General features: G+C 46.2%; 1 protein-coding gene across 7 annotated transcripts; it reads left to right on the top strand.

Moving 5' to 3' along the window:
* Window positions 1-29,322: 29,322 nt before the first annotated feature.
* Window positions 29,323-65,660, top strand: LOC308587315 (nutritionally-regulated adipose and cardiac enriched protein homolog). 7 transcript variants are annotated; one of them, XM_081194823.1, is made up of 7 exons: window positions 29,323-29,557; window positions 33,443-33,620; window positions 38,676-38,765; window positions 40,201-40,383; window positions 44,240-44,372; window positions 50,236-50,262; window positions 65,353-65,660. In XM_081194823.1, exons 4-7 carry the CDS (start codon window positions 40,366-40,368, stop codon window positions 65,553-65,555), a joined length of 381 nt encoding a protein of 126 aa, XP_081050949.1. In that variant the 5' UTR covers window positions 29,323-29,557; window positions 33,443-33,620; window positions 38,676-38,765; window positions 40,201-40,365; the 3' UTR covers window positions 65,556-65,660. The 7 variants fall into 7 exon arrangements, with proteins under 7 accessions (XP_081050949.1, XP_081050952.1, XP_081050950.1 ...); XM_081194826.1 differs by lacking the exon at window positions 33,443-33,620; XM_081194824.1 differs by lacking the exon at window positions 29,323-29,557 and having other exon boundaries at window positions 33,207-33,620; window positions 40,276-40,383.
* The last annotated feature ends 6,429 nt before the right edge of the window (window positions 65,661-72,089 follow it).

Below are 72,089 nucleotides of genomic sequence, written 5' to 3'. Positions count from 1 at the left end.
CCTTGAGGGCTGGCTCATCTTCTCCGAAGGCAGAACCCCATTAATTAACAGCACAGACTCACACCATAGCCAAGACGAGGGGGGGGAAACCTCAGTCATGCACAGTCATGCACATGTGGGGGCTAAATGAGGACGAAGACCGGGCAGAGAGCAGGGTTCAAATCACCCCACCTGGCCAGGACAATCCCTGGGTGCTCCCTGACCCACCTCGCAGGGCTGTTGTTGCGAGGATAACACGGGGAGAACCACGCGCGCCCCCGGGAGCTCCTTGGAGGAGAAAGCGGGCGATGAATGCAATGCACGAAATATATGAGAGGCGACCAGGTTTTGCAGGTGAGGGGCCCCCGCCAGCCTCCGCTTCCAACACCCGGCGCAACGACGCCGAAGTTTCCCCCCGGGCTCGGCTCGGGGAGCAGCACTGCTCCCCCCTGGCTCCCCTTCGCCCTCCCGGCTCTCTCTGCCGCCCACTGGGGACCCCCCTCACCTGCCAAGTCCGGAGCGCCGGTGGAAGTTGCATGCATGCATGCAGGGCGCCGCGTTGCCATTGCATTGCACTGCACTCCATGCAACGCCTGCACGCATGCATTGCCTTGCACGCCCGCCAAGGGGTCTCCCCGCGGTCCGATGCGTCCCCTCCGGCGCGGATGCAGCATTGCAAAAATAACCCCCCCCCGACGCAGCCCTACCTGGGGGGCAGCCTCCGCCTCCGCCGCTCCACCTCCGCGGGGATCCCCGGGCTCCATCCTGCTGCCCGATCTCCGCGGGGGCGCAGGCAGGCTGCGCGGGGTCTGCGCGGAAGAGCCCCTGCCCGCCCGGCCGCTGCCGCTGCGCTCATTCCATGGCCGGGAGAAGAGCGCTTCAAACAAAACGCCCGGCCCGCCAGGCCATGCTGGGAAACGTAGTTTGCGCACCCCGCGCAGGCGCGGAGCCCAAGGGCGAGGGGACTACGGATCCCGGCAGCCCCCGCGCCAGGGACGGAGGGGGAGAGGCCGGGTGCAGGGATGGAGGGACGGGTGGGCGAGCGAGTGAGTGAGTGGCAGCCGCCAAGCCTTGGCCGAGAGCCAGGAAGGGCCTCCCCGGAGGAGGAGGAGGAGGGAGGCGCAGAGCGGGAGGGAGGGAGGGAACCCCAGGGGTCATCTAGTGACGGCGCCCCAATCGAAAATTTGACTTTAAAAAAAAATTTTAAAAATCGAATTTTTTAATTTTTCCCGCGGCACACCAGGCAACATCTCGCGGCACACTAGTGTGCCGCGGAACAGTGGTTGGGAAACACTGTCATATTCAACGAATTCCTAATCATTACAAAACTTCCATAAAAATTCAATGAGAGGGCAACAACGGACTCCGAGACTTTTCTTTCGAGCATGCAATAAACAAGATTACTCTGGAAATTTGCAAAGAATATTTCAGTGTGAAAAGACTGCTGATAGTCTCAGAGGAACAGTATGCAGTACCTGACAAGTTCTCTGACTCTTTGCAGCAACAACAAAACCCACCACCTCACACACCTCACAGTTTTTTTTATAGCAAGTTCGTATTTTGTGGAGATTCTTCAAACTCTAAAGCAGGGTTGGGGAATCTGTGGCCCTCCAGATGCTCCCGTGGCGGACCTTTGTCAGGATTTTTATCTATCCGAGCTGCTCCAGCGAGTGGTACTATTGTACTATGTTTTGTATACATCATGTGAGTGTCTGAGTGAGCGTGAGACAGGAAGTCTGAGTACTTTTGGAAGTTAGTTTCACTTCTGTATGTGACGCAGTTCTGTACTGGTGTTCAAAGAGCACAGACATGCTGATGGAGTCTCTGTATTATAAGACTGTAAATAAAGTAGTTTAGAGCTACTGATTGAGTCTTTCTTCTGCTATGATAAGCCAGAAGACTAGCGTGCTCTTCTCAGGAGAAGTAAAGGTAAAGGTAAAGGGACCCCTGACCATTAGGTCCAGTCGTGGCCGACTCTGGGGTTGCGGCGCTCATCTCACTTTATTGGCTGAGGGAGCAGGCGTACAGTTTCCGGGTCATGTGACCAGCATGCCTAAGCTGCTTCTGGTGAACCAGAGCAGCGCACGGAAACGCCATTTACTTTCCGCCGGAGCAGTACCTATTTATCTACTTGCAGTTTGACGTGCTTTCGAACTGCTAGGTGGGCAGGAGCAGGGACCGAGCAACGGGAGCTCTCCCCGTCGCGGGGATTCAAACCGCTGACCTTCTGATCAGCAAGTCCTAGGCTCTGTGGTTTAAACCACAGCGCCACCCGTGTCCCTTCTCAGGAGAGAGGCGTCTGGACTGAGAGAGATTTATGGCCAGAGAGGACCACTGGAGAGACGCCCCGAAGACGTGGAAAGTTGGTGGCCTTCCCGGGTGTTTTTCCAAAAACCTTGGGCTCTCAAAATTCAGCAGCAACCTGTGCAACATTAAAATCCAGTGCTCCATGCAGCCTTTTGGCTCCATTCTACAGCATTGTTGTGGTGCCACCTGCAGCGTGGCACCCAGTGTGCCTAAACCAGTTACTATTTATACCCTGTCCATCTGGCTGGGTTGCCCCAGCCACTCTGGGCAGCTTCCAACCCCAAAAACAGCTCTTGCAATCCCTGATCAGTGGGGCTGACTAGGCCACACTGAACCCCCTGTTGAACCACAATGCCCAGAGCAGTTTAACAATCTTTCGCTGTTCCCAGGAGACTCTGACAGAGATCAGGGGCACTTCCAGACTGTCACTATTGTCACGTGGGATTCAATCACATGCCAGCACATTCAGGTTGTGCAATTGTACTTGATTGAGAGGTGTTGCGCAATGCATCCACTTTCCCCAAAAGGCAGAATGTTTTGCAAATCTGCTTATCCCTTTTGAGGTCAGTCAGGTGGCATTGAGAAACGGCATCTTCTGCCCCTGGCTGGATTTGATGAGGGAGCGATTGTCATGGGACTTTCCTGGCCAGTGAGATCCCTAGACGGGCCTCCAGGATGTCAGATTGTAGGCTGTCCACAAACTGGCCAGTTGGGGGGCAGGCTGGGGGGAGGCTGTAGCCTCTGCTGACCCCTCCACTCTATATGCTTACAATGCATTTCACACCATTGGGAACATGGGCAGAAAATTTATAAGAGGAGGAATGCATCACTTGAAAGCAGCATCTCTTTTTCTTTTCAAATTCCTATCAGCTTCTTCTAATGAACCCGCATGTAACTATCGAGTGATTACAATGCTATTTGTTCACCCCAGGATATTGCAATTAGCCTTGCATGCCTAATGAAAGGGAGTTTTAGTTCTACATGTTTTATACCAAATGGTTTCAATTTTAATTACCAATTCCCACTCTATCAACTGAGATATCAACTCAGCAAGTTCCAGGGGCTGGATCCAGAGAGGATCCTTCCGTTTGCAGAAGATGTGAACCGCAGCTCATCAGAGACATATATTCTCACACCTTAAGTCTTTGGTGGAGATGAATTTGAATGCAAAGGTAGCTTCTGTTTCATCCAGAGCCTGCAATATGGATGCCCCATATTAATCGGTGATCTGTCCAGAAGTCGTTGGCACTCATCATAGCTCTGGTAAAGAGCACATCACAGCAATCTTCAGCTTGGACAATTACATAGTCTAAGAGGTGCCAGTGGTTCGACCAAGGGTACCTCCATGATGTTCTTAATTTATTTATTTTTGCTGAAAGAGTGTGTTGGTAATAACAAGGTTGTGCGCTCCACATATAGTCGAAAGCAAGATTCCATTCTGGTTGCTGTTGCCAGTTCCTTCTTTCCAAGTAGTCCCAGGCCACAGATTGAATGGCTATCAAGATTATACCTAAGCACAGGCTTCAAGGAAGGGAGCCAAGGCGCAAAATGAACACTCAAGCCCTTCAAGATCCTATTAAGCAGGATTGCTTCCAAATGACTCTTAAGGACCACCCACTTTTGGAGTTCCCTGATAACATCGAAGAACACTGGACCAAGCTTTCCTTTGGAAACTTAATCTCACAATGTAATAATGATGCTCACAGCCTATAATGCCTGTTTACATAGTTAATTTTATTATGCTGAATTTCTACATTCATTGATGTGTGTGCACATATAGTGTAAAAGGGAGAACAAACCCTCCCACTGCATTGTTGAAGTGCAGATTTTAAAGATTTTCCCTGTGCCAGCAGACAGAGAGCACTTCACATCTCCTTGGATGTAAATATGGTTTTACACACGTATACACTCTCTCTGTTCTCCGACTGGCTTCCCTTGCTTTCTGCCTCAGGAAATTGCAAGTGCTCCTGTATCCCACATTTCTTAAGGCTCTTGCAGTGATTGCAAGCTAAGGCTTTATTAATATGAATGGAAGGCTTGCCAGAAGCATTATACCTGCATTTAACTACCGGGCAACTGACGTCCGTATGTATTTCCTTTTATGTGACCTTGATAAATGTGGCTGGCTTAATAAGGCTAAGATGAATGAACCAATAATTTTAGACAAGACGGCAGACATGCAGGCCCCTTTGATTTACAGTGCTATGTTAATAAATACCAATGGCATGTTTTGTTCCTTGAGCTCCTAGATGTGTCCCAAGCTATCTGTCATGCTTCCGTTTTGGTTCTTTATTATTGCTACCGGGGCTTTATTATTGCTACCGGGTGGGATCAAACTCAGCAGGGTATATGGGTTTGGTACATTTGGGTGCAAGGTCTCGATAGCCTGGTTTACGAGCCTCAAGTCCTGTACTGGCCTGTATTCATCTGTCCCAGGTTTCCGAACAGGCAATAGAGGTGTGTTCCATTCTGATTGGCAGGGCTTAAGCAGACCATATTTTAATAGGCGGTCCAAATGTTTCTGGATGCCCTCTGCTACTCGCCGGGGTAAAGGATATTGCTTTACAGATACAGGGGTAGCCATAGGTTTTAGGGTTACTACAATTGGAGCTATATTCTTAGCCATTCCTGGTGGGCTATTTTCGGCCTATACTCCTGGTGGCACCTGTAGGGTTCGGAGGAGCTTGTTTAACTCTGTATCCAATGTGGGTTGGACTTGCAGGGCTGACATTAGGCGCCATGATTGTTCCTTAGGTACTGAGAGGGAAATTATTCCTGCTGCCTTTGATGGCAGTTTCATTTCTGGACCTCGAGGAGTGAAGGTGATTTGGGCCTGCAATTTGGACAGCATATCTCTACCTAAGAGAGGTATTGGACACTCAGGTATATACAAAAACTGATGGGTTAAACGATGTCCCCCAATCTGGCATTCCAAAGGTTGGAGGAAAGACCTCTTAGCTGACTGACCAGTGGCACTTTTAATGACTACACTTTTGGATGCCTTTTTCTGCAATAGTTCTGGGAGTACTGAGTATTCAGCCCCAGTATCAATCATAAAGTCTATTAAATGGCTCCCTAATTCACCCAAGGGTTGAGAACTTTTTTTTCAGCTCAAGGGTTGCAGCCCCTTGTGGATAATTCTACCAGGACTCCCTGACTGTGGTGGGTGGAGCTGAGGCAAAAAGTAGGCGGAGCAACAGTATGACTTTTACCTTTTTACAGCAAGCTGCATTCTAGCCATGTAAAACCCAAAGGCTTCTACGCTTCAGAAGGATCTGTCCATTTTGGTTCGCTCAGTTTCTCATTTTCCCTATCTTAAATTCACCTCTCTGCATTTTGTAATCCTCCCGAAAGTTCAAGAGGGGTTTATCGCAAAGCTATCCCTTTTTCTTATCTGTAGTTTTGACTAGTTGGCACATTTTTTGGATGCAATTTCCCTGCATATAAATGCATGTTTATAAGCTCTTTTCATCCATACTGTAATTTCAATGCACACTTCCCCCTAACATAAACATTTATGTAAACGTCGTTTGGCTAGAGTACTGCATTGCATGGTTTCCAGCAAGTAGTATTCAGAAATATTGCTACCTCCAACTGTGGAGAGCCGCTGATAGCCCTCTCTGCCCTGAATTTGTCTAATCCTCTTTTAAAACCATCCAAGTTGGTAGCCATCACTGCCTCCTGGTGGAGCGAGTTCCATAGTTTGACTAGGCGCTGCATGAAGAAGTAGGCAGCGGGTGGCGCTGTGGTCTAAACCACCGAGCCTCTTGGGCTTGCTGATCAGAAGGTTGTTGGTTCAAATCCCCGCAACAGGGTGAGCTCCCATTGCTCTGTCCCAGCTCCTGCCAACCTAGCAGTTCAAAAGAACGCCAGTGCGAGTAGATAAATAGGTACTGCTGCGGCAGGAAGGTAAACGGCATTTCCATGCACTCTGGTTTCCGTCACGGTGTCCCGTTGCACCAGAAGCAGTTTAGTCATGCTGGCCATATGACCTGGAAAGCTGTCTGTGGACAAAGCGTGTTCTCTTTCATAGAGAGCACATGTTGTGGTGGGGTCTGACAGGCCACCCCTCTGTTGCTGGGTGGGTTAGTATGGATGACCATCCACAGTGATTGGGCAGTTGGGTTACTGGGCAAATTTTGGTGTTGCCATTTAGGGGGACAGACCAAAGGTTATAAATTCAAGTCACGCAGCTCTGAGTGGGCACTTTTGCTGCATGCATCGGATCACCCGCCCACCCTGCCTAATCTAGGGCTATTGTGTTGACCTTGCTATACCTGTCATGGGGTCGTCTGCTTTTGGGGCAGGGGCCTGGTAGGAATTTTGTCCATTTGGCTGATTGGCTGGTGCCATTTGGTTTTTGGCTACTGCATAGCAAATCGTCACAACTTGTAAGGTTGCGGTTAGGCATTGGTTAAAAAAATGGTTGGTGGAGGGATAAGGATTGGCGGTGCCTGCCCCGCCAATGCTGCTGCGGAAAGGGAATTCCGTTAAAGGATTCCAGGGGCTTGCCATTCTTCGTCCGTGGCTCTGAATGGGGCTTAGGGTCGTGCAAGCCCCCGGGAGCATGGTGGGAGAGGTGAGGGTCTGGTGCCCGGCTCCATGCTCTCCCCAATATTGTTTTCCCTTACTGGCTTTTGCTGAATCCACATGTCCACATGCTTTTGCTGAAATCCAGAAGTCAGTTCTGTCCCTGGGCATGGTGACAGATAGTTATAACCAATGGACCTTGAGCTTGTTTGGAGGTTCTAGCAGGGGAGCGCAGCTATCGTATACCCTTGACCGAAGAACGGTACACTCCTTCTATCTGGGATAGTCGTCCTCTTCCACCGAGCGCGCAGCTTCGGGAGGGAGGCACATGGAGCGGTGAGGGAGGAAGGGGACACCCGCCTAGCCAGCCAGATCAACCGAATCAACCCTGGCGATCAATGGGGTGACAGATGTCGCAGCCAGATCGCCCTCACATCCTTACGGCATGTAATGCCTTAAGAGAGAATTTAATGAAAATGATTTATAGGTGGTACATAACACCAGTCAAGCTTGCAAAAATCTATCATTTGCCTGACAATAAGTGTTGGAAGTGTAAAGAAACTGAAGGTACTTTCTATCACCTTTGGTGGACTTGCCCGAAGATTAAGGCTTTCTGGGAGATGATATATAATGAAATGAAAAAGGTACTTAAATGTACCTTCCCTAAGAAACCAGAGGCCTTTCTCTTGGGCATTGTCGGCCAATTGGTGCCAAAGAAAGACAGAACTTTTTTTATGTATGCTACGACAGCAGCAAGAATACTCATCGCAAAGTATTGGAAGACATAAGATCTACCCACCCTGGAAGAATGGCAGATGAAGGTGATGGACTACATGGAATTGGCGGAAATGACTGGCAGAATCCGTGATCAGGGGAAAGAGACGGCGGAAGAAGATTGGAAGAAATTTAAAATTTATCTTAAGAACTATTACAAAATTGATGAATGCTAAAAGGTCGAGGTTTTGAGAAAGAAAAGGAGATTACAGCGACAAAAGATTAAGTTAAAGAAAAGAATAAGAAGAAACATATTTGATAAAATTAAGTTTAGGATTTGCTGAAATAATTTTGGAAATTGGGATGTAGAAAGGGGAGGTTTGGGGGAGTCCGAGAAGTGAGGTTTATGAAAAAAAGGTTATGAAATTATACATGTTTGTTTGTCTTTTTATTTGTTTGTACTGTTTATAAAAATTTTGTAAAATCAATAAAAAAAATTATAAAAAAGATAGTTATAACCAATGCCTAAGCAACCACTCACATTTATGTACCGTATTTTTCGCCCCATAGGACGCTCCATCCCATAGGACGCACCTAGTTTTTTGGGGGGGAAATAAAGGGGGGGGAAATTCCCTTTATTTCCCCCCCCCAAAAGCAGGTCGGGGAAACAGAACCAGGTTGAGGAACAGCGGGATGGCAGCGCTGCACCTCCCTGCTGTCCCCCAAGCTTGTGGGGCTGGCCGATGTCTGCCCCGCGCGAGGGGCGCTCTGCATCAGGGCGCCCCGCCCGCCGGGCGGCAGGCTGCTATCCACAGCGTGGGGAGCCTTGCCGGGAACTCCGGCAAGGCTCCCCATGCTGCGGATGTCTGCCTGGCGTGGGGGGCGCTCTGCTTCAGGGCGCCACTCGCGCCGGGCAGCAGGCTGCTATCCGCAGCGTGGGGAGCCTTGCCGGGACCTCCGGCAAGGCTCCCCATGCTGCGGATGTCTGCCTGGCGTGGGGGGCGCTCTGCTTCAGGGCGCCACTCGCGCCGGGCAGCAGGCTGCTATCCGCAGCGTGGGGAGCCTTGCCGGGAACTCCGGCAAGGCTCCCCACGCTGCGGATGTCTGCCTGGCGAGGGGGGCGCTCTGCTTCAGGGCGCTCCTCGCGCCGGGCAGCAGGCTGCTATCCGCAGCGTGGGGAGCCTTGCCGGGACCTCCGGCAAGGTTCCCCACGCTGCGGATGTCTGCCTGGCGAGGGGGGCGCTCTGCTTTTGGGCGCCCCGCCCGCCGGGCGGCAGGCTGCTATCCGCAGCATGGGGAGCCTTGCCAGACCTCCCGTAGCGCTGCTGTGGATGTGTTCCTGAAGCCTGGAGAGCGAGAGGGGTCGGTGCGCACCAACCCCTCTCGCTCTCCAAGCTTCAGCAAAAGCCTGCATTCGCCCCATAGGACGCACCCAGATTTCCCCTTCATTTTTGGAGGGGGAAAAGTGCGTCCTATAGGGCGAAAAATACAGTATTTTAATAAAGTTGTGGCCAAAATTATGCCAAAAAATTTAAACACGAATTATGTGTGAATTGTGAATTATTTAGGGGTGGCTTGGGGGACCGCGACACGCAAACTCCGGCTCCCTCGGCCTGAAAAGCGAGATGAGCGCCGCAACCCCATAGTCACCTTTGACTAGACTTAACTGCCCAGGGGTCCTTTACCTTTTTTTTTTTTTTACCTGCATGAAGAAATACTTTTATCTCTACAGCAACCTTTCTTTATGACAGAGGACGAGATGGTTGGACAGTGTTGTCAAAGCTACCAGCATGAGTTTGACCAAACTGCGGGAGGCAGTGGAAGACAGGAGTGCCTGGCGGGCTCTGGTCCAGGGGGTCACGAAGAGTTGGACACGACTAAACGACTAAACAACAACAACAACCTTTCTTTAGCATGTGCATTAGGAACTTTGCAGGAATACCACGACCCCTCTGCCTGGTTAGAATGAAGGAGTCAAATGACACTGGTTCATCTTAAACTGGCAGGCAGGCTGGGTGTACTGAAGAGTCTGTTACATGGGTACAAGAGTCATTCCTTGCTGCTTGAGCACTTACAGATGAACCAAGGCCTATATCTTTAGGGCAACAGCTGAAATGTCCCTGTTATCGCACCACCCTCCTAATCAGAAAAAAACAGCCGTCTCCTTTCTGCAGACTATTATCCATAGCAACTATAGCCTAATGGTTGATCATACTTGTTACCTTCCACCCTTCTCATGATCATCTTTGTGAAATGGCAACATCCCAAAGAATTTCATCCAAGCATATTAGACTTATTACAACAGCCATACCAGTTTAGTAGCAATTAACTCATAATGGGAAGGGATATTAAATCTGAAGCAGCAAGGCTATAAGCCCCGAAGCACAATAGAAACCACAATAATTTTAATGGCCATTTTCACAAGTGATGCTTAGATGGTTCTTTTGAATGTCCCACATTTGTTCATGGGAGGAAAAATACTCTTCGTTGACCAGGATGCACATTCAGTTTAAAACTGGCTTTTATGCTCTACGTACTATATTCAGAATGCTTAGCTTTCATATTGGCTCTTTGAAGTATCAAAAAGAAAAGAAAAAATACACACATTTATTCAGTAACATTTGCAGCGTCAATATTGTTGCAGATGGGAGACTGATCTGCCCATGTTGCAGATGGGAGACTGAGAAATGGTCCTCTAGTCAATTTTACCAGTTGCTGGAAACCACAGAAGAGGAGAGTTTTGGGGGGGCTTGAATCCTACTTGTAGGTTTCCCACAGACATCTGGTTGGTCACAGTGAGAACAGGATACTGGACAAGATGGGCCCTTGGCCTGATCCAGCAGAGCTCTTCATATGTTTTTATGAATTCACAGTCATCTATTACAAAGTGTCCTCTGTGTGAAGGGAAGTTACAGCAATTATTTCTAAAGTTGCATCTATGCAAATAGATTAGCACATGCAAATTGTATGCATATCTGTGCCCCTTTGGGGGGCGATGCGTGTCCTCTGTTGGGGCCATACGTAACTGGCCATTTTAGGCCTGTGCTTCCCCATCCATGCTGAAAATCAGCTTAAACCGAGTTCTTTACGGCTCTTGTTAAAGCGCCCCAACATGGCATCGTGTTTTTTTTAATAAAAAATAATAATAGAAAAGGACAAAGTGCACCTAGACAAAAGAACATCTTAGTGCAGCAAATGGGAAGCACTAGGAAATATTTATCTGCAAAGCTCTCTTTTTAATGCGTCAAATTGGTATTTCATTTTAATAGCGCAATCATTTTATCATAAGTACAAGCTGTAAAATGGCCACTCTCAGCGTGCTTTGTGATTAATTTCTTTTATGGCTTTACTAAAAGACAGATCAATAGGACACAGAGATGTGCGGACTTGGTTAGGTTATTTTAATATGGTCTCTAAGGACATCTCCCTTGAAAAGCAACATAGCAAAACACCTTAAGGGCCTGGATAGACATTTCATCTTCAAAGACAAAACACTGGTAACCCTTTAATTGTGGAGGAAGCAGGTGTTTTTATTCCAGAAGCCAGCTTTACTTATTTGCTTACTCTTTGACTATATTTACCTGTTGCCTTTGCTGCCGAAAATGGCCAATTCATGCATCCTTGGCTGCTGATGAAAATTCCAAGTTGCATGGACTGGCAAATCATACATCTCCAATAATATTTGTTTTCAGGACTGGATATTTGAGAAAGAGATGATAGATAGATGATAGATAGATGATAGATAGATAGATAGATAGATAGATAGATAGATAGATAGATATGATAGATGATAGATAGATCGATAGATAGATGATAGATAGATAGATGATAGATAGATAGATGATAGATAGATGATAGATAGATAGATAGATAGATAGATAGATAGATAGATAGATGATAGATAGATAGATAGATATAGATAGATAGATGATAGATAGATGATAGATAGATAGATAGATGATAGATAGATAGATGATAGATAGATAGATGATAGATAGATGATAGATAGATAGATAGATAGATAGATAGATAGATAGATAGATAGATAGATGATAGATAGATAGATAGATAATAGACAGATAGATGAAAGATAGATAGGATGATTTAAATTTATATTCCACCCTTCCTCCCAAAGGAGCCCAGGGCAGAAAAAAGTGACATGACAACAAAATATATCCTTAATACGCGTTTTAAGACAATTCCAGTGCAGGTACAGACTGGAGAAGATCTCAGCTCAAAGGACTTGTTGAAAGAGGAAGGTCTTCCATAAGCAGTGCCTGTCTAATATTCAGGAGGAGGGAATTCCAAAGGGCAGGTGACAGAACATTAAATACCCAATTCCTACACTATATGGAACAGACCTCCTGATAAGGCGGACTCTGCAGGAGGCCCATACCTGCAGAGCGTAGTGATCAACTGGGTGAGACAATGTTTGGGTATCCTGGTCCCAAGCTATATAGGGCTATATACAGCAAAACCAACACATTGAACTTAGCCCAGTAAGCAATAAAAGGTCTGATACCCTTTCCAGAAAACACCTCTAATTGGATGTGTGTAAGTCACTTGAGCAGCCTTCCCAAAACTGGAGCCCTCAAGGGGTGACATTTGATGCAGATCCTTCTCAGAGTAGGCCCACTGAAGCTGACAAATATAAGTTCATTGATTTATTGGGTCGACTTTGAGCAGGGTGTAATTGAATGCAACCAATAGGGAAGAACTCAATGGAACACTAAGGAGATCATTCCATCTGTGCAAGCACTTCTGATCAGTGATGGAAAGATACCCATATCTCACCCTCTGCATGCTGTCCTGAAGGTTCTCCCAATCCCCCATCAAGCCAATGGGGGGCATCAGGGAGGAGAGGGGGAAAGCCCCATTGCACTTGCAGAAGTCCTTGTGTAGGTTTCCTTTAGGAGGACCAGTTAGTTGAATCTGGCCCTAAATGTTTTGGATTACACTCACATCAGCCTCAGTCAGACCTCAGCTAAAGTGAAAAATAGGGGAGTACAGATCAGCCTGTTCCTGCTCTGTGCCAATTTAATGCGTTCATTCATACTGATGCTCTACAAATACTGCAATGAGCGTCATCTGATGACAGTCTTCCATTTTTATTATAGAGAGAGACATCCTGACCCTTTGAGTCCCAATGTATAGGTCACATGTCATGTTGTAAGCACAGGAAGATGATCCTAGGTCAAGTTAACATGGAATCTGCCCCTGGATATATTGGGCTGAGGCTCCTTGGGGGCTTTGTAGGTCATCTCCAGGTCTATTTCTTTCTGTTCAAGTTTGGGGCTCAAATGTCTTTACCCTTTAAATGATGTCTTGGCACTCAGTCCCAGGGGTTAGAAAGCCATGGGTAAATTTACTGCTGTGTTTTCCCTTTGCCTGCTTTCCAAGGCTGCAGTGATTGAACCAGGGACTTGTAAAGCTACTGCCTATATTTCTTGTGTCATTACACGGTCAGACGTTGGTGGTTCCCTAATGCCTTCAAAGCATCCATCATCCCAGCTAGGAAATAACCATCCATTTGGATATTTTTATTAAAGACTTCCCTGACCTGATGCTGCAATTAGAGGGCCATGTAACGGGAATTTGGTTATCTGTCAGGTGGGTGGGAGGAAACATCCTTACCCAACGCACAGGATAATTTACCTGTCAAAGAACTACAGAGGTTGGCAAATCATGCTGAGAAGAAAAGTGCCAAATATTCTCTCTCTTTTTTTTAAAAAAAAGTGCCAAAAATACTTCTTTCAGTTGTATTATTATGCGGGGGCTGGGGGAAGGCAGGCCCCCATAACCTCTACATTCAGTGAAGGGTTAGAATTTGAGAAAACTCATACATTCATGAATTTAGCGAGGGCTGGGAAATAATACTGGCTAGATTCCTAATTGAGCCACTCGCTGAGGTTGGCATATCCCCCCAACATTCCTCAGATGAAAATAAGGACATTCTATTCTACACCAATATCACTGCTAGTTTGTTGGATTTATTGATTTGGGGGTTTTGTCCCCTCCGACTCCCCTAAATGCAATACATGAATTTAAAGATTCCTGTGCTTAAAATGCTGCAGTTTTGTGTACTTCCTCTAATAACTCGACCTGGAGGAAATGTTCATGCAGTGATGCTGATGTGGAATAGAATGTCCCTACCTTCATCTGAGGAGTGTTGGAGGGTATGACGTGGGTCTTGGAGAAACAAAAGGCTGATAATGGCCCGGGCTGTCTGATAATAATAATAATTAGTCAGTAACTGGCTGACTGACGGAACCCAAAGGGTGCTCATCAATGGTTCCTCTTCATCCTGGAGAAGAGTGACTAGTGGGGTGCCACAGGGTTCTGTCTTGGGCCCGGTCTTATTCAACATCTTTATCAACGACTTGGATGATGGACTCAAGGGCATCCTGATCAAATTTGCAGATGACACCAAACTGGGAGGGGTGGCTAACACCCCAGAGGACAGGATCATACTTCAAAACGACCTGGACAGATTAGAGAACTGGGCAAAAACAAACAAGATGAATTTTAGCCACTTTGAGACTCCTTCAGGTAGTGATAAAGCGGGATATCAAATCCAAACTACTACTACTACTACTACTACTACTACTACTACTACTACTACTACTCTTCTTCTTCTTCTTCTTCTTCTTCTTCTTCTTCTTCTTCTTCTTCTTCTTCTTCTTCTTCTCTTATGTTCAAATGGCCACCGAGGTGCTGAAATGAAAGACTAGCCAATGACGGATCTTGGGGTCTCAAATATCATCTATGCCCTGTGCAATGCCAAAAATTGGCACCCTTCTGCATCTTGCACTCCATTCTAAATAATAGTTGTGGTGTCACTAGCAGTGCCCCTGAGGCTCCATGCCTAATGTGACTGAATTGGTCACACTCCTCTAAATTTGCCTCCGAAACTAGCCAGAACATTGCCTGTGAGAAAAGGGAAGTCTTTGCCTTGGGCTGGAAAGATGTTAATGTTGGTTGCCAGGTGAGTCTTCTTGGGGAGAATTTTCCATGAATGAGCCACTGAAAATGCCTATCTCTGCCTTGTCACAATCCTCCACGGAGAGGGGAAAGGTTCTCATTTTCCCTCCTTCCTGCCTCTCCATCACCAGGGTTGCAGTGCACCAGGGTGCAAGGCCTGGTGAACCAATGATCTAGGCAATTTCCTAGATTCCATCCTGTAGTGGCTTCATATGGTGATTCACCAAATTTATCTCATAGAAGGCCAGTCCTGTCTTGCAAACCTGTACGAGTTCGTTAAGGGAGCTAGGGATAGTTCTGTGGATAGCTCAGCTGATAGAACATGATAGAGCTCTTAATCTGGGGGTCATGAATTCAAGCCCCACTTGGGGTGAAATATTCCTGCGTTGCAGGAGATTGGACTAGAATTCAGCGGTTCTCAACCTGTGAGTCCCCAGATGTTGTTGGACTACAACTCCCATCATCCCTGAGCTCTGGCCTTGCTAGCTAGGGGTGATGAGAGTTGTAGTTCAACAAAATCTGGGGACCCACAGGTTGAGAAAGGCTGGACTGTGTGATCCCTGTGGTCTCTTCAAATTACTCTATGATTCTATGAGAGTGGCTTCATGAAAAATTCACAAGCATTTTAGTACAGATCTCTCCTAATATACACATTTGCATGCAATATCGCCTAATATACATGCATTTTGAAAAGCTAACTTCCCCAACATAATGCAGTTTTGTATACAGTTTTCACCAATATACAAATTTGTATGCACACTATTATATGCATTTTTGTACACATTAGTTTGTTGAAGAACAGCATTGCAAGATTCACATTTTGAAGGATGGCTGTGTTTCAGTTTGTGCACAGTGTTGGAAAGTGCAAATTATGCAGAGGCGCCTTTAAACGTAAACCGAATCAAATTCCTCTCCCCTCCCCCATCCCTAGCCACACTGCTGACATTTCCAAATTTAGACTCGTAGGGTTTCAAAATCATAGCCATCCAAAACAGGTAAGTCACATCATTGCAGTTACAATCAGCCCCCAGTAAGGGGAGTTGAGGCTTCGCGTCTTCCTTGGCTTCGCAAACCGTTTTCGACAAGGTCACATCAACAGCCATCCTTTTGAAAACAAAAGTCAGAAATTAAACACTGTTGGATACACAAAGACATCTTCTCTGCACGGTCAATCAAGCAGCATCTCTCTGTCCGAGAGGTGAAGCGTAGAGAGTGAGAGAGAGGGCGGATTTCTGCCACTGTGATCATTAGGTCCTTCTTTCTCTGTTTTGAAGCCAAGCAAATGAGGCGTGTTTTGGAAGTCAGGGGTCTCCTGCCCCTTTCCACCTGAGTGACAGATCTTAACAGACAAGTTGCCTCTAATGGACAACTCTGCCTCCCATCGCAGTCACAGACCTCCTCCCTCCCCATTAGTAGTGCATGGCAGGCGCAGAAATTACTTAGATAGGGAAAGCAATCAAAGGAACAGGCTGGGTGGAAAGGGACTTTTATAAGTCATTGCAATGTGTGATGGTCACAAGCAGCAAGGCGCAATGACCCCGGGGACCGCTCATGGCTCAAACACCCCAGCAAAGATGGTCATTAAACTCCTAAACCCTGACAGGAAAATATATACGGTGGAAGCCTTAGAGGCCCGAGCAATTGCCATAAAAAAATTAACCATCTTCCAGTGGTTTTTATTTTCCAGTAAATGCCATAGAGCTCATAGGTTTATGAGAGCCCTGAATCTCTGTGGCAAGGAATGGGGGGGGGGATGTCCACCCAGGGAGGGGGAATAACAAATGTTCTCCCTGGTGCCCAGACCAGGGAATACAGAGGCCAAGACATCGTTGTTGTGTTTCTACAAGTGCCTGGACATGATCTGCAGTTCAACAATCTGCAATGGAATAATAACTTCCTCTATTTCCGAGGTTCAGAAGTGAGTGCCGCCACATAACCAAACAGCCTCAATCATGAATTTGTTACATGAAGATTAGCTTCGTTTTGTCAATCCCGAATCTTCCAATGTTCAGCTTTGTTGGGTGTCATCAAGTTCTCATTTTATGAGAGAGGAAGAATATCTGCCCGCAACTTAAGGAACGCTCAGATTTGTGTCTCCCCACTTCCCAAGTTCTTCTACAGTTCATAATGTTAGCACATCTGCATGCTGTTTAGCTACTGGTAGAGATAAATGATAAGTTGGACTCAGTTTGCATTTCATAGAATCATAGAATCATAGAATCCTAGAGTTGGAAGAGACCACAAGGGCCATCGAGTCCAACCCCCTGCCAAGCAGGAAACACCATCAGAGCACTCCTGACATATGGTTGTCAAGCCTCTGCTTAAAGACCTCCAAAGTAGGAGACTCCACCACACTCCTTGGCAGCAAATTCCACTGTCGAACAGCTCTTACTGTCAGGAAGTTCTTCCTAATGTTTAGGTGGAATCTTCTTTCTTGTAGTTTGGATCCATTGCTCCGTGTCCGCTTCTCTGGAGCAGCAGAAAACAACCTTTCTCCCTCCTCTATGTGACATCCTTTTATATATTTGAACATGGCTATCATATCACCCCTTAACCTCCTCTTCTCCAGGCTAAACATGCCCAGCTCCCTTAGCCGTTCCTCATAAGGCATCGTTTCCAGGCCTTTGACCATTTTGGTTGCCCTCCTCTGGACACGTTCCAGTTTGTCAGTGTCCTTCTTGAACTGTGGTGCCCAGAACTGGACACAGTACTCCAGGTGAGGTCTGACCAGAGCAGAATACAGTGGCACTATTACTTCCCTTGATCTAGATGCTATACTCCTATTGATGCAGCCCAGAATTGCATTGGCTTTTTTAGCTGCAGCGTCACACTGCTGGCTCATGTCAAGTTTGTGGTCAACCAAGACTCCTAGATCCTTTTCACATGTACTGCTCTCAAGCCAGGTGTCCCCCATCTTGTATTTGTGCCTCTCATTTTTTTTGCCCATTTAAAAGACAAATCCATTAAATTCACACTTTCCACAACAGGCTAAACGAAACACTGCTGTCTGTCAAAGTTTGCACCTACCCAAATTTTGTGAGGCAGTTCTCCAGCCAAGCAATGTTTACAAAAATGCACAAGAGAAAGTGTGCCTAGAAATGAATATGTTAGTGAAAATAACATGCAAAACGCATTACATGCAAAAAATATGTGTTCATTATTCGAAACTGCATGCAAAGGTGTGTTTAGTAGGAGAAATTCACACTAAAATGCTAATGCATTTTCATGAAGATTTTGCTGTGCAAATGTTGAAAACTAAATTTGAGCTTGGGGAAAAAGAGAACTGGAGAGAACTGAACTGGACCAGTCCAGTGCTGGTGTGGACTCTTAGACACTTTTACTGTTTTCCGTGCATAAGGTGAGGGAGTGGAGATATGTCCGAGGAAAGAAAAAAGCCGAATGCTCCTCCTAATGGACACATCCTGTTTTTGTTTGTTTTTTTTTTATATAAAATTTTTATTGGTTTTACAACATTTTTGAGAAAAACAGACAAACATTAAAAATGACGAACATACACGTATAGTTTCAAACATATTTTCATAAACCTCCTTTCTAGGACTTCCCCATACCCCCCCTCTCTGCATCCCAATGTCCATAGTTCAACTAGCAACTCCCAATTATTACTTTCCAATCTCTATCATCTTAGTCCTCTCTTACACTCTGACCTTATGTCCCTGTACCCCTTTGTTTCTGGAAACTACGACATTTTAACATTCATTAAGTTTATAGTAGTCCTTAAGATAGCTTTTAAATTTTCTCCATTCTTCTTCTACCGTCTCTTTTCGTTGGTCACGGATTCTGCCTGTCATCTCGGCCAATGTCATGTAGTCCATCACTTTCATCTGCCATTCTTCCAAAGTGGGTAGGTCTTGTGTCTTCCAATACTTTGCGATGAGTATTCTTGCTGCTGTTGTGGCATACATGAAAAAAGCTCTATCTTTCTTTGTCACCAATTGGCCGACAATGCCCAAGAGGAAGGCCTCTGGTTTTTTAGAAAAAGTACATTTAAGTACCTTTTTCATTTCATTATAGATCATTTCCCAGAAGGCCTTAATCTTCGGGCATGTCCACCAAAGGTGATAAAAGGTACTGTCAGAGCTGCTTGAAGATCCTAGCTCACAGAGGATCACGCTAGCCAGCGATCATTAAGTAAAAGTCTTTATTGAATTACAGTTTCCATTCTCACGCTGCTGCGCGCAAACTCTACGTCTAGTAGCTAGATCGGCGAAGCTCCGTCTGAGTCTCCGCCCCGTGTGCACCAACTTAATATCCTAGCCTTGCTCCACCTTTTCCGCCTGACTGTCCTCCTCTGGGTCCCTCTACCCCCCGGGGCTTCTTCCTTCCGGGATTCTTCTGACGCTGACCCGGACCCTCCTGCCTCCTTGCGCCGGGCTTTAGGACCTGGTTCCCTTTCGGGGCTGCTTACTGCGCCGCCTTCCTCTGCATTTGAACTTGGCGCGCGCGCCCAACCTTCCACTTTCCTCTTAACCGTTTCTTCGCTCCCCGATGGAGGCGTGGCCACTCCTGACTCATGCCCTCCCTCCTGTGGTGAGCTGCCAGCGCTTCCCCCCTGGCTCCCTTTCTCTTCCCTGCTTCCTGGCGGTGACGCTGGTCCCGATTTCCAGCTGCTCCCCCCTGAGTCCCCCCTTGCCCTGGCCACTGGTGCTCCTTTCTGTGAATCCTCTGATTCACTGGAAAGACTGGGAGATCTCGGGTCGTCGTCATCACTCATCTTTTCTTCTGCCTCCTCCCCTTCGCTCTCTGTCTCCTCCCTTGCCCGTGCCTCTGCTCCTAAACCCCTGACATCCATCCCCCCCTCGAAGCCCCCCAGTCCCCCCTCCCCTCCTTCCGGTGCTGGAGCTGGGGGCTGCTGTTGCAAAGGGACGAACGTCGGATATCGGTCGCTTCCCGTGGCGGGCCTCCATCTGAACTCTTCCGGGACTTCCTCCCTGCTCTCGTCGACGACGGTCACCTCCGCTTCCATCTCTGTGCCGCCGTGCTCGAAACCAGGGTCGTCCCCGAAAATGTCCATGTCCGTCTCTCCCTCACTTCCTCCTGGCGGCGTTGCTCGTCCTGAGCAGTCCAGCCACTTTCTGCGGAACTGCTCCTCTGGCCTATCGTCCCACCAATACGAGGGTTCTGAGACAGATCCCGAGGGTGACCCCTCCGGGGAACGGACGTCTCGCGTTGGTTCCTCGTCCGAGTCGAACCCCCGGAACGTGCTGGCCGAAAGCGTGGGTGTGAAAAGCCAGTCGTCGAAAAAGTCTGCTGGCATAGGTCTATGTGGGAAGAGGGCATGAAACTCGTCTTTGAGCAGAGGTTCGTCTAAGGCGTATCCCGGCACCCAGCTGTTCGCACTGGCCGGGGTGCCCTCCTTGGCGAGAAAGTATTCTACCCCCTCTTCCCCCCATCTGGAGTCCAAAATCTCCGTGACTTCGTTGATGCGTTCCTTCTGTGCCGCTCCCGCGTGTCCTGTTCTGTCTCTGGCCGGACTCGGCGCCGTTCCGGGTTCCTGGAACCTGTGCGGTGCCTTGTAGGGAGTGAGCACCGATCTGTGGAATACCGGATGCATTCTGGAACCCTCCGGAAGTGCCAGTCTGAAAGCTACCGGGTTGACCTGCTCTTCGACTTGGTAGGGCCCCAGTTGTTTATGCCCTAGTTTCTTCTTGGCCAACGACCTGGCCGGCACTGCGTGGGCCGCTAACCAAACCCAGTCGCCCACGTGGAGCTCTTCTCCAACCCTTCTGTGCTTGTCTGCTTGTACCTTGTATGCGTGCTTGGCCAGCTCCAGGTGGCGCCTCAGCTGATCGTGGACTTCCTGCAGCTCCGACGCGAACGCATCTGCTGTCTGCGGCTCCCCCTCCCCCATTCTTTCCAGTCCCGGGAAGGTTCTGGGGTGCCTCCCGTTGTTGGCGAAGAACGGCGTGACCCCCGTGGATACGTGCTTCGTGTTGTTGTAGGCGAACTCTGCAAGCGGCAGGTAATCCACCCACGTCGCAGGCTGTTGATTTGCATAACATCTCAGGTACTGCTGCATGATGGCATTGACCCGCTCCGCTTGCCCGTTGGTCTGCGGGTGTCTCGCCGACGCCAGGTTGATCTTGACGTTCAGGAAGCCCATCAGCTTCTGCCAGAAGTTCGAGATGAACTGCCGCCCGCGGTCGGACAGAATAGACCGTGGCAGACCGTGAACCTTGAACACGTGGTCTATGAACAGTTTGGCAGTTTGCTCCGCCGTGGCCACCTTAGCACACGGAATGAAATGCGCCATCTTGGAAAACAGGTCCACCACCACCAGCACTGCCGTCTTGCCCCTTGAGCTGGGCAGATCCGTGACAAAGTCCAGGGCCACCCTTTCCCAAGGTTCTACCGGAGTTTGCAGCGGCTCCAACAGTCCGGCCGGCGGTTTGTGCACTGGTTTGGCCCTCTGGCAGGTGTCACACCTCGCCACGTAGTCTGCGACCTCCCCTCTCATTCCAGGCCACCAGAAATCCCTGGCTACTAATTCCACCGTCTTCTCCTTACCAAAGTGCCCGGCCGTGGGCGCGTCGTGCAGCTGCTGCAGCACCTTGGCTCGAAGTTCGTCTCCCGGCACGTAGATGGCCCCTTTACGGATGAGCAATCCATCTCTTAGCTGGAAACCGTCGGCCGCTGCCTTGCCCCTTTGCACCTCTGCCATCTTTGCTTGTGCGAAGGAGTCCCCCTGCAACGCTCGCCGTACCGCCTCTAGGTCCACGGTCGCCGCGGCGCACGCCCACACTGTCGGTGCGAAGATGTGCATGGCGGCCGCTGGTGTTGCGTCCTCCAGATACTGTGGCTTACGGGAGAGAGCGTCTGCCATGATGTTGGTGTCCCCCGGGACATACTCTATTCGGAAGTCGAAGTTCGCAAAGAACTCAGCCCAACGTATCTGCCTCTGGTTCAGGAACTGTGCCGTGCGCCAGTGCTCTAGATTCTTGTGGTCCGTGCAAACCTGCACCGTGTGCTTGGCGCCGATCAGAAAGTGCCTCCACGCCTTGAACGCTGCATGAATTGCCAGCAACTCCCTGTCCCATATGGTGTAGTTCTGCTCGGACTTGCTGAGCTTCCTGGAGTAAAACGCTCCCGGTCGCCACACCCCCTGCGGGTCTTTCTGCAGCAGGACCGCCCCCACGGCTCTGTCCGAAGCGTCTGTCTCCACCCTCATCGGCTTGCTGGGGTTGACATGAAGCAGCTGCTCTTCCGACGCGAAGAGACGCTTGAGTGCCTGAAAGGACTGCTCCGCCTGCTCTGTCCAAATGAACTTCTTTTTCTTGGAGCTAAGCGTGTCAGTGATGGCCGCCGTCTGCATCGCGAAGCCCTTGATAAACTTGCGATAGAAGTTCGCAAAGCCGACAAACCGTTGGACCTCCTTCCGGTTGCGCGGGCTCTTCCAATCCAACACCGCTCGAACCTTGGCGCTGTCCATGGCGAGCCCCTTGTCAGACAGCTTGTAGCCCAGAAAATCCACCTCCGTCACGTCAAATTGGCACTTCTCCAGCTTGGCGTAGAGCCTATGTTGCTTTAGCCTGCTCAGCACTTCCTTGACGTGCTTGTCATGCTCCTGCTGCGACTCCGAAAAGATCAGGATGTCATCTAAGAAACAGACGCACGTCTTGTAGAGCAGTCCCGCCAACACGTGATGCATAAATGCTTGAAAAACGTGGGAGCCATTTTGCAATCCAAAAGGCATAACTCTATATTCGTAGGTCCCCAGGGGCGTGAACATGGCTGTCTTCCACTCATCACCCTCCCGCATGCGAATGAGGTTGTACGCCCCCCGCAGGTCCAACTTGGTGAACACTCTGCCCTTCCGTACCTTCGCGAGGAGGTCGTCAATTCGGGGCATGGGGAAGTCCGATGGCCTAGTCACACTGTTCAAAATCCTGTAATCCACTACGAGTCTCTTTTGGGGCGTGTCCCGCTTCTTAACAAAGAATACGGGACTGCCCCCCACTGCCTTGGACTCCCGGATGAAGCCGCGCTGCAAATTATGATCAATGAACTCCTTGAGTTCTTGCAGTTCGTCCTCTGACATGGAATACAGTTTCCCTTTAGGCAGCGCCGCCCCCGGCAGCAGGTCAATTTTGCAGTCATATGGTCTGTGAGGGGGTAGCCTGTCTGCCTCCTTCTCGCAGAAAACTTCCAAAAATTCAGCGTACTTGTGGGGAATCGCTTGCAGCGTGCCTAGCAGCAGCTGTGACTCCTCTTCCTCTCCTTCCTGCCTGGGCACTATGCAGTGTTCAGCACAAAAGGAAGAGCCGAAGGTCAGCTGCCTCTGGTACCAAGCCATCGTTGGGCTGTGCTTGTCCAGCCAACTCATGCCCAATACAACGGGCGTGTCAGATAGTTGAGTGACGTTGAAGCTGATGATTTCTCTGTGATTCCCAAGTCGCATCACCATTGGTGGCGTCTGCTTCACCACTTGCCCCCCGAGCAGCTCCCTGCCATCCACCGTGACAACCTGCAGGGGCAGTGTGGCCGGCAGCAACTGCACAGCGTGCCTGTCGACAAAGTCCTGTCCTATAAAGTCCGCATTGCTGCCTGAGTCGATGGTGATTGGCACGTCTATGGTGATTCCATTGGGCAGCTGGAGAGATGCTGTGAGCCTCACTACTGGTTTGGGCGGGAGGGGGTTCACGGGCTGTAAAATCTCTGGGGACTGCGGCACTAACACGTCTGGCTGGGCCCCAGTGCCTCTTCCTCCAGCCAGACTGCGTCGTTTCCCTGCTGTGGTCCTGCTTGCTGCGTTGCTGCAGTCACCATTGCCGAGGCTGCAGCGAGCTTGTGGGGCCTCTGGGGACACTCTTTTGCCATATGCCCTGGTTCCTCACAGACGTAACACTTCCTGTTCCCTCTAGGAGGCTTCGCTTTCACTGCTGCCGGTGCTAGGGCTCTGGTTGCTGACTGAGCCCTTGCACCTCCAACCTCCATAGGTTCGGCTCCTCCTCCTGGCGGAGGCGTGGATTGCGCCCGCGCTGCTTCTCTGGGAAGGAAGGAGGGGCCCCCGGCTGGTTCGCGCCCTCCACGCCCTTCTTCCCTGCTCCACGGACGTCCTTCCAGCCTCACCCCCACTGCCAGTGCCCTCTGAACGACCTCCTGGGTGGTTCGGGGTCTCTCCCCCCTCGCGATCTCATCTTTAATCGAGTTGTGCAGCCCCTCCCAAAAGAGGTCTCTTACCGGAGCCGAATCTCTGTCCCATTCCAGGGCACTGACCAAGGCGAAAAAGCGGGCATGATACTGCCTGACGCTGGCCCTCCCTTGTCTCAGCCCATGCACCTCCTTCCGTGCAAGATCCACGTCAATACTTGATAAAAAGCACCCATCCATCGCTTTAATAAAGGCATCCGCATTCTGGAGCGCCGGATCCTTATCTCTCCATAAATTGCGTAGCCATGCTTTCGCATCCCCATGCAGATGGGACATGATGAACCCCACTCTCTCTTGTTCATCTCTAAAGTCTTTATGCAGCAGTTGCAGTGCGCACAGTACGTCGGCTCTAAAGTTGGGATACTGTTGCAGGTTCCCATCGAAGTGAGAGACTAGCCCGCCTGTCCGTCTCGCCAACCCAATTCCCTCCTGCCGGGGTGTCTGCTTTGTCAGCACGTCTAACCTGACCTGGAGATCCCTGCAGGCGGCAGCTGCCTCCTCCTCTCTCTTCCTGGATGCGAGAACCTCGGCGTTCAGTTGTGCCACTGCTTTTCTGAGGTCCTCTATCTGCTGCTCAGCCGTCATGTCGTCTGCCGTTCGTGAGCTCGCTAGTAGGCACCTGTTTCTCTCCCCTCCTCGAGGCTGTAGATGCCCACAATGAAGAGACGGAGCTTACTGTCAGAGCTGCTTGAAGATCCTAGCTCACAGAGGATCACGCTAGCCAGCGATCATTAAGTAAAAGTCTTTATTGAATTACAGTTTCCATTCTCACGCTGCTGCGCGCAAACTCTACGTCTAGTAGCTAGATCGGCGAAGCTCCGTCTGAGTCTCCGCCCCGTGTGCACCAACTTAATATCCTAGCCTTGCTCCACCTTTTCCGCCTGACTGTCCTCCTCTGGGTCCCTCTACCCCCCGGGGCTTCTTCCTTCCGGGATTCTTCTGACGCTGACCCGGACCCTCCTGCCTCCTTGCGCCGGGCTTTAGGACCTGGTTCCCTTTCGGGGCTGCTTACTGCGCCGCCTTCCTCTGCATTTGAACTTGGCGCGCGCGCCCAACCTTCCACTTTCCTCTTAACCGTTTCTTCGCTCCCCGATGGAGGCGTGGCCACTCCTGACTCATGCCCTCCCTCCTGTGGTGAGCTGCCAGCGCTTCCCCCCTGGCTCCCTTTCTCTTCCCTGCTTCCTGGCGGTGACGCTGGTCCCGATTTCCAGCTGCTCCCCCCTGAGTCCCCCCTTGCCCTGGCCACTGGTGCTCCTTTCTGTGAATCCTCTGATTCACTGGAAAGACTGGGAGATCTCGGGTCGTCGTCATCACTCATCTTTTCTTCTGCCTCCTCCCCTTCGCTCTCTGTCTCCTCCCTTGCCCGTGCCTCTGCTCCTAAACCCCTGACAGGTACCTTCAGTCTCTTTACACTTCCAACATTTGTTATCGGGCAAATGATAGATTTTTGCCAGCTTGACTGGGGTCATGTACCACCTGTATACCATTTTCATGATGTTTTCCTTTAAGGCATTACATGCCGTAAATTTTATACCGGTGTTCCATAACCATTCCCAGTCAGCTGACATAATGTTATGTCCAACATCCTGAGCCCACTTAATCATAGCCGATTTAACTGTTTCATCCTGTGTGTTCCATTTCAACAACAAGTTGTACATTCTAGATAAATTCTTAGTACTGGGTTCTAACAATTCGGTTTCTAATTTTGATTTTTCCACCTGGAAGCCGACTTTCCTGTCCTGTTTAAAAAATTCCATTATTTGACGATATTGGAACCAATTTTCCACTTTATGCTTCAATTTCTCCTGACTTTGTAATTTGAACTTATCTCCATCCTGTTCTAAAATTTCCCAATACTTCGGCCATCCGACCTCCATATTGAGTTTTTTCACTGCTTTAGCCTCCACTGGTGACACCCATCTAGGGGTTTTGTTTTCCAATAGATCTTTATATCTTATCCAAACATTAAACAATGCTTTTCTGACAATGTGATTTTTGAAGGCACTGTTAACTTTATCATACCAAAGATATGCATGCCAACCAAAAGCGTTATTGAAACCTTCCAGATCCAAGATGTCTGTATTCTCGAGGAGCATCCATTCTTTGAGCCAGCAAAAAGCTGCTGCCTCATAATACAATTTTAGGTCCGGCAGGGCAAAACCCCCTCTTTCTTTAGCATCTGTCAATATTTTAAATTTAATTCGGGGCTTTTTGCCCTGCCAGACAAATTTCGAGATATCTTTGTGCCACCTCTTAAAACATTCCATCTTATCAATAATCTGCAAGGTCTGAAACAAAAATAACATTCTAGGCAATACATTCATTTTAATTACTGCAATTCGGCCTAACATTGACAGTTTCAAATTTGACCATATTTCTAAATCTTTTTTAATTTCTGACCAACATTTTTCATAATTGTCCTTATACAAATTCTGATTCTTGGATGTTAAATAAACCCCTAGATATTTGACCTTCTTGACCACAGTCAAACCTGTTTCCTCTTGAAATTTCTCCTTTTCCATATCTGTTAGGTTTTTCCCTAAAACCTGCTGGTCATTTCTTGGACACATCCTGTTTTTGAGGTTCAGATATGCCCTTCTAATTTCCTGTCCTGCTGTTCACATAAATAGCTACTCTCTACCAGGCAGATTCCCACATTACTCGCCATATGCTCCATATCAACAAACAGCAGCACAGTACAATTTACACTACACAGAGAAGACCTGCATGGAATCTGGTTATTTTTTAAAAAAATAAAGTTTGCAATGTAGCCATTTCTGCCTGGGTCTGATAGAATTTGAGCTTCCATTTCGCCCAATGAACAATAGGAACGGACCCCCTCCGTGAAGCACGCTACTATCTCTGCTCGCAGCCCCCTGGCCCCCTGCTGTTTCGTGTTTATTAACTGAGAAAAAACGTGGGCAAATTGCCACCAGGACTGGTGTACTTCTGACGAGATCAGCAGGTGCCCACTGCCCTGGGAACATGCCAAGTGAGCTGAAGACTGCTGATTACCCATCAGCACCTGCTTCAGCTGTCAAAAGGTTGATTGGATGGGAATGTCTTCCAAATAAGCACTGGAACATCAATTTGCAAAACTTGTACATGAGATGGAGGAGCTGTGATGTGCAGAGACGCCTGACAGGAAGTTCAAGAGTAGATGGGAGGCTTCCTAAACATGCTTGCGGGTTTCCCATATGCATGATCTGGTTGGCCACTGGGAGAAGAGAATGGTGGACCAGGTGGACCATTGGCCTGATCCAGTGGACTCTTGTTATGGTCAGGACTAGTGTTGCCATCTCACTTGCCCACCAACAAAAAATAGTCTGGAACCGGGAAATTTGTGAGTGGTAGCCACTGAGCAGGGGACGCGGGTGGCGCTGTGGATTAAACCACTGAGCCTAGGTCTTGCTGATCAGAAGGTCGGCAGTTCGAATCCCCGCAATGGAGTGAGCTCCCGTTGCTCAGTCCCTGCTCCTGCCAACCTAGCAGTTCAAAAGCACGTCAAAGTGCAAGTAGATAAATAGGTACCACTCAGGTGGGAAGGTAAACGGCGTTTCCACACGTTGCTCTGGTTCACCAGAAGCGGCTTAGTCATGCTGGCCACATGACCCAGAAGCTGTATGCCGGCTCCCTCGGCCAGTAAAGCGAGATGAGCGCCGCAACCCCAGAGTCGGTCACGACTGGACCTAATGGTCAGGGGTCCCTTTACCTTTACCTAGCCATTGAGCACATCCTTTGGGGATCCTGTCATCTTCCATTCTGTGGACATGACCAACCTAGTGTAGATGTCGCTGAGACAGGACTGCGAACATGCTGGGAATGTCGGCTTGGGAGAGCACATCTTTGCTTGAAACTCTGTCTTGCCATGTGATGCCCAAAATCTTCCTGGTGCAGTGCATGTGGAAGGTGTTAAGGCATTGCTCCTGATGGCAAGTTGCCCATGACTCAGCAGCGTGATCAACACGCAAGCCTGGTGGATCTTCATCTTGGTATTAGATGTGAGCATCACATTCTCCCACACCCTTTTGGAGAAGGGAGCCCTTGCTGTAGCTGCCTTGCCAATTTGCTTGTCCAGTTCAGCACCAACGGAGAGTTTGCTGGTTTTGGTGGACCACAGGTAGACAAAATCTACCCACCTCAATCGTCTGTTCTACAGGAAGCTTGATTCAGGCACCAAGACCATTGGCAGATCAACTCTTTGTTACAAAGATGTAACAAACGTGCAGTTTCCCACCCTGCTGTAATATATGTCTAACCTGAAAAAACAACGATGAGGTATTTCTAATTTATTTTAAGAAATAGTACTGTATTATATACCATTCTGTGGGGCCATTCTGGCTGCAGCATTCATCCTTCTGTCGTTCTAGCCTAGTTCACTGCAGCTTAGAAAGAAGTGCTTAACTTTAGATAAATCATGGTGATGTTTTCCCCAGGAGCCCAGCAGTGGTTTTCCTTTTAGGGAATTAGCCCTGATCTCCATTTATTCCGAAGCCTCATCTGTAGACTTTTTAAACGAAAAAGCTGAGCAGCTGGAATGTTCATAAACATGCCAGAGCACTGCAGAAGCTGAGACAATAGCTCTGGTTCTTTCAGAGACTGTACATAGTGTTCGCCCCTGGCTTTTGGGGGCTGGGAAACAAAATCGCTTCCAGGCTGGTTATTTATCAAGCACTCATCCTGATTGGCTTGCAACGAGTTTACATGACACCAGCTGTTTATTAAGTATCCATTCTGATTTGTTTGGGGGTTGGGGGTTTCTACAATGTTGTTTCAGCCACTATCCCATGCTCTGTAGTGCGTTTCCACATCACTTTCCTTACCGCAGAAACTCTTTTTCTCTCTCCTTTCTTGATGTGGGCTGCCATAGTGCCAAAAAGAACTTTTAATTTCGCCATGTGACTTAACAGTTTGAGATTGACTCCTACCTGCAAAACAACGACTTAGGTTGCAAACACGCTGTACATGTAAAGGACATTCCCCACCCCAAAGAATCCCGGGAAATGTAGTTTACCCCTCACAGAGCTAAAATTCCAAGCTACAGTTCCCAGAATTCTTTTTTTAAATTATTTTTATTCAGTTTCCAATACAAGATTTAAACATACATTTTCAGTATTGTCACAGATACATAATTTTGACTTCCTTCAGCTCATCCGTTTTCTAATCTTCTATCCGCAATTCTAAATTTAACATTCTCTTTTACTTTAAATAAACCTATTCCCTTGTTCCCTTTTTTACAGTGTTTCTAATATTATTTCTTCACAAAGCTTCCTGTAAACCCACAAACGTTATTTGTGCATCACATCAGTTCCCAGAATTCTTGTGTGTGTGCCTGCATTAAATTTGTACTGTGTACACAGCCAGTCTGGAAGTGTCCTCAATTTATATGTGTTTTTGCAATAATTTGGGGAAACCACAATTTTTCTGAATATCAGTCCAACCCTTGCTTTCAGCTTGATGCCTTTTTAGTTTGTTTATGACCCAGAAGAAAAAGCATCCTTAAAGCTGACTGAGAGCTGACTTTTTGACTGTGCAAACATATACAAGGAAACCCTTCTGAGGCGCGAAGGCTGCACATTCAAAAGCAAGAGCCTATTTCAGTTTTCAAGAGCAACAGGAGGATATGGAGACAGAGATACAAACGAAGAGATACAAGCTTTCATAGGCCAAGAGGAGCCTGTATTTATTCCACAGGCTGTAGCTGTTCTGCTGCTGCTGCTTCTTGGCACTGACATTTCCCCTCGCTTGATCTTCGGACAAATGACAGGAGTGCTAAACATGCTGCTCCAATATACACAGGCGGAAAAACTCTGTATGTAGCTCACTTGCAGATGGAGCTCCTGGCAAGCAGCACCATCATCCATGGAAGCTCCGGAAAGTAAGTGACTTCCTAGAAACTTACAATAATCTGACTCCTCTCCTTATGTTTCTTCTGTGCTGAACCTTAAAAAACAAAACAAAGTATGCTAGAGATATGCACCGAGGGGGTTCTCCTTTCAATTAGATTGGTTCTGAATTTGTCATTAGGATCTAGGAACATAGGAAGCAACCTTATCCTTAGAGCCAGCGTGGTGTAGTGGTTAAGAGCGGTGGACTCATAATCTGGGGAACCGGGTTCGCGTCTCCGCTCCTCCACATGCAGCTGCTGGGTGACCTTGGGCCAGTCACACTTCTCTGAAGTCTCTCAGCCTCACTCACCTCACAGAGTGTTTGTTGTGGGGGAGGAAGGGAAAGGAGAATGTTAGCCGCTTTGAGACTCCTTCGGGTAGTGATAAAGCGGGATATCAAATCCAAACTCTTCTTCTTATCCTGGGTCAGATCATTGGTCCATCTAGCTCAATATTGTGTGTGCTAACTGGCAATGGCTCTTCAGGGTTTCAGGCAGGTTGTCTCTCCCACACTTACCTGGAGATGCTGGGGATTAAAAGTGACACCTTCTGCATGAAACACAGATCCTTTACTGATGGGCTGCAGCCCTTCGCCGAGCAGAGTTGAAAACAGAATATTATGTTGATTGAGTGTGTTGGTGGCAAAAGAAAAAGAAAAAAAACCCTCTTTCATTCCAAGTTGAATGTTGGTCTTAAGGAGAGAGGGGTTAGAGTTCTTGGCCTAGTACCAAGTGATGCGGGAGTTGGAGTCAGGAGTCAAGGCAGCGTCTTGTGCAAGAAGGTTGCAGCGTTGCAACCTTGGGCAGTATTTTTCTGCAAGGTCACAATCTCCTCCAAGGTTCATCCTTGCAGCCCTGCACACACCTGGGCAGTCCATGACTGGACCAGCTGGAGATGCTCCAGGGGCAAGATAGTTGTGGTCCAGCTACTTCTGCCAAGGTTAAAAAAAGAAAAGGTAAAGGACCTCTGGACAGTTAAGTCCAGTCAAAGGTGACTATGGGGTTGTGGCACTCATCTCGCTTTCAGGCCAAGGGAGCCAGTGTTTGTCCACAGACAGCTTTCCGGGTCATGTGGCCAGCAGGACTAAACTGCTTCTGGCGCAGCAGAACACCGTGACGCAAACCAGAGCACATGGAAATGCCATTTACCTTCCTGCCACAGCAGTACCTATTTATCTACTTGCACTGGCATGCTTTCAAACTGCTAGGTTGGCAGGAGCTGGGACAGAGTAACGGGAGCTCACTCTGTTGTGGGGATTCAAACTGCCGACCTTCCAATTGGCAAGCCCAAGAGACTCCGTGGTTTAGACCACAGTGCCAGTCAGCCTGCTGTCACCAGGATGGAGGCTAGAGGGCAGAGGTGAATGTGTGTGGAAACTAGCCTACTGATGGAAAGATATTCCGCACATCCAGTTGTAATTTTAGACTCTGGGCTTAATGGTCTTATGGTGGAGTCCCTTTCTTAGATGATATTGCTTCACATACTTAAAAACATGGTAAGCCAGAGCTGCTGCATCTGGGCTTCTCCTGCTCCTGTGGCTGAGCAGGGCCTGGGCTTCTGTCCAAAAGACCTACAATGGACGCTTGGGTTGCGAACGTGATCTGTACGGGATGCACGTTCGCAACCCACAGCATTCGCAACCCGTGTTTGTGCATCTGCACACATGCAGGTTGCGATTCGGTGCTTCTGCACATGCGCAAAGTGTGATTTAGCGTTTCTGCTAACCCATTCTGGTACTTCCAGGTTTCAGCAGTCCACAACCCAAAAAAACACAACCTGAAGCAGCTGTAACACGAGGTATGACTGTACTTTGATGGTGCCACCAGATCAGATGCCTTCTCCATCACCAAAATGTACAGGCTGAGCAGAGAAGTAGGAGGCTTGCAGTTCCTGAAACAACACCCATCCCTTCTCAAAGAAACAGCTGCTTCTTGAAAAGTAGATGCAGAACCTGAAATTTATTTCCCTGGCCAAATTGAAATTTCTTCCCTTGGCCAAATGCAAACAGTCTCTTTTGCTGTGTACATCCGCTGATTTCAGCCTCCATCCTAGGAATGGAGGAAGCTTTAAAATGCCATGTCAAAGAACAGCCCTCTCCCCTCCTGGAGTCTCTGGTATTCAGAGTATATCCCTGGAGCAACTGGTATTCAGAAGCATTGCTGCATCCGACTGTGGAGGCAGAACACAGTCTTTACCTCCCTCAACTTGTTTAACCCTCTTTTCAAGCCATCCAAGCGGTGGGGGGGGTCACTGTGGTGGGAACAGGGATATTGGGGTGGGCAGGTCCGGAACAACCATTGGGCAAAGGGAGACAACCACCTCTGGGGTCACGGCACCTCCTGGAAATTGCCCTCTGTTGGAGAGTGACATAAGGTAGCCAGCAGCCCTTGGGTGTGCAGGCAGATGCTGCTAGCTTATTGCCAGTGTTTGAGTCAGATCTCAATCCACTCACTTTCTGAACATGGGAAGGGGAGCCATCTTGTCCTTTGCCTCAGGCAGCAAAAAGTCTTGGGCCAGCTATGAGTTGGGGCAGGGATGTACATTATGGTTACCAGATTTTTTCCCCAATGCATCTGGGGACACTTATGATTATTATTTTTTTAGAAGTTGAGTAGCAACAGGGAGTCAGTAGTGGGGATGGTGAGGCAAAGGACCCTGGGCCCAAGTACACATGCATATTGTATAAAGGTGCAAAGCCCTTCTTTTGCACCCTGTGAAACATAAATGCGCAGAGACTGGGCAACAGCGTGCCCCGTGTTCGTGACTCCCGAGCCTTCCTCGATCTCCTTCCCCCTACCCCCTTTGTTTTGACAGATCAGGGGTGGCTCGGGAGTCACAGGCGGGCAGCCGTTGCCCATGAGAGGCCAGCCTGGTAGCGCAGTTGGCTCTGGCTGGCTCTGGCTGGCTTCAGGAGCTGCTCGCTGCCGTGGCGCAGGAAAAATGGCAGGCGCCATGGCAGCAAGCAGCTCCTGAAGCCAGCCAGAGCCAACTGCGCTACCAGGCTGGCTCCGGGCTTCTGAGGCTGCCACTGCCACGTTTCCTGGGGACAGATTTGCAAATCTGGGGACATTCCATGGACAGATTTTGCCCGGGGACAGATTTGCAAATCCGGGGACTGTCCCCAGGAACTGGGGACGTCTGGTAACCCTACTGTACATGCCATGCCTGCTCCACACTTGATTCTTCCACATGCCCTGTGAATGCCTGAACAGAACTCTTTATTGCCCAACATAGAATTGTAGAATTGTAGAGTTGGAAGGCACCGCAAGAATCATCTAGTCCAACCCCTACATCTATTGTTTGTGCCCAAGCCAATAAAGAGGACTCCATCTAGCTCACACCAATGCAGCTGAGGAAAGTACAGTCTCTTCTAGGTCCTTAAGATCTCATATCCTAAGCCCTCCTTTCCCTGCAGAAAGTAAAAAGGACACAGCATTTTTTCATGCAAAATCCACACCGCAGCTTTCTTTCTTTGCAGACATCATGAAGCAAAAGAAGAATCAATTTCTCTGTGACTTTATGCCCTTCCTCCTCCTCCTCCTCCTCCTCTTTTAATTTGATCCAGCGATAAAACTACTCAGCCATAGGAGTAAAACAAAATCTAGGAAAATCGCACAGCTAAACGCTCTGTTGGCAAAGTCCACTTCAACAGCAAAGTGTTTGGTTCTGCTTTCGGATTCCGTTATGAGCTGCATAGATCCCTCACTGGTCCGAGAAGGGGCCCAGTGCTTTTGGCCTGCCAGTCTTCGCTGAAGCTTCGCCTTCTCCCTTTCTGAGCAATTCAAGTCCCTTCATTTAATTCCAATGGAAACTTTAGTGTTTTCAGCCTTGGCCGGTCTGCAGCTGAACGGCTCCTTTCTGGATCTTGTTTCCAGGTCTCGAGAGGACTGGGTTTGATCACCTCGTCTGATTACATCTTTGACAGCTTTAAAGGAATTTGCACAAGGGGAAAGGAGAACAGCGGTGGTTCCTGTGAAGGTTTGGGAGCCAGGACTCCCAAGTTTGATGCACCTGCCGGAGACTTGAGAATACACCTTGCCCTGCAAGGAACAGGTACAAACCTCAGTGTGTGTGTGTGTGTGTGTGTGTGTGCCGTTTTGTCTTTCGGTAAAATAAGAAACTGCCTTATATTGAGGCTGAACATTGGTCCATCTATCTCAATACTGGCTGCACTGGCTGGCAGCAGCTCTCCACGGCTTCACAAGGAGGATCTCTCAGTTCTTGCTGGAGATGTTGAAAATTGAATTTGGGACCTTCTGCAAGCAAACCAGATGCTCTGTCATTAAGCTACAGCCCTTCGCCATACAATCTTTCAGCTTTGTCCTGGAAACAAAGTTTTGCAATGGAGAGAAAAGCTGGTTGTCTCAAGCCTCTCGGAATACTTTAGCAGAGGAGGTCCATTTTGTATTTTACTTTTAAATACAAAACACATATTGGGGGGGGGGTGCTTTGAAAGCCAGCCATCCTGCTGTTTATTTTTAATGCAATGTGCTTTTTTTTAAAAAAAAAAAAATCTCTCCCTCCAATAGCAAACAGCTGTTGTGTGGATGCTGGTTGCTCAACAGCTCATTCTTGTGCAACTGTTACACAACTGCCAGTACCGTACAGCAGTACCTCGGGTTAAGTTCCGGAGGTTCGTTCTTAACCTGAAACTGTTCTTAACCGGAAGCACCACTTTAGCTAATGGGGCCTCCTGCTGCCGCCGCTGCGCCACCACGACACGATTTCTGTTCTCATCCTGAAGCAAAGTTCTTAACCCGAGGTACTATTTCTGGGTTAGTGGAGTCTGTAACCTGAAGCGTATGTAACCCGAGGTACCACTGTACTTGTAAATTCCCTTCTGCAACAACTTCCTATGGGTGCAACAAGTGTCCTGCTTAGTGACTTTCACTTAGCACTATTATTAATTATTATTATTATTTATTAAATTTGTATACCACCCTTCATTGTCAGATATCAGGGCGATTCACGGCAACTTCACAGCATTGGATGCAACCCCATTTTCCTCCACCGCTTTTTAAGACGGACCCCATATTGTGAAGGAAATGTGGTACACTTGAATAGATCACTCACATAGCCTTAAGAATATATTGCCTTGCATGAAAAGCAGCAGCAGTGGTGGTTCCAGTGGTGGTGTATCAGCTTCCATGGGTGTTCAACTGATTGCATATCTGCCTTTGGAGAGATGTTCCCACACAGCCCAAACCACTAACTTTGTAGCCGGATGCTAATATTGTGTACAGTTCTGTCCAGCTCACTTCAAATAGGATATTAATGAGTTGGAAAACATCTACATTGGCTGCCAGCATGTTTCCAAGCACAATTCAAAGTGTAGGTGCTGACCTTTAAAGCCCTAAATGGCCTCAGCTCTACATAACTGGAGGAGCGTCTCCACCCCCATCATCCAGCCCAGACACTGAGGTCCAGCTCTGAGGGCCTTCTGGTGGTTCCCTCACTACAAGAAGTGAGGTTGCAGGGAACCAAGGCAGAGGGCCTTCTCGGTATTGGCGCCCGCCCTGTGGAACGCCCTCCCACCAGATGTCAAGTAGATAAGACATCCGAAGGCAGCCCTGTATAGCATGGGAAGGCCAACTAAGGCCCGGGGGCCAGATCCGGCCCAATCGCCTTCTAAATCAGGCCTGTGAATGGTCCAGGAATCAGCGTGTTTTTACATGAGTAGAATGTGTCCCTTTATTTAAAATGCACCTCTGGGTTATTTGTGGGGCATAGGAATTCGTTCACCCCCCCCCAATATAGTCCGGCCCCCCCCACAAGGTCTGAGGGACAGTGGACCGGCCCCCTGCTGAAAAAGTTTGCTGACCCCTGCTGTATAGGAACATTTTTAATGTTTAATGTTTAACTGTAGTTTCATAATTTACTGGAAGTCATCCAGAGCGGCTGGGTCTACCCAGTCAGATCAGCAGCATATAGATAAATTATTATTATTATTATTATTATTATTATTATTATTATTATTATTATTATTATTATTGGAACCAAAATGATCAAGGGGATGTAGTAACTCCCCTATGAAGGAAGGTTGCAACATTCGGGATTTTTTAGTTCAGAGAAAAGGCATAGAAGAGGTGACATTGTAGAAATCTATAAAATTATATGTGGCATGGGAAAAGTGGACAGAGAAAAGTCTTTCTGAAGGAGCGTCTCCACTCCCATCGTTCTGCCCGGACGCTGAGGTCCAGCGCCGAGGCCTTCTGGCGGTTCCCTCGTTGCGGGAAACAAAGCTACAGGGAACCAGGCAGAGGGCCTTCTTGGTAGTGGCACCTGCCCTGTGGAACGCCCTCCCATCAGATGTCAAAGCAATAAACAACTACCTGACATTCAGGAGACATCTTAAGGTAGCCCTGTTCAGGGAAGTCTCTAATGTGTGACATTTTAGTGTATTTTTGGTCTCTGTGGAAGCCACCCAGAGTGACTGGGGAAACCCAACCAGATGGGCAGGGTACAAATAATATATTATTATTATTATTTCTCCCTCTCTCACAACACTAGAACTCGTGGACAGATAAAACAAAGTGCTTCTTCACAGTGGTGAAGCTGCATGCTCCGCTACCGGGGGCGGAGAGCAGGTGGGGGCATGGCCGGCGCCCCAGGTCGTGGCATGCATCTGGGGGCATGGCGCACTACCCTCGGGGGTGTTGTGTGTGTTCTGGGGGCGTGACGTGCCACCTGGGGGGGCATGGCACCCGGCGTGCGCAGGGGGTGGCACATGTCCGGGGGGGGGGGGCCACCGCGATGACACCCTACCGGAATAGCGGTGCCAGGGGCAGTGTGCTCCCTCCACATCCCAGTTCCTCCGCCAGTGCTTCTTCACGCAATACAGAGTTAAACTATGGAACTCCCTGCCACAGGAGACAGTAATGGCTACCAACATGGCAAATTCATGGAGGAGAGGGCTATTGATGGATCCTAGCCATGATGGGATGCAGGTGGCGCTGTGGGTTAAACCACAGAGCCTAGGACTTGCCGATCAGAAGGTCGGCGGTTCGAATCCCCACGACGGGGTGAGCTCCGGTTGCTCGGTCCCTGCTCCTGCCAACCTAGCAGTTTGAAAGCACGTCAAAGTGCAAGTAGATAAATAGGTACCACTCCAGCGGGAAGGTAAACGGCGTTTCTGTGCGCTGCTCTGGTTTGCCAGAAGCGGCTTAGTCATGCTGGCCACATGACCCGGAAGCTGTACGCCGGCTCCCTCGGCCAATAAAGCGAGATGATGAGCGCCGCAACCCCAGAGTCAGCCACGACTGGACCTAATGGTCAGGGGTCCCTTTACCTTTACCTTTAGCCATGATGGTTGTGCTCTGCTTCCATGGTTGGAGGCAGCAATGCTTCTGAATATTAGTTGCTGGAAACCACAGGAGGGGAGAGTGTTCTTGCATGCAAAACCTGCTTGCTGGTTTCCCACAGGCAACTGTTCAGCCACTATGAGAACAGGATTCTGCACCAAATGGACCATTGTCCTGACCCAGCTGGCCCTTCTTATGTTCTTAGGTTCTTAATCAGGCTGCAATGGGACATGATGTTTGTGGTTGTTTTACACGGCTCTGGATAATTGCACCTGACAAAGGGGAACCCCATCCTTCGCTCTTGCTGCGAAAGGAGGCTATGCCCTATTATTTACCAAATGCGTCCAGAACATTAGAGCTGGAACGTTGAACAGAGGATCGGTTGACGCGTGGGAAGCCAGAGGAACAGTGGAAGCATCCCTCCTGATTAATTCATTATCAGCCCGTTTGGGGAGCCTGATACACCCGCTTCCAGTTACACCAGCACACTTTGCTGCCTGCCATTACACGATTTTGTTTTCAGATTGTACGCGATAAGGTTACTTCATTATTAATATATGCACAACCGCACGCATATATATACATAAATGTTGTATCTGTGCCGGAGCACACAGCCTCTGGAAGTGTTAATAGTTAAGATAAACTAAGTCCATTATCACTGGGAATGACTATTTCTATGACCCTATTTGCAATAAAACCAGATTCAATGATATGAGAAAATTGCTGGGTTTTGGAATAATTGAACCAGGCTGCATGAACCCGTACAAAGGCATCATTTACAAAGTACTTTGCTTGTCTCAAGTATTTATTCCTGCAGAAGGAAATGGGGGGAAGAAGAGTTCATATTGCTTATGCTGTTTTCCTGTGTTCATATTCTGTCTATATCTATCTACCTATCATCTATCTATCTATCTATCTATCTATCTATCTATCTATCTATCTATCTATCTATCATCTATCATCTATCATCTATCTATCTATCTATCTATCTATCTATCTATATCTATCATCTCTATCTATCTATCTATCATCTACCTACCTACCTATCATCTATCTATCTCTGTCTGTCTGTCTGTCTGTCTGTCTATCTATCTATCTATCTATCTATCTATCTATCTATCTATCCACACACACACACACACAAAAAACAACCCTCTACTGTTAGACTTCTCATTTCCTTCCTTGGAAAGGGCAAGAGAGGAACTGTGAACTTCTGTTGAATCACATCCCTCTTTAGAAGAGTTGGCAGTGATTGAGAAGACCTCTTGCTCACTCAACAACCTGCAAAGTGGTTTGCAGAACGTTATAAGTACCTGTTCACGTACTATTCAGTTAAACAGTCAACATACATATATACAGCTTGTATCGAAAATATCTTCTTGCCCTTATATACCCAACGGATCGGTGCATTCTGCAGGAGAGAGCAACATGCAGATACCATCTGATCAGGAGCCCCATTCCACATGATGTCGAAACCAGGCACCAACCCTACAAATTTTCCCCTACGTATCAAACTGGTAACCCTCTTCGTAGTCTTTTCTGTGCCTCTCTAAACATGAAATATGAAGAAAGCCTCACCTAGCACTTTCTTGGACCAGATGGTCCTTTGGTCCAGCAGACTGTGCTGGTCTTCTTTTGTTCTGTTGTCCACATCAAAGTAAGATTCAGCTGCCAAGCTGATCGACTTTCCTACATGGAATGCGGTGGTTGTAGAGAAACCATCATTGTCTTGGCCAATGGCTGAGCTCTAATGGTTTTCATACCCATCATCAATGTTTTTGATTGTCATGGCTTACTCCCCCTTCAGGTCTGCTTGAGAGCATCTCCATGAGCATGGGGCAGTGGCTGTGAAGAAGCTGCATGTTTTTGCTGGAGCAGGAAGGACATAAGTGCCCAGGTAACTGCTGCAAACTCTGTAATCGCATGTAATCGCACTTTGGGCAGGCCTGGTACCCAGCAGTTTTAGATAGCCCGTGGTTGCAGTGGTTAAAGGGCTGAACTAGGATTTATGAGCATAGGGTCATTGGTCTATCTAGTTTGGTATTGTTGGCATATAGAGTCTATATGCGGAAGAACCCTACCTGAGAAGGTTGTGGTGAGGATCACAAGGGGAGGGGAAGAACCATGAACACCACCCTCAACTCCTTGAAGGAAAGGTGGGATATAGCAATAACAGGGCCAGGCCATGCCAATGCCTGCCCTGTGACACGTACACCAAAGGTGCTGAATGGCTAATTCTGCAAGCCACCATTTTTAATTTCCCAGAATGCCCCTGATAGAGCGGTGTCCTGTGGCATCGTCCTACCGCCGCCACCAAGCTGATGTAGGAGAGGGCCCAACAGAGACCACCTTGCCAAGGAAATAATAATAATAATAATAATAATAATAATAATAATAATAATAATAATTTATTTATACCCCACCCTCCCCAGCCAGGGCTGGGCTCAGGGCAACTAACACCAAATATAAATTACAATTAAGCGTAATGGGGGCGGGACAATAACAAAAAAACAGTTAATTAAAATACGGCTTAAAATACAGCCTCATTTTAGTAGTAGCCCATAAATCAAGACCATAAAGGGAGGAAACACCAGATATTCACCCAAGCCAGCTATCCATGCTGGTCCTGCATGGGCCAGCAAAAAAGCCAAGGGAAAATTTATAAACCAAATCCCACATGAAGCCAGTTCTGACTAAGAACCTAGGAAACTGCCTTATAGAGAGTCCATCTTGGTCTATCTCACTCAGTATTGTCTATACTGATTGGCAGGGGGTTCCTGGGACTTTATATGGAAGTCTTTCCAAGTCATATCTTGAGATGCTGGAGACTGAACCTGGGACTATTCAGATGCAGTGCATGTGCTCTGCCACTGAGCTTCCCCTGAACACCTTGTGTGCACAACCCACTCAAAGCATCTCATTCTGCAGATGTTCAACAACTGGGCAGCTCCCAATCTATGCTTCCAGGTGTCATAAGAAAGCTGCAGAGATAGTGCAGGATAGTATGCGCCCCGGAAATGATCTCTTTCAGCTTCTGCCTTCTGGAAGAAGGTACAGGGTTATAAAGACTAGGACTAGCTGCCTGAGGAAAAGTTTCTATCCAAATGTGATTTTGGTTTTAAACACAGTGTAAGGTAGTGTCTATGGGAGTATATTGCATTTAATTATGGGGTATCAGAGTTTTTAGGGGGTTAACCAGGCTGGGATAGCTGGGATAGCAGGCTTGTTGGTCTGTGAATGTCTGATGTAGATTTTTTTCAATTTTGTTGTTCTGCATGGGACAATGACAATAAAGATTATTGTATTGTATTGTATCGTATCGTATCATTAAGGTGGGTCTTATGCAGAAGAGCCTCCCGCTAGTGACTTGGCCAATCTGTGCTAACTGAGTTATGTGATCCTTGCAGAAGCCATGAACCAGCAAAGTTCCCAAGACTTTCAGAAGTTCCACAGGTGTCCATTTTTTGCAACATGAAGGCGTTCCTGCAGATTCTCCAATGCACTGTGAAGGAAAGGTAAGGTGGATTCTTGAAATACCTCTCCAAGCTGTTGCTGCCAGTGTGTTCACAGCTCACAGAAGCACTGAGCATTCTCTGGTGGCAAGAGATGGACCTGTGCTGCTATCACTACGTCCGTGGGCAGGAATTGGCTGAGTTTGGCTCAGTTGCAGTGATGTGGGGCTCTAGAGTTAGGGACTTGGAGAACCTCTTATTTGAATTTCCAAGTTACATGAACTGTTTTTTAAATGCAGGAGTGGATCTACACACAGAAAACACACACGCTATAAATGAGTCAGATATTAAATCGCTATAACAAAAGAACAAAACCACTATGTAAAATCACATAGAATTTTTTTTTTTTACTCTCCACCGCCATCTGGTGTTACATGTTTATAACTCATCCAAAACACTGTTTTTTGACTAATGTAGCTGAGTCCAAAGTGCTAGTATGTAATGGACTAGTTTTGCATTGTTTATAATTTTTAGTTTTAAATTCTTGTAATTTGCCCTGGGACTTCATGGTGTTGGGAAGACATGTGAAATTTCAATAACATTCTCATACCCTCTAACACTTTGAAGCCAAAATCTGGGACGCCGTCTTCCCAGATGCCATCTTTCCATTTTTTTAAATTGCAAGAGCACGGCAGCCATTTTGGTTGTTGCAATTTCGCGAGATTTCACGTTGTGTCCCCCCCAAAAAAACCTTCCTTTGTGTGTGGGAGAATCATGCCACGAAATCACACGAGACCACATCAACCAAAATAGGCTCTGTTCTCTCGCGATAAAAAAAGGGATGTCACAGTTTTTCTGGGACACTTGCAGGGTATGCATTCTAGAAACACTGAGCAAATGGCACTTAGGCCTAGGCCTATATATATATATATATATATATATATATATATATATATATATTTGCTTTCGTAGATTTTCACGGGTACAGGAATGCAGGTTTTGGTGTCTTCGGGTGTCTTCCCGTGTAAGAGTTGGGGTGTCTAGGCGACGTTTCGACGAGGTCTCACTCGTCATCTTCAGGCTGGTGCTTTCGGCTTCTTGTTACTGGAACAGAGCTTTTGGTGTCTTCGGGTGTCTTCCCGTGTAAGAGTTGGGGTGTCTAGGCGACGTTTCGACGAGGTCTCACTCGTCATCTTCAGGCTGGTGCTTTCGGCTTCTTGTTACTGGAACAGAGCTATATATATATATATAGCTATATATATATATATAGTTGCAAAGGGGCTGCAGCCTACAAACATCCTTACAGAACTTCCAAAATTACAGACAAAGCTTCCATTGTTGTGCAGCTTATAGTGACCCAGTAACAACTTTGTCCATGTAGCTATTCCTGAGGCATTCATAACTTGGCAGTTTTATGGTAATCGAAAGCAGCATTAGACTTCTCCATCTCATCCAGCAATAAAGAGGCTTCATATCTGAAAGGCTTTTATAGGGCTTTCGTCCTGGTCTTAGGAAGAACACAAAGGCAAGGGGGTCGACAAATAGCCCTAGGAAAACAAAAGAATCTGCGCTTGCATGTGCTATTGACGTGGCAGGAACAATAATAGTAAAAAAAACATATTTCAGCAATCATCACCGAGCCATCTTGACTGAAAGATGTATGTTTAATGACGGCAGATCCCCAGAGTTTTACCAAAGACTTTTAAAGCAAATCCTCCGCAACAGTAAATCATGTCTCTTCCCAACTAAAATTCCATCAATAGTTTTACTGAAATATCTGTAGGAAATCCTAATGTTCAAATCCCGCTTTATTACTGTAATAATGGACCTAATTTGTAAAACAGATAAAATGTGGCCTTAACGATATTGGCATGGGAGAGATATACAATCCCTTCCCAGCTAGGTTGTTTTCTGGCTATTTTCGGGTTGCTTTTTTCCAAAAAGTAAAAATCAGGGCACCCCGAAAGTTGTTGAGCTTTTATGAAAATGAAGAGAAAAAAAAGCAGCCCACGATTTGACTTGTCTTAGTTCCAGGACAAGGCACCACCTTACGGAAATTCCCCCGGATGCCAATTCCGCCTTTGAAATCCAGAAGCATGGCAGCCCTGAGCTATTTTAATTCCTAGAGAAAAACGAGGACAAAGGAATGAAAGCAACCATTCTATGAGAGAGAGAGAGAGAGAGAGAGAGAGAGAGAGAGAGAGAGAGAGAGAGAACGCACTGTTGAAAACAGAATAAGGGTCCACATGGTGGGAGAACACTTGTTTTGCATGCTCTCCAACATTTTTGTCCCTCAAACTGGGACATCAGCAAAGTTGTGCCAGAGCACCTTCTGGTTAGTCACTCTGGCATGAGTCAGAAGGGTCTAGAAAGCGATCTGACTCACATCATCAGGATTGTGCCAGAGTGCCTTCTGGTCTGGTGGTCTGGCCTGATCCTGCTGACTCACACCAGAATGAGCATCTTTTGGACCAAACAACAGGATGTTCCAGGATGCAAACAGAAGCCGGGATTGACTTCTCTGATTCCGGGATGTCCCACTTAAAACGGGACAGTTAGCAGGTATGAAAAGGTCCCAGGTTAAATCCCTGGCATCTCTAGGTAGGGCTGGAAATGTTCCCTAACCAAGACCATGGAGAGGTGCTGCCAGTCAGTGTAAACAAATAGTGAGCTGGGTGGGCCGATGCTCTGGCGCTGTATAAGGCAGCTTCCTGTGTTTGAGCCGAGCTGCGATCTCTCAGAAGACATTTTTCAGAGAACACCTGAGATTTTTCTTTCTCGTCTTCCACATTCACTAGAAAAAGGAGGCCTAGGCGACTAGGCACGATGGCTATGTTCTGCCTCCAAGGTCAGGGACAGCATGCCTCTGAATGCCAGCTTTTGGGAATCACAAGTGGGGAGAGTGATGCTGCAATCAGGTCCTGCTTTTTGACTTCTCATAGGCATCTGGTCGGCCACTGTGAGAACAGGATGCTGGACTAGATGGGTCATTGGCCTGGTCCAGCAAGTTCTTTTTTTGTTCTTATGGAGTGGGTTTGGGTGTTTATGTATCCATTGGTGGAAGTGAGGTTGCCGTTGGAGCTCAGCTGAAACATGGAGTTGAGGTTCATGAATGTGGTCATTCCTGCTCCCCAGAAATAGCCACCCATGACAATGTTGCATGGGGGGCGTGAAAGTGTTTGGTGGGCAGCGGGAAGAATGTGTTCACCTACTGCTGAGACAAATAATAATAATAATAATAATAATAATAATAATAATAATAATAATAATAATAATATATGCATACATTCTCCCCCACCATTGAGGATGAGAGCAAAGTATTTCATTTGCCCTCACAAGATGTCACCACATGCTCCATGTTCATTGGCTGTCTGGTCATCGTAATCACTACGCCATCCCTGAATGGCTGGGATCACAGAATGAATGTGAAAGAATATTTAACTAAGAAGATAGCTCAGTTGGTTAGAGTGTGGTGCCGATAATGCCAAGGTTGCAAGTTTGATCCCTGTATGGGACAGCTGCATATTCGGTTGGACTAGATCAGGCATGGCCAAACTTGGCCCTCCAGCTGTTTTGGGACTACAACTCCCATCATCCCTAGCTAACAAGACCAGTGGTCAGGGATGGTGGGAATTGTAGTCCCAAAACAGCTGGAGGGCCACGTTTGGCCATGCCTGGACCAGATGATCCTCAAGGTCCCTTCCAACGCTGCAATTCTGTGACTGTAAGAGAGCGGATTGGTGCCGAAGCAGCATACCTAAATAGTCACAAAACCTTTCCCATAAATGGTAAGTTGAGGAGTGCTGCCCCCTCAGAAACAGACATTTTGCCCCAGTAAAAAGATGGGTTTAATAATTCAATGCAGCTCTGGTCGTTGTCTGTGTGCATAGATAGATATAGATATTGTTTTTCTTTTTAGACTCACTACACCAAAAGCCCTCCTTCCATATTGAGGAAGAGATCGTCCGTGAACAAAGCTCTCAGTCAGAAGCAAAAAGTAGGGAGAAGAGTTCGTTTCCAGGAACCAGAAGAAATTATTGGACGTGTTCATGGTATGCTTGATATATGACACTAACAGCTCAAAGCTGGTCTCTCTCATACCCTCTCCCTTTGAGGTTTTATTTGCAAGCTCCAACCATCTGTTTACCCCAGAACTGTCACTGGGGCCTTTTCATTGTACCTGGAGCCACATTGAAGACCCTCTGGAGACTTCCAGAGGCATGGTTGACTGGCATAGAAACTAATGATAAGAAATCAGTTGCTGGATTGGTCAAGGTATAAATAGAGGTTGAGAAGAAGAGCACTCTGGGAAGGCAGATGTGCATCAAGGCTCCATTGGCTTGTGTGGAGGCCACACAAACCCCAAAAGCCTGCTCTAATTTCACAAATATTGACCTGGTTTCATATTCTTCTCTTTATGCTGCCAGAGTTAAGCGTGAAACGCACAGAGACAGAATCTGCAGGAGTGTGCGTCTGTAAGCCATGGAACCATAGCCTTGGGAAGGGACCTTGGTGTCATCCAGTCCAAGGAAGCTAGTACGACAATTTGCCTGATAGAGATGATGTGAAGCACTTTCTTTCGCTTTGGCAATCACTCGTAGCCAAGTAAGATTGTCTTCCATAAACTCGGTTTTAACAGTCGGTCCGTAAGTGACTGTGGAAGCCAATTCTGGATCCACATGTCCTTCCACAGTGGGGACATAGGTTTCTGGGTGGGAGTTGATCATGGTGAGGGTTTGCCAAACATGCCTTCCTCTTAGCATGTTTCTCCCTTTCGTCTTGAGTTTGAGCATCTTTAAAGTCCATGACACTTGGACTTTAAGGCTGTTCTCCAATTGGAGCGCTCGCAGGCCAGTGTTTCCCAGTTGTTGGTGTTTATACTATATTTTTTAGGTTTGCCTTGAGAGAGTCTTTAAAACTCATTTGTTGACCACCAGCATTACACTTTCTGTTTTTAAGTTGGGAATAGAGTAGTTGCTTTGGAAGACGATAATCAGGCATCCGCACAACATGTCCAACAAAGTTGATGTTGAAGAATCATTGCTTTGACACTGGTGATCTTTGCCCAAGTGATGTGTAATCATTTTTTGAGACACCGTTGATGGAATCTTTCGAGGGAATGTAGATGGTGTTTATAAGTGGTCCATGTTTCTCAAGCATACAGTCAGCTAAGCACTACAGCACACCTCAACATTACGACTGGGAAGGGCCATAGCTCAGTGATTGAGCATCTGACTTGCATGCAGATGGTCATAGGCTCAATCCCCAGAATCTACAGGAAGGCTGGGAATGCCTTCTGCCTGGAACCCTGGAAAGCCATTGCCAGTCAGTGTAGACCAGGGGTCGGCAAGGCTTACCGGCTATGGGCCGAATCACTCCCACGGAGATTGTCTGTGGGCTGGACCAGTGCAGCACGACACCAGAAATCGCGCCTTGCATGTCTGCGGCGCCAGAAATCACTTCTGCACAAGCCCAGACACCAGAAATCGTGCCTGCGCAGAAGTGATTTTCAGCATCTGGGCATGCGCAGAAGTAATTTTCGGCATATGTGCATGCGCAGATGCGATTTCCGCTTGGTGATTCCCCGCACAGCGCTGTGTCTTCGTGGGCTGCATCCGGTCCATGGGTTGCTGACTCCTGGTGTAGGCAATACTCATTTATATGGACTAACGGGATTGACTCGGTAAGGCAGCTTCCTATGTAGTAACAGAGCTGAGTTCAGTAGTTCCCAGCAGCAGTCATCATGCTTAGGACTGCGGCTTTTCTACCCACATTTTGCCTTCTATCATTTACACCAGCAGTTATAGAGCTATTTGGAGCCCTAGGTCCAAAATGGAAAACTCACACCTGAAATGTTTTGGTAAGACAGGGAGGGGAGCGGGGAACAGGGTAAGGAATCCTCATTTTTTGGCTGCCAGCTCCTCCACTTGTGTGCTTCAGCGCAAACGGTCTTTGACAAATGTGATTTTGCTGTGCGTCAACACACACACCATCAATAAGGCTCAGCTACGGATTGGGAAATGAAAGCTTTCTGGCACCAAAGACATTTTTCCATTTGCAGTACATTTCTTCCTAAATCTCAACTTGTGTGGGGGTTTTTTATTTTTTTATCAACAAATGCCATTCCAAAACACTGTTGGATGATAGATCCACAATGTAATAAGAGTTGCTTTTTAAAAAAGGAAATCTTATTCCCCTCACTCCCACCCACATCCTAGCATTTTATTGTGTTACATTTTCTTTTGGGAAATAATACAGAGGACTGGTTCCAAAGTCCTTGTTTTCTTGCAATGGGCTATATTTCTGTAACAAGAGCAAACCCATCGACATTGCCATTCATCTTTGAGATGAAATGAACATTTACCCAAAGTATTCTCTGCTCAAGACATTCAATAAAACTCCTTTCTTTCCAGTCGCCGGGTATGATTATGTTTTAAAATCCTGAAATAGAGCTTTAAGATAACTACCACAAATGCATAATCTAGGATCTGAGGAATTAAATCATGTAATCTCTTTGGAGGGGAAAGGGAGGGGGTTCTCAGTTCTCTGAATGCCAATATCCTTGCAAAATTTTCAATTCATGTTTTCCTGCATTTCCAGTTGCAGCTGCTGTTGGTATTTTAGCATGGGGGGGGCGGGGGCTGCATAGGCAAGAAAATGCTATAAAAATTGTGCTGGTAGCACAGAGGGAGGGAGAGAATAGGTCAAAGTGGGTTACAAATGGCCACTTTTTAAATCGGTTACATTGGGGGCAGGGGGCACTTTTTACAGCTTGATACTCCTGGACCCCCATGAACTTGCAGCCAGTCCTATCCTACATGGGAGAAACACTTTGATATGATGGACACAATTGGGATTTTTTCCCCTAAAAATGATGCTTTGCAAAGACCTGTGGGTGTTTGTACAAGATGTTCCAATGAAAAAGAACATGGTTTCAGCTTCCCTACAGCACCAAAGAGCCCTCTCACCCCTATAAACTCTCAGAATGCTTTCCATTTGCAGCTATAAATACTATGACATTATTATCTGCTCCCTGTAATGTTTGCAGAAAGTTCCATTTCCTTGTTTCACCTGTCATGGCTCTTCTTGTGTGTGTGTGTGTGAGTGTGTGTTCTGTCTCATCACGAAGCTTCAACAGAGACGGGAGAATGTTTATCTGAGAACAGATCCCAACACACGTGTTGGAATTTCCCCTTTCACAACAGACTGTTCCGTTTAGTGGCACATCTGCTGATTGTCGCCAGGGACAAGCTGCATGTTAACTCAGCAAACTCACAGTCTGAATCCCACAGCTGCTGAGTTAATGATGGAGACGGCGGGGGGGGGGGGACGGGGACGGAAGAAGATAGGAAAAGGGAGAATGGTGGGTGGAAAGAGAAGAGGCTTAATAGTAGGTGCCAACTCCCTGGAGCCCTGGGTGCCTGAACACCCACAAAATTCCCAATGAAGTGGCTGGGCATGCACAAATTTTGGTGCCAGGGCCATGCATGCTGCATGGTACCCATGGCCCAGGGCATCCACAGTTGTGGGGGCCAAGCTGGCACTTAATCATTCCTACACCCATCTATTCTCCTCTTGCAGGGCTATTTTTTCTTCCCAGGGGGGCTCACTTTTGGCTAGGGATAATTTGATACATTGCGCGCGCGCGCGCACACACACACACACACACACACAAAGAAGAGAAAAGCAATTGGTTTCAGTTTTACAAACTGATATCAGGGTGAGGTTCTAAACATCTTTACCAAAATGTGGCTTCTCTGCTGGTAATCACATACAGTGGTACCTCGGAAGTCGAACGGAATCCGTTCCGGAAGTCTGTTTGACTTCCAAAATGTTCAGAAACCAAAGCACAGCTTCTGATTGGCTGCAGAAGCTCCTGCAACAAATCAAAAGCCGCAGGAACCCCGTCGGACGTTCAGGTTCCAAAGAACATTCACAAACTGCAACACTCACTTCTGGGTTTGCGGCGTTCAGGAACCAAAACATCCAAGTACAAAGGTGTTTGGGATCCATGGTACGACTGTACTGTCTCTTTTTCTCCTGACTATGTACAACTGACTGTGTACAGCACTGTGTTGCAAGCAACCTCATTTACATTTACAAACACTGGCAAGGTACTCAGATTACATCTCTTCCCACTGTCTTAAGGTTTAACTCATGACAAGTCAGCAGAGGGGTCCCGAGCTGAGTTAATACACCCTATGAAAGCTTTCTTTTACAACAACTTGCAATTAAAAGACAATGCAATTAAAAGACAATGCAATTAAAAATAATATTTTATGTAAATTAAACTTATAGCTTCAACACTCTTGGATTCATTGTTGCTTCTTGAGGCTCAGGTAGCCTTTGTACCGCAGAGTACCTTCTATCAGCTTTGACTGGTGGTCCAGTGACGCCCCTATCTGGACAAGGAGGGCCTAACATCTGTTGTCTCTGCTCTGGTAACCTCTAGGCTAGATGACTGCAACGTATTCTATGTGGGGCTGCCTCAGAAGATTGTTCAGAAACTTCAGTTGGTGCATAATTGGGTGGCCAGGTTGCTCACCAGGGTAAAACGTTGAGCATCTTACATGAATCCTGACCTGACTTCACTTGCTGCCAATTAGTCTCTGGGCCCAATTCAAAGTGCTGGCTTTGACCTATTAAGCTCTGAACAGCTCAGGACTGCAATACCTCAAGGATTGCTTCTCCTCATAAGAACTGACCCAGACCCTGCAATATCATCTAAGGCCCTTAGTTGTGTGCCCTCTCCATGAGAGGGGATGCGAGTGGTGCTGTGGGTTAAACCACAGAGCCTAGGACTTGCCAATCAGAAGGTCGGCGGTTCGAATCCCCGCGACGGGGTGAGCTCCCGTTGCTCGGTCCCTGCTCCTGCCAACCTAGCAGTTCGAAAGCACGTCAAAGTGCAAGTAGATAAATAGGCACCACTCCGGCGGGAAGGTAAACGGCGTTTCCGTGCGCTGCTCTGGTTCGCCAGAAGCGGCTTAGTCATGCTGGCCACATGGCCCGGAAGCTGTTCACCGGCTCCCTCGGCCAATAAAGCGAGATGAGCACCGCACCCCCAGAGTCGGCCAGGGGTCCCTTTACCTTTACCTACCTCCATGAGAGGTCTGGAGGGCAGCAACATGAGAAGGGGCCTTTTCTGTGGTGGCTCCCTGATTGTTGAATGCTCTCCCCAGGGAGGCTCGCCTGTCACCTTTATTACATATATTTAGGCACCAGGCAAGAACCTTCCTCTATAACCAGCCCTTTAGTTTTCTCTGATGAACATAGGGACATCCTAAGGAGAAGCAGGACATTCTGGGATCAAACCGGAAACCAGGATGTCTTCTGTAAATCCGGGGCTGTCCCTAGAAAATAGGGACACTTGAAGGGTCTAGTCCAACCCCTTGCAATGCAGGGATCTTAGCTAAAGCTATGGCCTTTTAAATGTGTTTGGGGGAGGGGGGGCTATTGGTTTGTTTTTGTATTTTGTGTTCTTGTTTTCTATCTTTGTGCTGTAAATCACCCTGTGACCTTCAGACAAAGGGCAGTATATAATAATAATAATAATAATAATAATAATAATAATAATAATAATTGCATGTGTTGCTCCACCCACTTATGGCTCTGGCCCCAAAAATTCCACCCGCACACCATTTTGGACAGACGAATCCGGACATACGACAGCCCTCCCCAACCTGATGTATAGGAAGAAAGTGGAATCAGCTGAACCAGCTTTAATTATTTTCTCAGTGAAAATCCAGCTCATTATTTTTGCAAGTGAGCCGTGTAAGATCTGCATTTGCCTTTTAACTGAGCAATTTCCAACCTGCAGCTAGGTCCTCTACCGAATTTGCCCTTTTTTATTAGTCCAAAGAGGTTCCTTCTTTGCAGTGCTAATAATACATCCCTTTCATTCTGTTTTCTATCTAGACATTTCCTGCTGTGACTACATAGTTGGTAAGTTGAAATCTCTAACATGTTCACCGTGGGCCATTTGTGGAACTGACTGATGATGGCTTGCTCCTTGGATTATTAATAGCCTAGGTTTGCAAAAGGAATAAAACATTAGCTGAGAGTAGCAATTCACATTAGGTCTCCTTCGACATACTTCATCTACAATATGGGGGTGATAATAGTGAGCTCCTTTACACTGCTGTTTTAAAAAGCACAGCTAGGGGTGGCTTGCTTTAAAAGAGGACTGGAGAAAATTGGGGAGGATAGAGTTATCAATGGCTACTAGCAATGATGTCTGTGCTCGGTCTCCAAAGTCAGAGGCAGCAATATTTGGGAATACCAGTTGCTGGAAACCACAGGAAGGGAGAATGATCTTGTACTCAAGTCCTGCTTGTACGTTTTCCATGAGCTTCTGTTTGGCCACTGTGAGAATGCTGGACTAGATGGCGCACTGGACTGATTCAACAGGCTCATTTTAAGTTTTTAACCTCCAGACAGCAAGCTAATCTCTCTCTATATCTATCTATCTATCATCTATCTATCTAAAAAAATTCCTTCCAGTAGCACCTTAAAGACCAACTAAGTTAGTTCTTGGTATGAGCTTTCGTGTGCATGCACACTTCTTCAGATACACAGATACACATATCTATCTATCTGTCTGTCTGTCTGTCTATATAATTTTTATTAGTTTTTTTAAACATATCATTTTCAACAATAGTAAAACATACTTTTACATCTTATTCAAATTTTTGACTTCCATCAATCCTGTCTGAAAATTTCCCAGTCTAATCTCTCAGTATGCATTTCTTATCTTCCCTGTTACATTTCAAACTCATAACCAATATCTCTATCTTTTTCTACTTTGTAACACTTCGTGTATTTCTCCTTACAAAACTTCTTGTAGTCCTACTAGCGTAATTTGTTGATTACAGTTGCTCTTCAAATAATTCATATACTTCTTCCAGTTTTCTGTAAATCTCTGGTCCTGCAGGTTTCAAATCCTTCCTGTCATTTTGTCCAATTCTGCATAGTCCATTAATTTCATCTGCCATTCTTCTTTCGTTGGAATTTCTTCTTGTTTCCATTTTTTCTTTTTTTTTTAAATAATTTTTATTAACCGACCAATCAAATCAAATCACATCACATAAATTCCGAATTACAAAGCCGGATTTTAAATTTTTGTTGAGGGGACCCATATTTCAAGTTCCGAAGGGGGATTCCGATCATCTTCTTGCTGCTGCGTTAATATCCAAATCAGTCCAAATAAAGTTCATAATTCTATCCAGTCTTATCTTGCTGTTTCCACATCTCATCTTGTTCGTATATTTTTTTATTTTTTTCTTTATGATCTCTTCTGATAATCTCCTTAAGCAGATAAAGCCCAATTGTAATCCTGTGTGAATTTTTCCGTTCGTCCAATCCTCATATCGAGATGGTTTCCATATATCATTGCTTTCATAAATAACATCGCTCTTTCCATCATTTATCTCGCAAACTGTCATTCTTGAGTCCCTCTGAGGAGTCTCTCACACAATACAAAAGCAGCTCTTTTTCTCCTCCCAGACTCAAGTCCTCCAACAGAGCTTGCCAACATGGCAACGGTATTTTTAACTGCGTCATTCCAAAGCTCTTATACATTCCACTATCTTCTTAAAACATGCTTTGGTTAGAAAATTTATCTCCACACAGTCTTAAATCCACAGCTTAAGTCATTAAAACGACATTTCTGACTTGTGGGGGGGGATTCTTGTTTAATCACATAGAGGAAAGAAAGGAAAGTTTTTTTCCCCTCCCCCATCCAGTCCCTTTGCCATACCAAGTCTTGGCGTATCTTCTGATGATTTATTTTTGTTCCTCCGACTCGTCTTGTTTATCAGAGATCTCTTCAGTTAGCAGTCTTTACTCCCCCTCCTTCCTTGAAATATATGCATTTGCTTCATCCTAATTGTTTCTTTTGAAGTTCTTGCAGCTAGTGGCGCGGATCAGAGACAGCGTCCAGGAGCGCCGAGATCCCACAGGAGGGCATTCTGCCTAGTGCCCCCATCCCCACAAATTCGGGGGTGGTATAGGGCACAGCAGGCAAGGGCAGCCCCCCCAACCTTGGGGGGGTAGGGAGGCTATTTACTCCCATCACAGCCTCCTAATTACCTCGTGTGGGTCGGAGAGATGTTATTGTCAGCCATCTTCCGATGCGCCTCTAGTAGCCCCTCTTGTTTCCATTTCTGGGCTAACAATACTCTTGCCGCAGTTGTTGCATATAAAAACAATTTAACATCTTACCTATTAATGTCCTGACCTCTAATACCAAGTAAAAATGCTTCTGGTTGTTTTTTTTTAAAAAAATGTATATTTCAACGTCTTTTTCATATCATTATATATCAGTTCCCAGAAGTTCTTTACTTTTTTACATTCCCACCACATATGATAAAATGTTCCTTTTTTTTCTTTACATTTCCAACATTTATTATTTGTCTTATACATTTAGCTAATTTCACTGGTGTAATATACCATCTGACAGCAAGCTAATCTCAGGCCATACTGGGTTGGTCCAATTTGGCCCATGAGGCCATTTCCCCCCAACCACAACCACCTGTCAAGCAGCTATCTGAAGAAGTGTGCATGCACACGAAAGCTTATACCAAGAACTAACTTAGTTGGTCTTTAAGGTGCTACAGGAAGGAATTTTTTTATCTGTCAAGCAGCTGACATCACTTCTGTTGCCCTCCAAATGTTGCTGGACTACAACTCCCAGCATCCCTGTCCACTGGTCATTGTCAGGAGCAAGCCGGCAGTAAATCACACCGTGCAAGTTGAAGTTAAGTCTTTATTAGCAAGAACATGATCTGCACAGACTTGGCAGAGTGTCGGGCCCAATGAACACAACAGTTCACCCCCAGTAGGTCTTGCCCCATGGATCAGTTGCCGAGACTGAAAGTCCCTGCCTCTCCAGGGTTTTCCCCAAGCAATCAGAGACTGTGCCTGTGTGAACCAGCCTCTCCTCCTCCCTTTTCATGCCTCTTCTGGTTCTGGGTGACAAGCTGGGAGGGGAGCTTGTTGTAGCAGGAGGGGGAGACCCTTGTGACTCTTCACCAGCCCGACTCAACTCTGCCTCTTGTCCTTCCTCCTACTTCTGCCTCTGATTCTGGGCTTCCCTCTGCCACGGGCTCTCCCAGTTCACGAACCCCTCTTCACCTTCTCCTCCCAGTCTTCTGCCTTTTCTCCCTCTGGCCACTCATCGTCATTGTACCACCAATCTCCAGGCTCTGAGCCTTCTTCCCTTGGTGGTTCCCCAGCTGGTTCCTTCCACCATTCCTCTGTGTCCAACCAGTTCATGACAGTCATGCTAGAATCCAGCAGTTCCCTACCTGTGGCTCCCCAGATGTTGTTGGACTACAACTCCCATCATCCCTGAGCTCTGGCCTTGCTAGCTAGGGATGATGGGAGTTGTAGTTCAACAACATCTAGGGACCCACAGGTTGTGCTAGATGGAAGTGATGGGATTTGCAATCCAGCAACATCTGGGGGGCACTTCATTGGCTACCCAAGTCCTCATGTGCCCTATAGCACTTCCCCATAGCTTTGCATCTTAAGGGACAGTTGGTCATGCTGGGCAACCTGTTTTTTAGAGTTCATCATTAATTACCACCCTGATAGGCTTCAAAATAACTGTTCCCCAGGACACAGTTTGAGCAACCCCAGCTCCAGCATTGAGAATGGAGCAGTTTTCTGTGTCCAAAAGCAATTCCACACTGTATGTTTCAGATGCTATCTACTACAGTGCGTGTGAGATATATATATATATATATATATATATATATATATATATATATATATATATATATATATATATATTTGCTTTCGTAGATTTTCACGGGTACAGGAATGTAGGTTTTGGTGTCTTCGGGTGTCTTCCCGTGTAAGAGTTGGGGTGTCTAGGCGACGTTTCGACGAGGTCTCACTCGTCATCTTCAGGCTGGTGCTTTCGGCTTCTTGTTACTAGAACAGAGCAGGATCTCAGTGTTTGAGTTCCTATAAATACTGTTGAGGGGGTGTGGTGTATAGCCTCCAACGTTCTGGGCAGAGAGGAAGTTCCTAGGTTAATGTGCCTTTTCTTCTTTTGTTCATTAATTACTTGAGGGATATCTTGAGTGATTACTTGAGTGATATTCTGAGTACCACTTAGGAGGGTCATTAGGTGTGGATTAGTTGCTAAAGCTTTCGTGTCTTGACCTCTTGACCTTGTAAAGAGTTTTTCTGAGAAGATGGCTGTACTGCACTTAGTTGTGCTCTGGCTTGGCTTCGTGTATAGGGGCGAGCTGTGGTTTTGTGCCCTGTGCCAGCCAGATCTGTGTAGGGATTGCAGGGGGGTGCAGCATCCGGAGGTGCCACTATGGTTTGGCTACTGGATGGTGTCTGTAATTTATCTGTGGAGAGGGTCTGGGTTTGGGTCTGGTGTGGTTGATTGGAGATGGCGTTCTGTGTGCCTCTGGTTCTGGTGTCGGTTTTTGTGGGGAGGGCTAATTTCCAGATGTCTGGCAGGCGGGACGTGTCGTCACGCTTGTTCATGTTGTGAGGGTGTTTCTCTATCTCGATGGCTTCCATGATTATTCTCTTGTGGTGATGTTCCATGTTAAAGAGCAATTTGGAATCTGCAAAATTAATTTCGTGTCCTGTTTCTTTCATGTGTTGGTAAAGAGAGGAAGACACCAAAACCTACATATATATATATATATATATATATATATATATATATATATATATATGCAGGTTTTGGTGTCTTCGGGTGTCTTCCCGTGTAAGAGTTGGGGTGTCTAGGCGACGTTTCGACGAGGTCTCACTCGTCATCTTCAGGCTGGTGCTTTCGGCTTCTTGTTACTAGAACAGAGCAGGATCTCAGTGTTTGAGTTCCTATAAATACTGTTGAGGGGGTGTGGTGTATAGCCTCCAACGTTCTGGGCAGAGAGGAAGTTCCCAGGTTAGTGTGCCTTTTCTTCTTTTGTTCATTAATTACTTGAGGGATATCTTGAGTGATTTCTTGAGTGATATTCTGAGTACCACTTAGGAGGGTCATTAGGTGTGGATTAGTTGCTAAAGCTTTCGTGTCTTGACCTCTTGAGCTTGTGAAGAGTTTTTCTGAGAAGATGGCTGTACTGCACTTAGTTGTGCTCTGTACTGCACTTAGTTGTGCTCTGGCTAATCCACACCTAATGACCCTCCTAAGTGGTACTCAGAATATCACTCAAGAAATCACTCAAGATATCCCTCAAGTAATTAATGAACAAAAGAAGAAAAGGCACACTAACCTGGGAACTTCCTCTCTGCCCAGAACGTTGGAGGCTATACACCACACCCCCTCAACAGTATTTATAGGAACTCAAACACTGAGATCCTGCTCTGTTCTAGTAACAAGAAGCCGAAAGCACCAGCCTGAAGATGACGAGTGAGACCTCGTCAAAACGTCGCCTAGACACCCCAACTCTTACACGGGAAGACACCCGAAGACACCAAAACCTGCATTCCTGTACCCGTGAAAATCTACGAAAGCAAATATATATATATATATATATATATATATATATATATATATATTCAGTCTACAAGTGCAATAACATTTGAATCAGTCCCTCACAGGAAGGAGTTAGCGAGCAAGCCACAGGCTGACATTTATTCACAGAAAGCACAAAGAGAGTAATTTTAAATAGCAATCGATTTAACAAAGAAAATGGAAGCCTGTTCAGAGATAATTTGCAAGCGGAAAGGAGGGCTTCGTTCGAGATGAATAAATCATTTGCTGCAAATAGTTCCCCCCGACTCTATTAGAGAACATTGATTCGCTTTCTCGGGTTCTTTAAAATGATTTGCTCTTAGCATTCTGCCTTCCCCCCAAACACACACACTTTTTGATACATTATTATGGGTTGGGTTGCCTGCCTTTATGACTTCTACTTTCCTCCCTGTACCTCAGCATGACAGCTTAATTGTTTACCATGAATTCTGGGACTAGTAATAGCAGCTAATTTAAATAGGCCAGTGCAAATAGTGGACCTTTACCCATAACGATACAGACCACAGCGGTGTTTATATATATATATATTTAATCTTAACCATACTGGCTGCGCTCATATACCAGGCAAATGGTTACACTCTGTACAGAATTATTATTATTTTTTTAAAAAAAATGCTTATTATCCAATGCATAGATCAGGCATTCGGTAGCACTTTCCATATCAAAACAGCTTTATAAAAGAAGACTGTAGTTATAAAGTAATGGCAGTGCAACTTACATAAAAATTGCCATGCGGGGTCAGAGCAATGTTCTGTCTCACTCAGCAGCTTGTCAGTAGATATTGGTATGACAGTGTGTCTCACACAGGATCATCAACAGGGCATATAAGAACAGGGGGAGTTGCCTTCTGCCAAGTCAGACTGTTGGTCCATTGAGCTCAGTCTACACTGACTGGAGACGTGGGTGGCGCTGTGCTCTAAACCATGGAGCCTCTTGCGCTTGCCAATCAGAAGGTCGGCCGTTCTAATCCCCGCAACGGGGTGAGCTTCCATTGCTCTGTCCCAGCTCCTGCCAACCTCGCAGTTTGAAAGCACGTCAAAGTTGTTGTTGTTGTTTAGTCGTTTAGTCGTGTCCGACTCTTCATGACCCCATGGACCAGAGCACGCCAGGCACTTCTGTCTTCCACTGCCTCCCGCAGTTTGGTCAGACTCATGCTGGTAGCTTCGAGAACACTGTCTCTGTCTCTCTAGCTTCCAGCGTCACCCCACATCCACTCACACGCACAACCTTCTTTGGCCTATTGCTCTCCATCCCAGGATGACATGGCACCCAGCCAGGTGAGGTGGCAAAAGGCCTACCTATTTGTCTCTATGGAAGCGTAGCTCACCCTTGGAGATGCTGTTGAGAGCACTTCACCAGCCAGCTAAGACAAGGCCATTACCCAACAAAGAGACTTTTCTGACAGCTGCTTCTGCTAGATTCCAAACTTCACTAGATGTGCAATCACAGGCCTGGAAAGGACCCATGTATATCATCCAGGCTAACCCCCACACAGCCTATAATGATAAACAGCTGCCTTGTACCACTGGTTCACCCACTTTAGCATTGTCGGTACTGACCAGCAGCGTCTTCACAGACAAGATGTCACTCCATGTGTTGCTGGATTGCAGCTTCCATCATCTCTGCCAATCAGCCAAGCTGGGTGGGGCTGATAGGAGCTGGAGTCAATCATCATCTGGAAGGTGAGCATCAGAATTGGCTGGTCCTACTGTTAGAATTCCTGCTCTATGATTGCAGTCATAGAGTTGTTGTCTTTCACATGACGGTGTATGTTTTGACTCCACAGAGTGGGAAGTGATGGAGACAGGATGCTTGTGTTACTGTGCTCCGTGAAGTGGGACTATTGTCCTTTGTTCTTTTTCTCTTTGCTGTCTGATCCTAGAGAGAGAGGGAGCCATGTTGCAGTGCTCCGTGTGTGTTTATATGTAAATAAAGTAGATTAGCCAAAATGCTGAGTTGCTGAGATCTGTCACGCACATGATGTGCAAACTCTGCGGATCCCTAAGTGTGCCAGTATCGGTTGGCATCGGTTGCTGTGATGTTCAAGTTGAAGAAAGCTATTGAAGCTCCCGAACAATCGACCAGGAGGGAGCATGTTTCTCTGCCAGGATCTTCCTCGAGTGTAGGGTGAACTCCTGACACCTACAACAGTGGTCAAGGATCTGGAAACCATGCCATATGAGGAACAGTTGAGGGAGTTGGGTAGGTTTAGCCATGAGAAGAGGAGACCGAGAGGAGAGATGATGGTCATCTTCTAGTATCTCAAGGGCTGTCACATGGAAGAGGGAACAACAAGCTTGTTTTCTCCTTCTCCAGAGGGGAGGACTCGATCCAATGAATTCAAGTTGCAAGGAAGGAGATTCCGGCTAAACCTCAGGTAGAACTTTCTGAGGGTAAGAGCTGTTCAGCAGGGGAACAGACTCCCTTAGGAGGTGATGGACTCTCCATCCTTGGAGGTTTATAAGCAGAGGTTGGGTGGCCATCTGTCAGGGGTGGTTGAGATTATTGCATTGCAGGGGGGTTGGACTAGATGACCCTCAGGGTCCCTTCCAACTCTACAATTCTATGATTCTACAAGAGTATTGAGACTAGTGGTATCCTCCCCAAAGGCTTCACAGAAAACTTAAATAAAATAGGAATGCAAATGAAAACATTGTAAATGCCATTAAATACCAAAATTAATACAAATTAAGATGAACGCTTATGACACACTCAAGCATTTCATTAAAAGAAAGAGAAAGCCTTCCTAAATCAGCCTGTGAAAATTAAAACATGTCAAATGTTTACTCGGATGATCATTTTAAGCCCGCTTGTATTTTATGCCGCACCGAGTGCGCAACTAACTCTCCTTTTTTTCCAATTTGAAAGGACTGGATATAAAAGGCCCGTGTTACAGGCAGAAGCCACGGAATCTCGTTTCTTTATAAGCTGCCAATGAGCATTAAATAATTTGCCAGAGCTGCCTAGTGTTCAGAAGTATTTAAGTGCTCGCGTTTTTTTGCTGAAAGGGGTTTTGTTTTTTAAAAGATGGCAGCGAGGGTATCCAAGTGCATGCATTAATTATGGTAATCCTGTTCTTGTTGTATATAATCAAATCCTTTCAACGCTCCATTAGATTTCATCATTGTTATTCAGTCTCCTTTCGGAGGGAGGTGTGTGTTGTTGCTATTTGAGCTAGGCGTGCCAAAGAGCTGTATTCGAGGGCAGGAGGCCAGAGGAACACATGCAGTGGGCAGAGACAGGCCTGGGAATTGCTGCCAAACAGCTGCAAAGAGGCAGAGCGAGGGCTGCTTTATAGCAAATCCTGGGCAAACACAGGGGGGGGTGGAGAGCCACAGTTCTCTGTGCAAATCAATGCTCCTCCTCTCTCTCTATCCGGCTTCCTGTATTGCCTTTATACTGTTTAAGGAGCAGGTCTCCTGGCTGTCTGAAAAGCTGAGGTGTAGGGATAGGTTGGGCTCCATGATCACTGCAGATGGTGACAGCAGCCACGAAATTAAAAGACGCCTGCTTCTTGGGAGAAAAGGTCCGTATGGTTAAAGCCATGGTTTCCTAGTAGTGATGTATGGAAGTGAGAGCTGGACCATAAAGAAGGCTGATCGCCGAAGAATGGATGCTTTTGAATTATGGTGCTGGAGGAGACTCTTGAGAGTCCCATGGACTGCAAGAAGATCAAACCTCTCCATTCTGAAGGAAATCAGCCCTGAGAGCTCACTAGAAGGACAGATCGTGAAGCTGAGGCTCCAATACTTTGGCCACCTCATGAGAAGAGAAGACTCCCTGGAAAAGACCCTGATTTTGGGAAAGATGGAGGGCACAAGGAGAAGGGGACGACAGAGGACGAGATGGTTGGATAGTGTTCTTGAAGCTACCAGCATGAGGCAGTGGAAGACAAGAGTGCCTGGCGTGCTCTGGTCCATGGGGTCACGAAGAGTCGGACACGACTAAACGACTAAACAACAACAACAGGGATAGGTTGGTTCCCCCCCCTACAGTTATCCAAAATCCAATTATTATTATTATTATTATTTATTTAATTTTTAATTTTTTACCAACAACCAAACACAAACAGTGAAACCCCCCAGGCGGCTGATACATTGGGTATACATAATCAATAATAACATATTCACATCAACCATATATACAATTTTATATACGTTAACACTCCTCCCTCCACAGGGTTTGTTTAACTTTTAACATTTTAATTGCCCCAAATTGTTCAAACCTACCCAAATAATTCAGTATCTTCTCAAACCAATCCTCCTCTTTCTCACTGATCTTAAACCCTTTCATTCTGTGTATCTTCACAGTTAGATAGTCTAAAATTATAATATTCAGTTTTTTCCTCCATTGGTTCACCCCTAGCTCTTCTTCCTTTTTCCAATTACTCACTATAACCTGTCTGGCTGTAGTTACCATCAGTTTTACCCATTTACATTCCTCTTTTGTTTTTAACTCAGACTAATACGAACCATTAATTTAGATATTCCCACCTTCCTACCCACAATTCCCGATATTTTCTATACCAATCTGTTTCCAAAATTCATTAACTAATGGACAGCCCCACCACATATGACTGTACGTTCCCATCACTCCACATTTCCTCCAACAATTCTTACTTCCAGATTTTGTAATATGATATAACCTTACAGGTGTATAATACCATATTTGTACCAAGGTGTAGGGATAGTTAAACCATGGAATTCACTGCCACAAGAGGCAGAGATGGCCACCAACTTGGATGGCTTTAAAAGAATAGGCAAAATTCATGGAGGAGAGGGCTATTGGTGGCTCCCAGACCTGATGGCTCAGCTCTGCCTCCACAGCAGAAGCCAGTAATGCTTCTGAATACCAGCTGCTAGAGTGCTCTTGGGCTCAGAACCTGCTCGTGGGTTTCCGACGGCCATCTGGTTGGCTTCTGTCCATTAAACTTTAATTAGTTTAATGTTAAGTAAACGTCCAGTGCGCTTCCAACGCCATAAATCTTATCTCAGCAGAGAATTTCGTGCAGCGGTTGAAGAAGGCAGGAGAGTCAGTACCTTTCAATGAAGAATCCTGGAGCAAGCACTTTGGAACTCAGGAAAAAAACTTTATTTACAAAAGAAAAACCCTGGCGATAAAGCACACATGCTTTTATCTCCGGCATAAAGAAAACTTTACTCTAAACTTAACTCATATTAGCAAACACGCCCATGGCCACAAACTGAGTCTGCGAGTCAGGTCTGGGGGCGGGGGGGAGAGAAAACACACGGGTGAACTGACTATTTATACAAACTAACTCACATTCCTGGATGCTTAATGACTTCCAGCTGCTCAGTGATTAGAGCGACTTGTTACCTCTTAACCCTTTAGTACCAACAGCTTCTGTGAGAAAAGGATGCTAGACTGGACGGGCCATTGGCCTGATCCATCAGGCTCTTCTTAGATAATAATAATAATAATAATAATAATAATAATAATAATAATAATAATAATAAAATAATAATAATAATAATAATAATAATAATAATAATAATAATAATAATAATAATAATAATATATTAAATATTAAAATATATTATATATTAAAATATCTTTATACCCTGCCCTTCCCGGTTCAGGGTGGCTAACAACAAATTTAAAACGCTTAATTGATGCAACAGAAAACAGCATAAAATACAGTATAAAACATGAATAACAATAAATTCAGAATTCAAAAATCAATTTAGAGGGGAAATCCATCCTATAAACATTAGGTATCACCAGGGCTCGCTGGCTAAATTAGTCCTATTTGGGCCAGCGAGGAGACCGGGGAGAACTAGCTGTGGGATCCCACAGTGGGTAATCTTCATAAAAAGGGGAGGGGGAGGGAATCCATCAATTCTGAATTCAATTCAGAATTCAGATTCATTTCTGAATTCAACTCAGAATTCAGATTCAATTGTGAATCTGTCAATTTTGGCCTCTCTCAATTTCTCGTTTTTCCCTCCTTCAGTTTTGGGTTTGTATTGATGTAAAACCAAAAGTACAAAGAGGAAGGAATAGAATCAACGTTATGAAATAAAGGAACTGTAAGAGCTAAAATGGAACCCAACTCCCTGCAATGCAGAAATCTCAACTAAGGCATCCATGACAGATGGCCATCCAATCTCTGCTTAAAAACCTCCAAGGAAGGAGAGTCCACCACCTCCAGAGGGAGACCGTTCCTCTGTCCAACTGCTCCTACTGTCAGAAAGCTCTCCCTGGTATTTAGCTGGAATCTCCTTTCTTGTGACTTGAAGCCATTCATTCAGGTCTTAGCCGCCAGAGCAGCAAAAAAAGCAATCTTGCTCCATCTTTCATGTGAAAGCCCTTGAGATATTTGAAAATTGCTCTCATCTAAACATACCCAGCTCTCTCAACCATTCATCCTAAGGAACACTACGGAGGTTGTATTTTCCAAATAAATAGTGAGCAGGTAATGTTGTAAGAATAAAACACATCACGGCAGCCAAATTTTTATTTGGTGGGGTGAGAGTTTGGTATATCTGAATTCAACACACAACAAATGAAATCCCACCAAAAGGTGCAGAAATGTTCCAGGTCTTCCTTACCTTAAAAAAAATGCATTATTTGTGCATTATTTTTTCTGCAATAGTCAGAGTCAACACATTATTGTACCACAAAGAGATGTTTTAAGTCCCGTAGTGTCTTGGTTTCTTATTTTGCAGTCTTTATCATAAAATGCTCTGCATATCAGTTTGAGACTTTAAACAACAGGCCTTGTGAAAATTCATCACCATTTTAAGTGCTAAAATGAAACAGTGCTTTGGCCCTAATATACCGGTACATTATTGCATGCAGAAAAACTTGGAAAATCAATACAACCCAGGTGGTTAGGAAGGCCCAACAGAGACTCCATTTCCTCAGGGTCTTGCGAAAGAACAATGTCAAACAAAAATTGATGATCTCCTTCAACCGGGCCACAATAGAAAGTGTCCTTTCATACTGTATAACAGTGTGGTACGCTGGTTTGACAACCGCAGACAGGAAGTCCCTACAGAGGGTGGCAAATACAGCACATGACATCATGGGCTGTCCTTGGAATTGACTAGATGACATTGCGGGAGACCGCTGCCTCAGGAGAGTGAGGAAAATTCTTAGGGATGACTCACACTCTGGCCAGCACTTCTTTAATCTCCTACCTTCAGGCAGGAGGTACAGTGGTACCTCGGGTTAAGAACTTAATTCGTTCTGGAGGTCTGTTCTTAACCTGAAACTGTTCTTAACCTGAAGCACCACTTTAGCTAATGGGGCCTCCTGCTGCCACTGCGCCACCGCCGCGCGACTTCTGTTCTCATCCTGAAGCAAAGTTCTTAACCCGAGGTACTATTTCTGGGTTAGCGGAGTCTGTAACCTGAAGCGTCTATAACCTGAAGCATCTGTAACCCGGGGTACCACTGTACAGAAGTATAGTCAGCCGCACCAACAGATTAAAGAACAGTTTTTATCTGTGGGCTGTTTGGCTGCTGTGGTATAATTGACTTCTGCCAAGCACACAGAGCGTGAACAAGACTGAGCGTATTGGGGGGGGGGTCATTTAATTACACTGCACACAGGTGGCGTAGTAACAATAAAGGTTTATTTATTTATTTATTTATTTATTTATTTATTTTATTTAGAAGGTCCCAGGTTCAATCCTCAGCATCTCCAGGTAGGACATTTCCAGTCGTGTGCTTAGACTTCATAGAATCATGGAATCACAGAACCGTAGAGTTGGAAGGGACCCAAGGGTCATCTAGTCCAACACACACACCCCCGCCGTAATGTAGGAATCGCAGCTAAAGCATCCGTGACGGATAACTATCCAACCTCTGCTTTAAAACCTCCAAGGAAGGTGACTTCTTCACGCATTACACTCAACACAGATATTAGCTATCTCTACACACGTACAATTGTTGTTATGAAAGGGACCACTGAGGGAGCATCTGCCTCGGATGGAGAAGATCCCAGGTTCCACCCCCGACTTCTCCAGGTGGGGCTGAGCATGCCCCTTCTTTCTGAAACCATGGAGAACTTCTGTCAGTCAGTGCAGACGCTACTAAGATAGATGGGCCAATGGTTTGACTGGGCATAAGACAACTTCCTGTGTGCCTATGTTCCCTCTGGAATGTGGTGTGGATTGGGGCCAGAGGAAGAGGTGAGTGGGCAGCATCAAGAGTGATGAGGAGCGTGGGATGTAACATCACAGAAAGCAGTCAAATACGTTTCTTGTTTGCCCAGAGGGGACACACAGGGGAATGTTACTCCAGCCAGGAGGACTTCCTGTGACACCTGGTCTGGAGCTTCCTCCCCCTGCGTGTGACCAGGTAGATGGGCATGACCCTGGGGTGTGACCATGAAAGGGTGGGTCACACAGCTATCTTCCCTTCTCTCTTGACCCTTCTTCTTCACTTTATTCAATCTTGATGCTTTTGCTGTCTGCTGGCTCTCAGCCAGCAGCGCATGGGCACAATCCCATATGGGATGAACCCACACTCTCTTCTGTAACTACGAACGACTTACTTCAGTATATACTGTGAACTGAATGTAAGGAAACTTCTCATTGCTTTTAAGAGAAGACTGTTGTGTCTTCATTCTTTTTAAGAGGGAACAAAGGGATTTACCAGGAACAAATCCAATCTGGACAAGCCAGGCTGGATTGCTTAACTCAAGAGATTCAAACGAATCTACCAACTAGCTTCCTGCAATATACAGGGGAATGTACTCTGCCAGCAGCTCACTAGCGTGAGTGAGGAAGGATAATATCCTGATATCCACAACATTCCCACAAGGAGGTAGCGGCAGTATTCTCAGAGCGAGATCCTCTGAGAGCAGCATGCTTAATTGCCCCCCAAATAAAAAGAAATGGATATCATACCTTCCAACATTTCTGAGATGAAAATAAAGGTAAAGGTAAAGGGTAAAGGGACCTCTGACCATTAGGTCCAGTCGTGGCTGACTCTGGGGTTGCGGCGCTCATCTCGCTTTATTGGCCGAAGGAGCCGGCGTACAGCTTCCGGGTCATGTGGCCAGCATGACTAAGCCGCTTCTGGCGAACCAGAGCAGTGGACGGAAACGCCATTTACCTTCCCGCCGGAGTGGTACCTATTTATCTACTTGCACTTTGACGTGCTTTCGAGCTGCTAGGTTGGCAGGAGCAGGGACCGAGCAACGGGAGCTCACCCCGTCGCGGGGATTCGAACCGCCGACCTTCTGATCAGCAAGTCCTAGGCTCTGTGGTTTAACCCACAGATGAAAATAGGGACAGTCTATTCTGCATCAGGAAGCTTCTTCCGTGTTAGATCTCCCACACATCTACATTGGTCACCTTGAGTCACCTGCAACCTCTCAGCCTCCCCAACCGCACAGGGTGGGGGGGGTGGAATCAGGACACTTGGAGGGTCTGTGATATGACACCGAAAGTTAAGATTTCTCCAGCAAAAGGGGAGGTGGGGTGTGTTTCAATACGACTGGGGAGGACCTAATTTTAACCTCTCTTCTTTCTGTTCTCCTCCACTACATCCCAGCGCACAAGAGCCCTGCAAGCGTACTGCCTTTGTTCCTGGGGATTTTCCTTTGTGCGCTCCTGCTTTTGGCTTTAAGTCTCTACTACAGCAGCGTGAGGCGAGATTTCAAAGTCTTGGAAGAGTTTCACACCCAGCTTGTTATCGTAGTCCTTCAGATCAGGCACGTTGCTGTGAAATGTTGGGCCTGGTTTATGAGGCTGTAGAAAGCCTCACACATGGAACCATGCAGGGCTGGGGACAATGGCTCGCTTCCTCTGGGATACCGTCCGAATGTCTCTGAGAGAGAAAAAGAGCCTCTTTATTTAAGATGGAAAAAATTAAACGGAAAATGAAGCAGCTGTCTTCTTGCAAAATTACGACGCTACCCACGGTGGGCATTTTTCCTTTCTTATCGCCGTCATTTGGGTTCTGCATTTCTTTTCATAATGCCATTATCGTCTCCTAGCAATCTCAATTGCAATTAGAGGCCCATTGTGTAAGAGCCTTGAAGCATTGACAATATTCTTTATTTCCAACCTGGGGATGTGTGGGAGCTGCAAACAGGATTTCAAAGTATTGCCAATCAAACGTCTTAAAATAATAATAATAATAAACCCATGAGCTAGACCATACAAAAGACTAGTCTTCAAAAATGACTTATTTTTAAATGATAAATGTTGGGTGTTGCTTACAGAGGAATGTGTGGACAGACAGAGTGTATAACCTTATCAAAACTTGCTTCCTTTGAAATTCCCCAGCAGTTTCTTCGGGGAGGAGCCTTCGAATTCAACTCAAATTTTGGCTTGGATGAAACTGAGAGTAGGTGTGCATATTTTACTCTCCCCCACTGGAACCAATGGGGTGTAAAAGTGTTTCGCTGGAGCTGAGTCAAGCCTCTTTGTGTCTGATGTATATTTTGAGGTGAGGGTTAAGCAATGTGGGTATTTGTGAGTGGTATGTATAAATATCACATTTTATCCATTGCACAGTTTGAAACCTATTCTATAGATGTCAGCTTATGGATAGCTGCTGCAAGCTTTCAAAAGATAGGCGACCAGGTGTCTAACCACACAGTTAAAAATTACAGGAATGTTGCAGTCTCCACGATCATTGGTTCATGGTTTAATAAAATATTGTATATACTAATACAAATTGGTTATAAAAAGGTGTGTTTTTTTTAAGACATTGATGCGATTTTTAGCTTACTGGAATCACACCAAGACTCTTTAAAAAACTAACACAATGCAAAAAAAATGCCTTCTGCATTGCAAAATTAAGATTAAGAATGAATAAATGCTAGTAACAGTTACTAAATCTGCTTGTCACACATTGTGGTCCTGTCTGCACTATACATTTAAAGTCCCTGCCTATGAAAGGTCTACAAAGAACTATATAAAAGATTAGTTTAACAATGCCAATAAAAGCAAATGTTTAAACGAGGCTGGCATGCAACCTTAGCAAAACATAAATAAAATCAGCAACTTAAAGAAAAATTATACACAATAATATTGTGTATGAACAATGGCATGGATAGGCTTGCTGGAGGGGGGGTTAGCAGATGCTGAAAACACTGCAGTGAAGACACCAGCCTAAAATCAATGGACAGGGAGTTCCGAAGAGTAGGTACTGCTGGTGGAATGGAACTAGTGGGACTGGTGCAATGGAAGACCAAGAGGCCAAGAGTAGCTGGGGCCAACCAATTCTAGGTTTGTCCCTATTCGCTGCCTCCCTGCTGAGTTATACAAGGGCAAAACAGACTGAGAAGGAGGAAGCTGACAACCAGCATCACACACACACCCCAAATTGGCTGTAAGAAGGGAGGTGTCAGGGACAGGAATGGTGGAAACCGCCTCCCCATCCTGACCCTTCCAGGGAGGAGGAGGAGGAAGACAGTCTAGATTTACAACAGGGGTTTGAGGGAGGTCACAGCTCAGAGGCAGATGGTGGGTTGGGAAACCATGGGAGAGCCAGAGCAACAGGTGGCTGACATGTTGTCAGTAGAAAGCATTCCAAACCATCCATCTTCCAGAACCCAGCGAGCCTTAAAAGTAGGAGAGCAAAGAGCTCAAAGACAGAGGGCCCTTAGCAGCACCCATAGAGGAGATGATGATGACGAAGAATGAGGGATGGGAGAGATTGGAGTGGGGAAGAGATTCACTTGGGACAACGCCCTTATCCAAGAAGCTGGGTTCTATAGCCTCTCTGTGTAAAGTCTGAAATAAAAAAGGACTGTAAGAAACTTTCCCTTGTCTTTATACTTTCCTGGGCAACCAGCCAGGAGTCGCTGACATCATCCTGACAGGAGGCAGGTATGGGTTGGCTGAGGGCAGAATGAGGCCAGTGGGCCACTGACCTATTTGCCCTAATCGACCAGCCTCTGCTGAAAAGTCAGGATAGAAACTTTCTAAGATTATGCGTGGCGCTGAGAAAGTGGATAGTTAAAACTGTCGGAAATCAAGCCTATCAGTGGATAGTTAAAACTGTCGGAAATCAACTCTCCCAGGCACCCAGCTTGGTCTCCTGTTGACCTCCCTGTCTGCTTTCCTGGCAAGATCCAGGCAGAGGTCGCGATAGGCGATCCTTCTCAGCGTGAGAAGAACACACCACTCTTTCCTGCCCCCCCCCCCAGGCAGGGGAAAGAGATAGACAGAAACGTATTTACATGCCTTTATTTCTGCCTTTGCAGCGTTACAGAAAACATGACTGCTCTTTTCAAACTCCAACAGCCGAGAGACAAACTCCTCCTGTACTTCCTGTACAGCTAATATTACACACTGAGCTAATTTCGGTGCCCTCTGCACTGTGAATTGACTGTCCCTCTGTTTCCCACGGAACAGTCCCAACATTCCCATTATGTTTTGCTTTCAAGCTAGCAGTAGCTCACGGCTGCATTGCTTCAATATCGTAACAAAAACTGTGGAACACCCACAGGAGTCGGTGATGAGAGCTTTAAAAGAGATTTTGGCAAATTCATGGAGGACAAGGCTATTGATCGCTACTAGGAACGATGGGTACGCTTTGGCTCCACAGTCAGAGGCAGGAATTAAACCACAGGATGGGAGAGAACTTGAATCCTGCTTGCTGGTTTCCCACAAGTATCTGCACTGCAGGGGGTTGGACCAGATGATCCCTTCCAACTGTATAGTCTTATAACTCTATTATCTGGTTGGTCACTATGAGTACAGGAATGAATGAATGAATGAATGAATGAATGAATCTTTATTTGCATCAGCCATTGGCTATAGCAATAAAACAACAATATGATATACAAAGAATACAAATAAAAAGTCAATTATATAAAATACATTTTAGGGTTTTGAATCAGTAGTCAAATAATGGATCTTATTCTGATTCCCCCAGCTAAAAACCTTGCAACCTTTGCTGTCACCTGCTCATCTTGATCTGCCAAAAGGAAGGACACTGTGGCAGTGGTTGGGCGACCCGGAATGGACAATAAAAGAGGGGTGATAATCTCATTCCTCAAGCCTTTATAAAGAGGGCAAGTACAGTGGTGCCCCGCAAGACAAATGCCTCGCAAGACGGAAAACTCGCTAGACGAAAGAGTTTTCCGTTTTGGAGGTGCTTCGCAAAACAAATTTCCTATGGGCTTGCTTCACAAGACGACAATGTCTTGCGAGTTCCTGCTGGTTTTTTCCCCTCCCCCTTTTTCTAAGCCGCTAAGCCGCTTATCAGCTGATCCGATCAGCAGATAAGCCGCTAAAAGCCGCTAAAAGCGCTAATAGCGCTAATCCGTCAATGGGCTTGCTTTGCAAGACGAAAAAACCGCTAGATGAAGAGAATCACAGAACGGATTATTTTCGTCTTGCGAGGCACCACTGTACAGCCGAGGGCAATACATTCAATCTTGCAAGAATAAAAGCATGTCTATGTTTTAGAATTGCTAGGTTATGCAGATAGAGTGCCAGAGAGTTGAAATGGGAAGGTGGAAAAGAGTCAAACCGTGGGCAAAATTTCCTTATTGTCGCCAAGTTGTTCTGATGCTCGATATCATTTAGGCACTGACAAATTAAGACTGTTTGCTTTACTAAAACCCAAACTGAGTAGCTGTTGTGGTGATAAATGACAAAAGTGAAGTTTTTGATAGACAATTTTAGTCCAGGCGCTCTTGTGACAATCTTGAAGCACTAGAGTTATTAGACGTGATGCGTTTGGGACACAGGGTGGTACAGAGAAAATTTGCCTTAAGAACTTTGATTGGACAGCTTCCATAGATCCAAAGTGAGCCCCATATAATAACTGTGCTAGGGGTTTAGCTTGGAGCACTTCCAGGACTAATGGTATATGTTTACCACCTTTTGTGTGTAAAAAGCGTGTCAGAATTTTGGCACTTTGGGACGCTTTTTCTTTTGCACATGCTAGACTGAGGGCCATTGGCCTGAGGCAACAAACTCCACTTACGTCCTGATGGTTGCTACCGCACTGAAAGGTTGATTCATTGCAAGTGCAGAAGGAACATTACATGGCAGATGAAAAAGTGTTGAACAGGCATTGACTGAAGACAGAAACTCATTTGCAGGTTACCATTTCTGTTTTCAGTTGGAAACATCCCGAGCAAAAATTAAAATAAAATATGGAGAGCATTAAAAGGAATTATTCTGACCATATTTATAACACCTGCCTCGGAGGATGGCATTAATGGATGATGCATTGCTGGGAACCTTTTAAAATAGAAACTGACCCACTTGTACGAGTGCATTAAAGGTCGACGTAGGCAATGTTCTTCCCGGTGTGGATTCTGCACCATAATTGAGACCACCTGCCTGCACCGATTACGTGAACCATATTTGACTTCTCTTCGTATTCAGGCATTATCCCCGCTGCGACAAACAGTTCTTGTTTACATAGCAACAAATAAAAAATATATACATGAAAAGGAGTTTATTTTAGCTGCCATTTAATACATGTCAGCAGCTGGAAAATGAAAATGGGGAGCAGCCCTCCCAGCTTCTATAGAACTGTGCAAGAAAAAATCTGAAAAATGAGGTTAGACACACAAGAAAAGGTTTTATTTTTTAAAAAAAGAATTATATCCTTGTTAGATTCCTAGATCTGCACAATACTTGCCAGCAAGACTCGTATAGCCTATAAAGGAGACACACTATTCAGTTCCCAACCATCAGTTGCTTCATACATCTTGTGCTAAAAAATCTTATTCTGATTGTGTTTAAATAAAACACCAAAATGCATTAAATTTTCAAACAATTTATTTTAATATGGCACCAGATCAAGAGCCCAATACGCTCTCCAGAAGGGGTGGTGGGCAAAGAACTTATATCAAACAATAATTTCCTGTTTTAGGCAACCCTGTCCCCACCAAAGACAATGGAAACTCAATTGTTGGTTCAAACAAGGAGAATGGGCCTTGCAATCTCAGATTTGCTTGATGTATACAAAGTATTACAGCAGAAGGTCATCAATGGGGGTTTGGGGTACATCTTTAAAAAAAACAAAACCTACTCCCTATTCAGTTTTGTATAAAAGAAGCAGCACTTTGCATTTCCAAGCTCAATGTTTTCCCTGCACTTTGGCCCATCTATACACAAAAAAAAGACAATGTAGATTGTGAGTGCAAATACTCAAATAGCATCGTGATAACAAGCTCTGAAATGAGCGCAACCTATTCCAGTCCCAATTTCTTAACTATTTTGAATTTGACAGTTATGCATCGTGCAATAGTAAATCTGTTCAGAAGGTCAGGTTCTAAATCTTAGGTCATAAAAGTTGGTGGATGTGATACATCCACACAACTGCATTTTGAGCCCCTCTCCCAGAAAGTGACTTAAGAGATCTTTCTTAAAACCACTTGTGGACCACCCAACATTATGCCTTGTTAGGTGCTTTGTTCCTGGATCCAGAAAAAGTTCAAGTTTGGGCTAAGGAATGCACACACACACACACACAAACACACACATCACAGAAGCATTCATCCCCTCCTTTATGTACACAAATATACAATAAGAGTTCAAGCATCTACCAGTAGAAAGTTATCATTAAATGTACACTGAATTTGCTTTTTCACTACTGGGAATTGCAGGAAAGGAAGGTTGAGCCGAGTGGTAGGGAATGTGTTATGCGCACAAAAGGTCCAGGGTTCCATCTGTTGGCTTCTCAGCAGCATCTTCAACTCAACAGAACATTAAATTGTGGAGCTGGGCTGAAGGAAAGAAATCTGAAAATCTCAGATTACGTTTCTGCTTTAAAGCTACATTTCGAAACTCTCACATCTGACATCAAAATGTAAACACTGACAAGCAAAGGCTTTTGCTTTCTCACTGGAAATGGCATAAACATGGTGGCTGCACGCTTGCAGATAGAAGGTGACATCTTCCAAGCCCTTAAAGTTGCCCTGATGGGTGGCCCTCTTTTCTGATTTTTGAGAGTTCTACTCAGGCAGCATAGAGTGCATGGGTAAGGTTGCCATATGTTGAAGAGCAAAAAAGAGGACACGTTTGCCAATGCCTAGGGTGGGATGGGGAAGGAGGTGCAGGAGAGAAGATGCTGGCTTACATACCCCTATGGTTTGATCCTGCAGGATCCCTTTTATGACTCTATGGGCTCAGCCTAGAAACTCTAACCACTGTTTCATGTTGGTTCTCAGGTCACTTATTGAGATAATCTTCTAAGACCCTGTTGCCCCGCCATATTAAGGTAAGTGAGCCACAGGATGGGGGCTTTCTGATGTGACAAGAAAAAAAGTTCAGCCTCATGACAGCACTCCCTTGGACAAACGGGTTCTT

This window comes from Podarcis bocagei, assembly GCF_964188305.1.
Source record: "Podarcis bocagei genome assembly, chromosome: 1".
Lineage (NCBI taxonomy): Eukaryota > Metazoa > Chordata > Lepidosauria > Squamata > Lacertidae > Podarcis > Podarcis bocagei.
This window is presented reverse-complemented; position numbering and strand designations above follow the sequence as displayed.

What these genes read in the sequence shown, in the direction of transcription:
- LOC308587315 (XM_081194826.1), top strand. An exon ending in AATTATTGGACGTGTTCATG is followed by an intron (nt 44,373 to 50,235) that starts GTATGCTTGATA and finishes TTTTCTATCTAG; the next exon opens with ACATTTCCTGCTGTGACTAC. An exon ending in CTGCTGTGACTACATAGTTG is followed by an intron (nt 50,263 to 65,352) that starts GTAAGTTGAAAT and finishes ACTACATCCCAG; the next exon opens with CGCACAAGAGCCCTGCAAGC.